Consider the following 72,089-nt stretch of genomic DNA (forward strand, 5'->3'; position numbering starts at 1 on the left):
AAGTTTGAATGAAACGGCAATACTTTTCGCCTACTCTTCTGCACCCCAAAATCATTGCCTTGACCTAAGTTTCTCAAAACATTTTGAACAGTGCGGTGAAAACGAAGAGGAAGGAATTCCTCGGGTTTTGCAAAATTTGATCATTTGAGAGAAAGAGATGCATGCTAAGCCTTTAATGATTGAAATCATGCCTGTCGACATGAGTACTGAGAAGGACCCTGACTTGATCCAGACTGGTTCCACACTATCTTCAGCGCAAGCGATTTGTCGCTTTCTTAAAAAATTTTCAAAAACAAAATGTTTTGCGCGGTCCTGCGAAGACCTGTGTGGAATCGCTCCTAAGATTGTGCAGCCTAGGATCGCTCTCAGCCTCGAGACTCAACCCCTTCGCTTCCAAACCTTGAACTTGAATTTAGAAGGTTCAACGGTCAACTACGATGTGAGGCCTGTGTGGCCAGATTTGAAGCAGCCCTCGAACAAGAGGCCAGGAAAGTCAGATCAAAAGATTAGAAGATCAGAAGATCAGAAGAAGCTTGCAAAGCTAGAACAGAAGTACCCCTCGAACCAGAGGCAAAGATATCAGACATGCTCGAAGAGCTGAAGATGAGTCCTCTTGCAAAACAGCAGCCATTCTCCTGGATTCAGATGACTTCAGGATCTCAAAACCATTTGACATGGACAAAGCTACACTTTTACCCTTGAGAGGCTCGCTGGGTCGAAAACCCGGAAGGGCGACCCAGGCAAAAGTTAGAGCAAGAAAAGAAGAAAAAGAACAAAAAGAGAAAAGAACAAAAGCACAAAAAAGAAAAATGCAAAGAAAAGAACAAAAAAACAGAGAGAAAATAAAAAAAAAGAAAGAAAAGATACAAAAATTGAAAAAAGAAGAACAAAGCTCGCAAGGTTGAAAACCCGCAACGGGCGTCTTGGCAAAAGTTAGAGCCTAAAAAGGAGAGGTTAATACCCGAGTGTACCTTAACCCCGAACTACGTAAGGCTTGATTCCCATCTTTGGGATACGTAAGCAACTTCATTCTGAAGTCCAGCCATAAACACTTCCAAATCGACTGTGTCCATGCGATGGTTCTAGTCATCTTTGTCTTCTCTGTATCTGAGAGTCTGTTTGTGTTCGTCGCTCTAGGGACTGACTACAATGCGCTGCGGTGCTATCCAAACAAGGGGCAACTTTCCGTTTCCATTCAAAACGCCGCAGTGTCATTTCAAACAAGGGGCAACTTTCCGTTGCCATGCAGTGTCTTTCAGACAAGGGGCAATTTTCCATTGCTATGGATCCGAGGTTGTGCATCTCAAGAGTAGGTTCCGTGCTCGTTGAGCAGTGGTCGTTTGCAAAAATGGTTTTTGAGAATTTTTACTGAGGTTGACTAATCTTCTCGAAAAGTACTCCTTTTTTCTTAAAAAAAAAAAAAAACTGGACGATTTCTTGGACCCAAAAAAGGAAAACTTTCAGTGCTTATAGCCTAACTTGCGTGATTTTAAATCAGAAAATCGAACAAGCGCGTTAATTTAACTCTCATGTTGGTCAAAACTATTTTAGTAGAAAGCAAAAACAAAAAATGGTCAAAATGATGAACTAGGGGCACAGTTGAGTCAGGTGTTTTGTCTTTTCCCCTTTGTCAAAATACTTGCCAGAAAGGGCACTCTACTTGTCGGAAAGGGCACCATATTCGCCAGAAAAGGGCACAACAAAGGGCAGAAAGCTCTCACATCCTCCAAGCAACGAGATATCAAGCAAAGTGCGAAGCACGAACTAGAATGGGGCAAGATATTCCACTCCATCATCTAGACAGATCTTATCACGTCCAAACTCCCCAGCAAAGCATCATCAACTGATGTTAGCTGCAGATTTGCTACACACCTAGTTGTAGCGCAACCTTTCCGTGGGAGGAATTCACTAGCTGTGAGCGGAAGAAAGAGAATCTAGCAGAATGCTAGGGGCACGAGCCCACAATTTGCTGTTTATCCATCAACCACCCAGGGGAGGGATAAAAAATGAGAGATTGAAGAATAGAGAGATGTGCGATGAGAGAAAAAGTGAGAAGAGGGCATTTTCAAAAAAAAAAACAGGGCTTGAGGGCCGAGTGATGTGAGAACCACAAATGAGAAAGGGTGGGAAACATTACCCGGTGAAACAGGCTCCATGTGCACGTCTGAGTGTCGTGTCTTTTTGTTTTATCTCGATTCTTGTTTTGAGTCGTTTCGCGTGTTACTCGACGTGTCTAGGTTGTGTGCCTTTTATTTTCTTGTTGAGTCGTTTTGCTGTGTTCAGTCGTAGGCTCAATACCTGGTCGAAAACTCATCTCTCAATTTCAAAAATAAAATCGTTTTGTGCCCCGAGTGCCGTGCCGTTCTCCACATTTGTGCAAAACAGAATTTGTTCTTTTATAAAATCGCAGCGTTCAACCCTGGTCATGTGAGAACAGTAAAACCAGGACCTATCTGAAGCTATGAAAGTTCCAGGCTGCAAAGCAAAAGAAAAGAGGGAAAATGTTGGGCATCTGAGATTGTTTCAACTTCTGCAAGTTCCGTCATTGCATCTTGTGTGCCCAAATGAGCTGTGTGCCCGAAGAATGCGTTGTGTGCCCAAAAGAGCTGTGTGCCCAGATTGAACAGAATTTTGTGTTGTGAGCTGTGTGCCAAGTGAATGGAATGCTATGTCGTAAGCTGTGTGCCAAGTCTTGCATTATGCACGCGTTTCATCGCACTTATTGCATTTATTTGCATCTTGTGTTATCTCTTATTGTTTATCCTTTTACGCTGAGCAGCGTTTAGGATCGTTGTCCCCCGGGACTTAACTTAGGTTGCGTGGAACACGCTCCCAAGTTGTTTGACCTCCTCTCACGATTTCAGCGTGGTTTGAGTGTCCCGTTCCTTACGCGATTTTAGCGTGTTTGGAATCTATCTCAGGTTGTATTGTGTATGCACCTGGGCGGTTGTTTTTGGACCTCCTCTCACGATTTCAGCGTGGTTTGAGTGTCCCGTTCCTTACGCGATTTCAGCGTGTTTGGAATCTATCTCAGGTTGTATTGTGTATGCATCTGGGCGGTTGTTTTTGGACCTCCTCTCACGATTTCAGCGTGGTTTGAGTGTCCCGTTCCTTACGCGATTTCAGCGTGTTTTGGAATCTATCTCAGGTTGTGTTGTGTATGCACCTGGGCGGTTGTTTTTGGACCTCCTCTCACGATTATCAGCGTGTTTTGAGTGTCCCCTTCCTCACACGATTTTCAGCGTGTTTGGAATTTATCTTAGGTTGCGTGGAACGCGCTTCTGTTTGATTTTCTTTGTTCTTCCTCAAACTCACGAGTCCAGCGTGGTTGGCGTATGTCGTCGTTTTGCATACATTGCACTCTTTGTTGCATCACATCTATTATCTATTGCATCACATCCATTGCATCCATTGCATCGTGTCTGTTCTATTGTTTGGTCTAAGGAGACCTTAAATCCTGCATTATCATTCGCGCTGTTTTGCGCATCGCACTTGCATTTATTCGCACCGTCTCATGCACTTTCTGGTCTAGGAGACCTTAAATCCTCTAAAGGTGCAATTCCTTTGGTGTTTGTCGTGCCCGAACGACTTCCGATGGTCTGATATAGCCACCTGCCTGTGTTAGTGGTGAGTTCGTAGGAGACCAACTGAGACGGTGGAAACTAGAGTTCGAATGGCTCTTGCCTAGAACGCAAAGGTTCGGGATTTCCGAGACTAAAGTCTGGTTTAAATACCCAGGGGTATATCCTCGGCTTGAAATCTGTATGGCAGCCCCATAGATTGAGATAGCATCTGTATGCACCTCAATTCTAGATACTGATCCAACCTAGTCTGTCACCCTGTTGGAGAATAGGGAAACCTGCAACCATAGTCAGGGAAAAGTAGTACCTGTGGTTCAACTGAGAAGAAGAGGAAGATTCCCACATCAGCATGAGGTAGGACATTGCCGAGGTAAGTCATTGCCAATAGCCCTGTAAGGTACCTCCCTTTTCCTAGCCATCACATTGCATTTTAGCCACTAAATTGCAGTGCATTGCATAAATCCTCAATTTTCAAACCGGCTTCGCGTAGCGTATAAGTCCAATTATCAAACCGGCTTCGCGTAGCGTATAAGTCCAATTTTCAAACCGGCTTCGCGTAACGTATAAGTCCAATTATCAAACCGGCTTCGCGTAGCGTATAAGTCCAATTATCAAACCGGCTTCGCGTAGCGTATAAGTCCAATTATCAAACCGGCTTCGCGTAGCGTATAAGTCCAAATATCAAACCGGCTTCGCGTAGCATATAAGTCCAATTATCAAACCGGCTTCGCGTAGCATATAAGTCCAATTTTCAAACCGGCTTCGCGTAGCGTGTAAGTCCAATTTTCAAACCAGCTTCGCGTAGCGTATAAGTCCAATTATCAAATCGGCTTCGCGTAGCGTGTAAGTCCAATTTTCAAACCGGCTTCGCGTAGCGTGTAAGTCCAATTTTCAAACCGGCTTCGCGTAGCGTAAGTCCAATTATCAAACCGGCTTCGCGTAGCGTGTAAGTCCAATTTTCAAACCGGCTTCGCGTAGCGTATAAGTCCAATTATCAAACCGGCTTCGCGTAGCGTATAAGTCCAATTATCAAACCGGCTTCGCGTAGCGTATAAGTCCAATTTTGAAACCGGCTTTGCGTAGCGTATAAGTCCAATTATCAAACCGGCTTCGCGTAGCGTATAAGTCCAATTTTCAAACCGGCTTCGCGTAGCGTATAAGCCCAATTTTCAAACCGGCTTCGCGTAGCGTATAAGTCCAATTATCAAACCGGCTTCGCGTAGCGTATAAGTCCAATTATCAAATCGGCTTCGCGTAGCGTATAAGTCCAATTTTCAAACCGGCTTCGCGTAGCGTATAAGTCCAATTATCAAACCGGCTTCGCGTAGCGTATAAGTCCAATTTTCAAACTGGCTTCGCGTAGCGTATAAGTCCAATTTTGAAACCGGCTTTGCGTAGCGTATAAGTCCAATTATCAAACCGGCTTCGCGTAGCGTATAAGTCCAATTTTCAAACCGGCTTCGCATAGCGTATAAGTCCAATTATCAAACCGGCTTCGCGTAGCGTATAAGTCCAATTTTCAAACTGGCTTCGCGTAGCGTATAAGTCCAATTTTCAAACCGGCTTCGCGTAGCGTATAAGTCCAATTATCAAACCGGCTTCGCGTAGCGTATAAGTCCAATTTTCAAACCAGCTTCGCGTAGCGTATAAGTCCAATTATCAAACCGGCTTCGCGTAGCGTATAAGTCCAATTTTCAAACCGGCTTTGCGTAGCGTATAAGTCCAATTTTCAAACCGGCTTCGCGTAGCGTATAAGTCCAATTTTCAAACCGGCTTCGCGTAGCGTATAAGTCCAATTATCAAACCGGCTTCGCGTAGCGTATAAGTCCAATTTTCAAACCAGCTTCGTGTAGCGTATAGGTCCAATTTTCAAACCGGCTTCGCGTAGCATATAAGTCCGATTTTCAAACCGGATTCGCGTAGCGTATAAGTCCAATTATCAAAATCTTCCTACATATCATTTTGCATCTTGCCCCCTGCCTGCGGGCACATCTTTGTTATCTTGCTTGTTTGTCTAAGTCTTCGGCCTTGTCAAAAATGGGTCGTCTCTGGGCTTTGACATTCACCCCCGTCACGTGTGACTTTCGAGTTCTGTCAAAGAGGGGCAACTGTAGACACCCCATTTTTGACCGACCTTAAGACTCAGACATCACCGATTGAGCGCTCGGTGATGTTGCATATTGTGCTTATTCAGAAGTTTCAGAGTCTTGGAAGCGAGCCTTGCCTTCGGACTTCCGGACTCTTTTGTGCTTTGCCTCGGTTTGCGAACCAGGCTCTGTTTTCTCTGTTTTCTCTTCTCGAAGGGAGGGAGAGGTCTCGTAGATCATCTCTCAGTGGTCGTAGGCTACGTTTCATGGTCGTAGGCCATTTTGCCCGTTTGGAGCCCGGTTTTCGATTTTTCATAGCCGTTGGCCGTGTGCCTCGGTTCGGGACCGCTTAACCACCTCCGTTTGCCTCAGTTTTTGGCATAAATCTTATTTGCTCCCTTTTGAAGGACACTGTGGTCCGAGAGACCAACTTCGTGGTTGGACACCACTTCCGGTGCCTAACAGCCCACTTTCGGGGCCCCGAACTGCGTGTTTTGGCTCCCGAACCTTCATTTTACATTTTTGGGCTCCGACCCGAACTTGAGATAGTCATATTTTGAGATCCTTTTCATGTTTGATTAAGGACCTTTTGCTGTTTGAGATCTCCTCCTATCACTTGCTTCTTTAATGCTCTTTTAGGCCTATTTTTGCACGGTATTTTAGGCTTACTTGTGAGCTGTTTCGGACTTGGTCATAAACTACAAAGTGTCTTGTTTTGAGCCCCTCTTCAACTTTGTTGAAGGGATCTCGGCCATTTGGGTCCAGAAGCTACCACTTGCCTTTATATCCCACTTTTTGGCCTTTTTGGAGGGAAACTTGGATTGTTTTCCCTCCATTTTTTCCCTCCATTTCCCCCCCCCCTCCTTTCCCCCCCTTTTTTGCCTATATATCAGCAGCTCCAGCTGCTGCTTTAGGGTTAAGAAAATTCCCCCTCAACCCTTTGCATTATATCTCTCTCCCTCTCTATCTCCAAGCCTCCATCCTTCAAACCCTACACCATTTTACACTACACCACCAAGCCCCACCGTTCCATCCTTCATTCCAGCAGCTGGAGGATGTTCTTCAAGGCCTAGGAGTGCTGCAAACTCAAGCCAAGAGTTGCTAAAGACTTGTCTTCAAGGGTAAGTGCCATTTCTCCCTTTTTGGTCCATGTCTTGTATCATTTCTTAGCCATACATGCTTGCTGTTTTGAGCTCCGGCCTTAACTGGAACTAGGCTTATTTTGAGCTCTTTTTCACTTTTGTTTAAGGGCCTCTCACTGTTTGAGGCCCTCTTGATGCACTTTCTTCATTATCCCTCTTGTATGCCATTATCTTGTGTAGTATTTTTGGCCTATGTATAATCTGTTTTGAGCTCTGTCATGAACTGAGAAGTAGCTTATTCTGAGCCCTTCTTCAACATTGTTGAAGGGCTCATTGCTGTTTGAGGCTTTCATTCATCACTTGCCTTTATATCTCTATTTTGGCTCCATTTTTTGCATGATTTGTTAGCCTATTGTGCTTCTGTTTTTGGTCTCTTTTCAGAACTGAAAACAGTCTTATTTTGACCCATTCTTCATGTTTCATTAAGGGTCTTTTATGGTTTGAGGTATCTTTTATATACTTTGTGTTATACCTCTCTTTTGGGCCTCATTTTGCATAGCATTTTGAACATATTTGCATACTGTTTTGGGTCCGGTCATCAACTGTAAAATGAATTATTTTTGGTCCCTCTTCAACATTGTTGAAGGGCCCCTTTGTGTTTAAGGCCAGAAACCACCACTTGCTTCTTTGGCCATCTTTTGGCCCATTTCTTGCATGAGAGTTTAGCCATACCTGTGCTGGGTTTTGTGGTTTGCCATAAACTGTAAAAGATCATATTTTGGGCCCCTCTTCAACTTTGTTGAAGGGCCCTAATCTGTTTGGGGTCAGAAGCTACGAGTTGTTTCATTATCTCACATTTAGGGCCATTTTTTGCATGCTATTTTTTCCCTATTTGTGTTTGCTGTTTGGCCATGATTTGAACTGTAAAAATGCTTATCTAGGGGCTGCCTTGCTTCTGTATTTTCATCTCATGTTCAAATTATGCATGCATTGCATAGCTATAGGCCATTTCATGCGCCAAAATCCATGTTTTGGGGCTCGTTCCATGCATCGGGTTTCATTTTACCGGGTTTCAGGGCTGTTTTGCATCTCATTTTGCCTCTGATTTTTGCATTATAGTGTGCCATATTCCATGTCTTTGCCATGTCTCATTAGAGTGGCATTTCGGTGCCTGAGGGTCGGTCCTCGGTTTGCGTGCACGCGTGCACGCATTTCGAGTTGTCTTATTTTTATCTGATGGCCTCCTATGTGAGTGTGGCTGAGGCTCTCTCATGTTGGTGTAAGCCCATTATTGCATTGCGTATGCCATCTCATCCATAGCATTGTGTATGCTCGGTTGTGTATTACCTTATTGCATTGTGTATGCCATTCCATAACATTGTGTATGTTAGGATTGTATCTTAGTTGCATTTCATGCATGTCATGCATATTGCATCGTGTTTGGGATAGGAGTTAGCCCGGGTACGGAAAACGAGGTACGTTTCGTACTCTGAGTGACGGAACATGTCTCAGTTCCCAGTCACCGACACTCCGGATTATTCATGATGGAGTTAGGTTCTTGTTGTGTTTATATGTGCATTCATTCTACATTGAATTGCACAATTCGACCCCTCGGCCATCATGCATCGATATGCGTGATTGGTGGCACGAGGATCGAGGCATGCATATATCTGTGAAAATACATTGACATGCCCCTTTCCTGCCCTCTGTTGCAGCAAAATGAAGAATCAGCAACTTTTCGGAGCTTGGCACGCATTTCAGGAATAGGTGCAAACAGAGGCTAATTGGGGCATCGTCATGGATTTCCGCGCAGAGGCAACCCGGGCATGCATCATTCATCATCCGGAATGGAATCAAGGCAGTCCCTGGCTTGCATGCCAGTTTATTTATTTTCTTAGTTAATTTATTAATTAATTAGGAATTTGTACATTATTTGGACTGTAATATTCTTTTATTCCGGACTGTATATTTATTCGGACCCTCTGTGCGAGGGCATAATTGTAATAAGTGTGTGTGAGTGTGATGTATGTCTTCCAACCCCACGTCTTTCTTCCTTTTTATTTACCTGCTTATGATGGTTAGATTAGGGCATATTTCAATTAGCATACAGTATGACAGCATGTTTGCATCATTCATCTGTTTTGCATGCACCGGGCTCGGCGCATCATACTAACTGCATTTGTATTTCAATTCCAAATTGAATACATGTTAGCTGTAGCATTCCATATGCCATGTTTAGAATAGCCGAGCCTGCTATAGTTTGCATTCTTGCATGTGTTGCATTAGGCATTTCTGTATACTTAGGATTCATGCATGATTTCTAATGAGTTTTTGTTTTGGCTTAGAGTACTCGGTGAGTTTTATGCTTTAGCATCCTTGCATGCGTGTGAGTGACTGCCATGAATAGCATGCTTACCATGAGGCTATATGCTTATGTGATATAACTGCCTGAATGCCTGTGGGTGAAGGTTGGGTTACTTGGATTGGAATAAATCATCAACTGTTTGTTTTAAGCCCACTAGATAGTGGCAAAACCATCTTTTCTAAGCCCACCTGCGGGTGGCAAAATCTGCATTTTAAGCCTACTTGCGAGTAGCAAACCATCTTTCAAATAAACAAACATGAAATGTTTTGTTCCAATTCGGGCGACCCAGTCTATACTTATATGCTGTGTGCATCACATAGTAACCTAGGCTAATAACCGGAATAAGGATACACAAAGTTTTCAAAAATAGATATCATGGTTAGTAGAGGCCGATCTTTGATTGGGCGAGCGAGGGTGCTCACGAAGTGACCTTCCCCAATCGTACCCAAGTTCCCGAGCCGAGGCAACTTTGGTGATGACGGACACGTGGCCTTTGGCACCGAGTCAGGGTTTCCTAAATTTCCCATTAAAAAAAACATTTAGGTGGCGACTCTGTATCTGGCAAAGCAGTCCATGTTTGGCACTTCTTTTCAAAAATCTGTTTCTCAAAACGATTTGCCGGATTTGGACTCTTTGGTTCAGATTTAGAACCGTGACAAATTTGAGAGTCCTGAGCTGTAGTAACCCCAAATGAACAGAACGGGAGCTCAACCCTCCCGGGGCGTTCGGGGACGTCTACAGTTTGTTTACCTTCGCACGCCTTGCATGCTCACATGTTCATGTTGCATTTTGTCATGTTGTCCAAGGTCGTCATCTCACATCATGCTTATATGCTTGTTGCATGTTTGGGTTAGTTGCATATTTGCACACTTAGGTCATGTTGCATGTTTGATTAAGTATTAATCTGAGCACGAGGAACGAGGGGCGTTTCATACTTCAAGTAATGGAACGTGTCTCAAGTCTCGGTCGCCGAAGCTCTTGATGATTCATGATAGAGTTCTAGGCTTTACTTGCTTTATTTGTGCATTCATTTTCATATTGGTTTGCACAAGTTGGATCTTTGGCCATCACGCATCGGGATGCGTAATTGATGGTCGTGGATCCGACTAGGCCTCTCCCTTGATGTTTTGAGGTGATTTGGAGTGCCATGGTGCCTACATGTCTTTGGAAAACCCTCCCTTTTCTCTATTTTGTGCTTCGTTGCAGTTTGGTGTCACAGCACACCAGTGGCCGGCAGCCTGCCACTGATGGCCGGCAGTGTGCCACCCTTGGCCGGCAATGGACCATCTTTGGCCGGCAACTCTCCTTCCTTGGCCAGCAAGCCACTGGTGACTTCCCCTGCAGTGTTTTGGTAAGGACCAGCAACAAGCACTGGAAGACACCCTGCAAACAGAGCCTCTAAAAGCAACCGGAAGGCCTTCCAAAGCGAGGAACCGAAGCGAGCATGCATGCCTCCCTTCTTCAAACAGGGCTGGAGTAGCACCGTTTACTGCTTTCCCTACTTGCTTGTTGTCATTCATTAATTAGTTAATTGATTTGTTAATTAATTAAGTTGTGTAATAATTAGTTGTAGCTAGTTATTCAATTTGGTTCTGTAATAATTAATTAGCTCGTGAGTTAGTTGATTAGGTGATTTGTATTATTTATTCGGACCCTCCGAGCGAGGGCACAATTGTAATAAGTGTGCGTGTGTGTGGTGCATGTCTTCCAACCCCCACTTCTTTCTCCCTTTTACTTACCTGCTTTGTTGGTTAGTATTAGGACATATTTACTTTAGCATACCTTATGCTAGCATGTTTGAATCCATTCATCAGTATTGCATGCACCAGGCTCGGCGCATCATACTAACTGCATAAGTATTTCAAATCCAACTTAAATACATGCTACTTGCGCATTTTCATATGTCATTCCTAGAATTAGCCGAGCCTATTCTAGATTGCATTTTGTATGCGATGCATTAGCCATTTTAACATGGACTAGGGTCACGCATGTTTGCTAACTAGTTTATTGTTTTGGCACAGATTACACTGTAAGTATTTTATGCTTTAGCATCTCACATGAGTGTGAATATTAACATGACAGTATGCTTACCATGTGGCTAGATGCTTATGTGATAAACTGCCTGAATGCCTGTGGGTGAATGTTGGATTGTTTGAGTCGGAACAACTCCTTGAAATCCGTATTTTAGCCTACTTGCGAGTAGCAAATTCCAAAATATTTTTCAAACAAACGGATATGCAATGTTTCGTTCCAAGTTAGACGACCTAATCTATATTTGTATGCTGTACGCATCACATAGTAATTCTAGGCTAATAACCGGAATAAGAACACATAACGTTTTCAAAACAAGATATCACGGTTAGTAGAGGCCGATCTTTGGATTGGGCAAGAGGGGGTGCTCATAGCTGACCTTCCCCAATCGTACCCAAGTTCCCGAGCCGAGGCAACTTTGGTGATGACGAACACGTGGCCTTTGGCACCGAGTCAGGGTTTCCTAAATTCCCCCATTAAAAAATATTTAGGTGGCGACTCTGTATCTAGCAAAGCAGTCCATGTTTGGCACTTCTTTCAAAAATCTGTTTTCTCAAAACGATTTGCCGGATTTAGACTCTTTGGTTCAAGATTAAGAACCGTGACAAATTGAGTTCGAACTGTAACCCATGAGGTCCCTCGCGGACTTGTTACAGTTTCTGGCGACTCTGCTGGGAAGTTAGAGAAATTGACTCAAACTCATGATATCTTGTTTTGATTACACTTACGTGTTTCTTTGCATTGCATTTGCATTGGTGCGCCTAGGACACCGTGTTTGCCATATGCTATTCCTGAATGATTTACCGGAGGCTCGCTTCGAGAAGCGTGCCATAAGGCTGACCGGTTGCGGGCTCTGCCACGATAGGAACACAAACCCTAGTTTTACCGGGGCACCCTTTTGACCATTTGACCTAGTGCATAATCGGAATCCATAGTGACCACTCCAAATTAGGACAGGTTGCTTACCCGATCATAGGTTGTTTGAAACCACTGCGTGCGTAGTGAAACCCTAGCTCCTGACAAAATAGGACAGGGAAACCCTATCCCAACATAAGGGTGTTTTGGCTCTCTTTTACTTGCTATGTGCTTTTAGAGTGTATCTCTACAGGAACGCACATATCAGTTTGCAAAGTTTGAGTATCAGGCCTGAGGGCACCAGTATCAGTATTTGTGAGAATCAGTTATATCTGCAGGTATCCGATTCAGTATTTTGGGACAGTGATTTTGGGAAACAGTGGTCAGTAGTAGAGTACAGTTGTTCGGCTACACCTGTGTTTGATCCGTTTGGGCTGAAATGCTGTTTGTTTTTCCTTTGAAGGTTCAGGAGAATTGATACAAAATAGTCAGTGTTCCCCCTTGCTGAGGCAAGACAGATATCTGATCCATCAGTCACCGTTCAGGACAGTGGACTTATCATGACGCAGAATTCGGAAGAGATCGTGGTTATGACAGCCGCGTTAGATCAAGGAATCACTCTGCAAAGTGAGACCGATGTTGATGTGCCGCATCCGCCCAGGTCGCCTGCTGCGCGCCCGATCTGGGAACCCCAATTGTATCAGGCTCGTGAGCCCACTACATTCGAATTGATGGGGATGATTGGTGACCTCCAGAGGTCTGTGGCAGATCTCGCTTATGGAATATCAGCTTCGCCACCAGCGGCACCATATGCCGAAAATTTTGTACCGCAAGAGCCTCCGCTATTGGGACGGATTGTGATCGAGCTCAGCCAACCTGAGGTTATCTCGAGTTATAGTAATGACATGTCAACATCAACTCAAGCTCTCGATTAGGCTGAGGCCAGAGGTAAGAACAAAATGAAGGCAGATGCTGATCCCATTGAACAACTGCTGTGGGCAATCGAGGCTTTGAAAACCGGAGGGATGAGTAAGCAGCAAATATCCGCAGTCCTGGTCAAGACTATGGATGATGCTTTCCCCACTCCAACCGAAGGCAGTTCCCGTCAGGTGGAAAATCGGGATAGGTCCCGTCATGCCAGGACAGTTCCAACCAATCCTAACCCTGCACCTAGGAAAGATCAGAAAACCAAGGCGATGCCTGCCGACCCGTTCGCTAGTGCGTCTAGCAAGAATACTCAGCCTTCAAAGTACCTGCCTCGAGGGCGCAGGGTCTTTCACGCTCTTTACATGCCGTTGTCCAAGGCACTTCAGATCCTGGCTGAAAAGGGGCATCTTAAACCCCTCGAGGCTAGGCCCCTTCCTAGTCCTCTTCCAGAAGGCCACGATAGTACTCAGTACTGCACGTACCACCAGCAAACCGATCATGCTACCGATAATTGTTTTCGCCTCCGTTATGAGGTGCAAGATTTGATTCGACAACGAGGTTATCCTCCCGCCCACCTCAGCTAAGTCCGTTACTACCCAGCTATTGGATTTTGAGGATACTGATACTACGAGTATGTAATCAGGGAGTGAACCACCTGTGGGCGACGCCCGGTGTATTTTGCATGTGGCGTCTGGCACGCATTTTTGAGCATCTGCGATTGCCAGTTTTGTAAATTCTGGCTTGGGTGTCGAGTTAGTCTTTTGTTTTGTGTTGAGTCTGTCTCATTGTCTTGAGTCAGTTCTTTTTTGCTTAAAGGTCTGTCTTGTTGTAGTAAGTCAGTCCCCTTTGTATAGAATATCAGGTGATTCCGGGGTTGTTGCCTCGAACACCGTTTCGTTTTGTAATTACTCCTTTTGCTTTCTTTTTGAGTCTGTCTCTGCTGTGGAGCCAGTTGCAACCAGGAAATCTAAATGAAACAGCAATAGCTATCATGTTTCCGTGCTTATTGCTATTTTGGGCTGGTTGTCCCAGAAAGTTGAATGGAACGGCAATGCATTTCACCTGCTTTTCTGTGCTTTTAAGTCATTGTATTGACCTAAGTTTTTCAAAACTTTTTTAACACTGCGGTGAAAACAAAGAGGAAGGAATTCCTTGGGTTTTGCAAAAATTTGATCAATTGAGAGAAAGAAAGGCATACTAAGCCCTTAATGAATGAAATCATGTTTGTTAATGTGAGTACTGAGAAGGATCCTGGCTTGATCCAGATTGGCTCCACACTGTCTTCAGCGTGAGCGATTTGTCACTTTCTTAAAAGATTTCAAAAAATGTTTTGCGCGATCCTGCGAAGACCTGTGTGGAATCGCTCTTGAGATTGGGCAGCCTAGGATCGCTCTCAGCCTCAAGATTCGGCCCCTTGCTTTCAAACCTTGAACTTGCATTCAGAATGTTCAATGGTCAACCACAATGAAAGGCCTGTGTGACCAGATTTGAAGCAGCCCTCGAACAAGAGGCCAGGAAAGTCGGATCAAGAAGATCAGAAGGTCAAAAGAAGCTTGCGAAGCTAGATCAGAAGCACCCCTTTGAACTAGGGGCAAAAGAATTTCAAATGTGCTCGAAGAGTTAAAGATGAAGATCGGCAAGAATGCCAAATCCCAGAAGGGAGGAAAAAAGAGAGTATTACTGAAGGATAACTGAGTTCCTATCTGCAACACTGGGGGCAATTCAGACCCCATTGGATGGACTCCTGCATCGTCAACAAGCAACAGCCATTCTCCTGGATTCAGATGACTCGAGGATCTCAAAACCATTTGACATGGACAAAGCTACACTTTAACCCTTGAGAGGCTCGCTGGGCCGAAAACCCGGAAGGGCGACCCAAACAAAAGTTAGAGCAAGAAAAAAAAGAAAAAGAACAAAAAATAAAAAATAAAAAATACAAAGAATGAAAAAAGAAATGAAAAGAAAATAAGAAAAGATAAAAAAAAAAAGAGAAATAGAAAAGAATTGAAAAGAAAAGAAAAGCATAGCTCGCAAGGCTGAAAACTCGGAAGGGCGGCCTTGGCAAAAGTTAGAGCGCAAAAGGAGAGGTTAATACCCGAGTGTACCTTAACCCGGAACTATGTAAGGCTTGATTCCCGTGTTCGGGATATGTAGGCAACTTCATTCTGAAGTCCAGCCACAAACACTTCCAAATTGATTATGCCCATGTAATGGTTTTGATCATCTTTGCTTTCTCTGTATCCAAGAATTTGGTTATGTTCGTCACTCTGAGGACTGACTACAAATGCGTTGCGGTGCCATTCAAACAAGGGGCAACTTTCCGTTGCCATTCAATGCGCTGCGATGCCATTCAAACAAGGGGCAACTTTCCGTTGCCATTCAATGTGCTGCAGTGCCGTTTAAACAAGGGGCAACTTTCCGTTGCCACGCAGCTCCTCTCGAGCAAGGGGCAATTTTCCTTCGAATCTGAGGTTGTGCATCTCGAGAGTGGGTTCTATGCTCGTTGAGCAGTGGCCATTTGCAAAAATAATTTTTGAGAATTTTTAATGAAGTTGACTAATTCTCTCAAAAATCATTTCATTTTTCCAAAACTGGACCATTTCTTGGACCCAAAAAAGGAAAATTTTCAGTGCTCATAGCTTGACTTGCATGATTTTAAATCAGAAAGTTGAACAAGCATGTTAATCTAACTCTCATGTTGGTCAAAACTATTTTAGTAGAAAGCAAAAATAAAAAATGGTCAAAACGATGAACTAGGGGCACATTTGAGTCAGGCTTCCTGTCTTTCCCCATCGTCAACATACTTGCCAAGAAAGACACTCTACTTGCTAGGAAAAAGGCACAGCTGAAGCTATCAGCAAAGGGCCAAAGGCTCTTTTATCCTCTGAACAACGAGGTATCAAGTCAAGTGCGAAGCACGAATCCCTAGCAGAGCATCGTCCACCGATGTCGGCTGCAGATTTGCTACACACCCTGTTGTAGCGCAACCCTATGTGAGGAAGTTCACTGTTGTGAGCAGAAGAAAAAGAATCTAGCTGAATGCTAGGGGCAAGAGCCCGCAACTTCTTGTTTATCCACCAACCACCCAGGGGAGGGATAAAAAATGAGAGATTGAAGAATAGAGAGATGTGCACTGAGAGAAAAAGTGAGAAAATGGCTTTTTCAGAAAAAAATAGAGCTTGAGGGCCGAGTGATGTGAGAATCACAAATGAGAAAGGGTGGGAAATAATACCCGGAGAAACTGGCTTCTCGTGCACTGAGAGGTCTCTCGTCTTTGTAACACGTCTGTCTGTCATGTCTTTTGTTTTGTTTGTCTCGATTCTTGCTTTGAGCCATTCCGAGTGTGTCTCAATGTGTTTAGGTTGTTTACCTTTTTGTTTTCCGTTATTGAGTCTTTTTCGCTGTATTCAGTTGTAGGCTCAATACCCCGGTCAAGAACTCATCCCCTAATTTCAAAAATAAAAATCGTTTTGTGCCGTTCTCCACATTTGTGCAAAACAGAATTTGTTCTTCTATAAAACCGCAGGGTTCAACCTAGGTCATGTGAGAACAGTGAAGCCAGGACCTATATAAAGTTATATGGGTCCCAACTTGCGAAGCAAAAGGAAATTTGGAGCATTTGAGTGTGTTTCAACTTCTACGAGTGCAGTCGTTACATCCCGTATGCTCAGAATGAGTCGTGCATTCAGAATGAGCAGTATGCTGTTATGGGCTGTGTTCAGAGTAAACAGAGTACTGCGTTATGGGCTGTGTGTACAGAATGAACTGTGTGTCCAGAGGAACGGAGTATTGTGTTACGAGCTGTGTGTTCAAAGGGAATAGAATGCAGTTTCAACTATTTCCATGCTAGAATGGTAATCAAAAGTGCTCTCCCGGAGCACCAATCCCTGCCAAAGGCTCTTTGATTGTATTTACAATGAGTTTCTAGGAGATCAATTGCGATGACGAAAACTAGAGTTCGAATGGCTGGTGCCTAGAACGCAAAGGTTCGGAATTTTCGAGATCAAAGTTTGGTTTGAATACCCAGGGGTGTATCCTCGGCTTGAAATCTGTATGGAAGCTCCATAGGTTGAGGCAGTATGTATGCACTTCAATTCAGGATACTGATCCAACCTAGTCTGTCACCCCGTTGAAGAATAGGGAAAGTTATGAGCACGATCAGGAAGAAAAGCGGCATCCGTGGTGTCCCCAGCAGATGTTGCACCTTGTCAGTATTTCAGGGCCGTTATACTGTGAGTTGAAGGTAAGTGTTCGAAGAGCACAAAGGGAGATCCCCGTCGGAGTAGAGCGGTTCACCGCCTCTCACCTCGTAAGGTGCTTTCTAAAGCACCACTTTATTTATTGCATTCCTTACATATCATGCATTGCATTCTACCCATCAAGGTATTTCCTTGTTCATGCACGGTATTGTACGTACCGTTCATTCAGACGGGTTCCGGTTCAGCTTGACTGGTCTCTTTCCTCTCTCGCGTGTGCTACGTTGAGAGAGTTTGTCTTTCTTCTCTCGCGCGTGCTACGCTGAGAGGCTCCTTCACCATTCAGAGACACGAGGATATGTCCTTATGTCTCTTCATCTTTTTAAAACACCGGGACACGTCCCTATGTTTCTTCTTCTCTGGTTAAAAGCATTTGGAATACGTTCCGATGCTCACACTATTCAGAGACACGGGGATACGTCCTTATGTCTTTTCATCTTTTTGAAACACCGGGACACGTCCCTATGTTTCTTCTTCTCTGGTTAAAAGCATTTGGAATACGTTCTGATGCTCACACCATTCAGAGACACCGGGATACGTCCTTATGTCTCTTCATCTTCTTGAAACACCAGGACACGTCCCTATGTTTCTCCCTCTCTGGTTAAAAGCATTTGGAATACGTTCCGATGCTCACACCATTCAGAGACACGAGGATACGTCCTTATGTCTCTTCATCTTTTTGAAACACCGGGACACATCCCTATGTTTCTTCTTCTCTGGTTAAAAGCATTTGGGATACGTTCCGATGCTCACACCATTCAGAGACATGGGGATATGTCTCCATGCCTCTTCTTCTTTTGTGAGCGCGGGGTTGTCCCCTTTTGTTTCCCCCCCTTTGGCCTTGAACATTCGGAACACGTTCCAATGCTTCCACCTTTTCAAAACACGGGGATATGTCCCTATGTTTCTCGGGTTGTTGGACCTCCTCTCACGATTTCTACGTGGTTTGAGTGTCCCGTTCCTTACACGATTTTAGCGTGTTTGGAATTTATCCCAGGTTGCGTTGTAGATGCGCTGGGCGGGTTGTTGGACCTCCTCTCACGATTTCAGCGTGGTTTAAGTGTCCCGTTCCTTACACGATTTTCAGCGTGTTTGGAATTTATCCCAGGTTACGTTGTAGACGCGCTGGGCGGGTTGTTGGACCTTCTCTCACGATTTCAGCGTGGTTTGAGTGTCCCGTTCCTTACATGATTTCAGCGTGTTTGGAATTTACCTCAGGTTGCGCTGTATGCGCGCCTGATTGTTTGTTTTTCCTCCTCTCATGATTCCAGCATAGTTGGAGTATTTTTCCCTTTGCTTACCTGATTGCATTTTGCATGCATTCATTGTTCGCGCTATTTTGCGCATCGCGCTATCTTGCTCACCTTACCTGATTGCATTTTGCATGCATTCATTGTTCGTGCTATTTTGCGCAACGCGCTATCTTGCGCACCTTACCTGATTGCATTTTGCATGCATTCATTGTTCGGGCTATTTTGCGCATCGCGCTATCTTGCGCACCTTACCTAATTGCATTTTGCACGCATTCATTGTTCGCGCTATTTTGCGCATCGCACTGTTTTGTGCACATTACTTGCATTTTGCATGCATTTTATCGCGTTATCTTGCGCACCTCAATCGCACTGCTTTGTGCATTACCTTGTATCCCTCGACTTGCGTTGTTACGCACCTTTCACTTGCATTGTTATGCATGTTTCTAACAAAATTGTACCTGTTGAGTTTCTCTATTTTGCAGGCACGATATTGTATGTACGGTTCATTTGAAGCTGGTGCAACCAGACGAGCCGCACAGGTATTGTATGCACTCCGCGTGGAACGTGGTAAGAGTTGCATAATTTTCTTACATCCTCCCTGTGGGAATGTGTAGGACTATTTTTCGCTTGCTTAAAATGTTGCATTTATTTTGCATAATTGCTTCATCACAGCTCTCTTTGCATGATAATTAGTCATGCTCTTGTATCTTGCATATCATTTGCATTTTGCCCCCAGCCTTCGGGCGCATCTCTGCATGCTTATATTGATTGATTGTCTGAGTCTTCGGCCTTGTCAAAAATGGGTCGTCTCTGGGCTTTGACATTCACTCCCATCACTTTGTGACTGTTGAGTTCTGTCAAAGAGGGGCAACTGTAGACATCCCATTTTTGACCGTCCTCAAGACTTGGTTGTGCTTGCAGGTACACCCAACAACTAGTTCGATTGCTCGTCAAGCACTCGACTGTCGCGGCAGAACGTCACCGGTTCGAGTTTCCCGGACCTTGTATCCTTTCTGTCCCTTTTTTGGACCCTGACTAGGTCATGTCAGAGTGGACCCTATGGTGCACTGCCGGCCATGGCCTTGACCCTGTCGGCCACTTATGAAGCCCTGCAGGCCATCAGTGTGGCACTGCCGGCCATTACTGATGGCCGGCACCCCCTATCTCAACAGGTTTTCCTCTAGATCTTTTGAGCCAGCTGGATTTTTGTTTGCTCCCCTCCATATACGTGTATGGAGGGATGAAGGCCTTGCAAAGCTTCTTGAAGAAGCTTTGGCTTTTCATTCCTCTATATAAGGAAGAGGCTTCTCCCTTATACCAGGTTCTGAGTTTTTGAAGAGCAAAAACTCCCTTTCTCTTTATATTGTTTGTGTTTAGTGCTTAGAAATTGGATTTCCTTGCACTTTTACACTACAACACATAGATATACACCACCACCATTGAATCAAGCTTCTTGGGAGGTCTTCTTAAGCTCTGAAAACTAGTTTCCACCCCCTGAAGTTGCTGGTTTCAAAGAGGATCTTCAAGGGTGAGCATTTCTCCCATTTTTGCACTTTCTTGCACCTTGCTTTAGCCCTCTTTGCATATTGATTTAGGCTTTGCTTATAACTGAAAAAAGTCTTGTTTTTAAGTGCTTTTTAAGTTTGATTAAGGTCATTTTGCTGTTTGGGGTGTGTAGCCCCCTTGCATGCCTTGTTTGGCTTTGTTTTAAGCTATATTTGGAGGCCTCCGAGCTAGCCTTGGTTTTTTGAGGTTTGGTTCAGGCCTATTTTTGTGACTTCTAGGACCTGCCTTGGCCCTGTCCAAGGCTAGTTTGGTCATGTCTTGCTTGCATCTTGCATGTATAGTGTAACTCCCTCCATAGCTCATCAAAGTAGCATATGGGCATAGTCTTTGTTGAGTCCATTTCAGTCCATTTTTGGTGATGTTTTACCATGCCATAAACCTGTTTTGGGTTGGTTTTGTTACTCCATGCTTTCTTCAAGCACTTATAGTGTAAATCCCCTAAACTAGCTTCATATGCTCCATGCCATGCCATGCCATGCCATGCCATTTTAGCTTGTTTGGTTTACATTCCAGCATGTATTTGGTCATCATTTGGCATGTTATGACCCTATCCACAGTTGGTTTGATCATCCTTTGCATGCTCCATATAGGTGTAGAACAAATCTTGTTTACTAGCCTCTTGTGCATGATGTTTTGACTCATCATACTAGTATATTTTGGCTTTGCTCAAACTTGATTTTATGCTTATTTTGAAGTGTTCTAGGACTTTTTTGGGCTGCCATGGCCATATCACTCATCCTTTGTATAGCTATAGTGTAAATGCTAATGCTATTCTTGGGTTTTGAGGCCCCTACCATGCCATACATGTGATGTTTGCATGCGTTGCCCTCATTCCACATGCTATTTCAGTCCATGAAATGTCGTCATACACTTGCAATTGACATGCCTTGAATGCTTTGTATAGCTTGTGCTTTATGCCTCAAGAATGGACTTTTGTGCATGCCCCTTAGCCTAAGCCTTTGGCTCATCATTTCAGTGCATTTTGAGTCCTAATATACCATGATGTAACTCTGTTTTTGGTTGTCCAAGTCATGCCATGATTGGTTCTCATAGTTGTAGTGCATTGCCTCTTTAAAGCCTTGCATGCTCCATGCTTTTAGCCTTATGTTCTAGCCTTTGTTGGCTAGCTTTGAGCTTGATTTTGGTCTTGTTTGGGCTTACCCTAGGACTGTTTTAGGTCCCTTTGGCCCTTTGGGGCTTGCCTTATATGGCCATGGTTTAAGTCCCTTTGCTTACTTCGAGCTTTGAGTATCCTAACATGCTTTGCTTGCATTGTTGAGTTGATTTGGCATCACTTTACATGATATTTCAGAGCCTACTCCATTGTCATATATCCATGTTTGTTGCTCCTTAAGTGTGCTTAAGAGTTGTCCTCTTTGTGCCTTAATACTTGAGCCATTTGGCATGCATGTTTGCCTTGTCTTTCCATGCTTTTCATGCCATCAATTCCATCACTTTGGCTACTGATTTGGACCTAGTTGAGAGCTGTCCATCTTTGGTGTAAGCCTATCTTACCATGTTGTCGCATGCTTATTTCATTTCGTATGTTGTTGCATACTTGTTTACCTTCGCACGCCTTGCATGCTCACATGTTCATGCTGCATTTTGTCATGTTGTCCAAGGTCGTCATCTCACATCATACTTATATGCTTGTTGCATGTTTGGGTTAGTTGCATGTTTGCACACTTAGGTCATGTTGCATGTTTGCCATGCTTATGTGTTGCATTGCTTGGATTAAGTATTAATCCGAGCACGAGGAACGAGGGGCGTTTCATACTTCAAGTGATGGAATGTGTCTCAAGTCTCGGTCGCCGAAGCTCTTGATGACTCATGATAGAGTTCTAGGCTTTACTTGCTTTATTTGTGCATTCATTTTCACATTGATTTGCATAAGTTGGATCTTTGGCCATCATGCATCGGGATGCGTGATTGATGGTCGTGGATCCGACTAGGCCTCTCCCTTGATGTTTTGAGGTGATTTGGAGTGCCATGGTGCCTACATGTCTTTGGGAAACCCTCCCTTTTCTCTATTTTGTGCTTCGTTGCAGTTTGGTGTCACAGCACACCAGTGGCCGGCAGCCTGCCACTGATGGCCGGCAGTGTGCCACCCTTGGCCGACAATGGACCATCTTTGGCCGGCAACTCTCCTTCCTTGGCCAGCAAGCCACTGGTGACTTCCCCTGCAGTGTTTTGGTAAGGTCCAGCAACAAGCACTGGAAGGCACCCTGCAAACAGAGCCTTTAAAAGCAACCGGAAGGCCTTCCAAAGCGAGGAACCGAAGCGCGCATGCATGCCTCCCTTCTTCAAACAGGGCTGGAGTAGCACCGTTTACTGCTTTCCCTACTTGCTTGTTGTCATTCATTAATTAGTTAATTGATTTGTTAATTAATTAAGTTGTGTAATAATTAGTTGTAGCTAGTTATTCAATTTGGTTCTGTAATAATTAATTAGCTCGTGAGTTAGTTGATTAGGTGATTTGTATTATTTATTCGGACCCTCCGAGCGATGGCACAATTGTTATAAGTGTGCGTGTGTGTGGTGCATGTCTTCCAACCCCCACTTCTTTCTCCCTTTTACTTACCTGCCTTGATGGTTAGTATTAGGACATATTTACTTTAGCATACCTTATGCTAGCATGTTTGAATTCATTCATCAGTATTGCATGCACCAGGCTCGGCGCATCATACTAACTGCATAAGTATTTCAAATCTAACTTGAATACATGCTACTTGCGCATTTTCATATGTCATTCCTAGGATTAGCCGAGCCTATTCTAGATTGCATTTTGTATGCGATGCATTAGCCATTTTAACATGGACTAGGGTCACGCATGTTTGCTAACTAGTTTACTATTTTGGTACGGAGTACACTGTAAGTATTTTATGCTTTAGCATCTCACATGAGTGTGAATGTTAACATGACAGCATAGTTACCATGTGGCTAGATGCTTATGTAATAAACTGCCTGAATGCCTGTGGGTGAAGGTTGGATTGTTTGAGTTGGAAAACTCTTTGAAATCCGTATTTTAGCCTACTTGCGAGTAGCAAATTCCAAAACATTTTCCAAACAAACGGATATGTAATGTTTTGTTCCAAGTTAGACGACCTAGTCTATATTTGTATGTTGTGTGCATCACATAGTAATTCTAGGCTAATAACCGGAATAAGAACACATAACGTTTTCAAAACAAGATATCACGGTTAGTGGAGGCCGATCTTTGGATCGGGCGAGAGGGGGTGCTCATAGCTGACCTTCCCCAATCGTACCCAAGTTCCCGAGCCGAGGCAACTTTGGTGATGACGGACACGTGGCCTTTGGCACCGAGTCAGGGTTTCCTTAATTCCCCCATTAAAAAATATTTAGGTGGCGACTCTGTATCTGGCAAAGCAGTCCATGTTTGGCACTTCTTTCAAAAATCTGTTTTCTCAAAACAATTTGCCGGATTTGGACTCTTTGGTTCAAGATTAAGAACCGTGACAAATTGAGTTCGAACTGTAACCCATGAGGTCCCTCGCGGACTTGTTACACCTGCCTCAACTATAGGTGTTATTAGGGCTCACCTGACCCTAACAGATTTACGAGGCTTAACATTTTGGAATAGGGCTCGATTTCAATCACTGTGAAAGTAGAATCTAGTTCATTAATCTTTTATGCACCCATTTTGCTTGAGAAATTCTTTAAAAGATAAAAATCTATTTCTATTATATATAAATCCAACAGCAGAGTTTGTCAGACAGGTGGTTTTGGTGGAAGAATATTTTTTATTTGGCTTCTTTAAATAGCTGCCACTTGGCAAATCTGAGAAAGTTTCATATGAAAATATATGACAAGAGAGTGAGTGGAAAATAACTTTGTTTAAGAAGAATTACAATGAGATGAGGAACACATTAACAGACAACTAGTTGCCATAACTGATGAAAAAATAACAAAGACAATGCCCAACTGCAATTGCTAGAAGATGATAATTGGTAACATAGTATATTCACAATGTAGTAAAATAATACGAACGCAAGATGAGAACATTGTAGCCATCACCAGGCAGATACAAATGAACAGAACTCAGGGGAGAACTGGTCAGGTGGAGCAGAAGGTGGTGGGCTTCCCACAATGGCCTCCAAAAGTTCATAAAAGCTGTTCCTCGAATTGTATGTAAGGAAAACGTCCTATAGCATATTGTAGAATTACCATGTCCAAACTCCAAATATCACTCTTATAGTCATAAGTTCTTCCACTAATTCTTTCGGGCTGACAAAAGATAGGAAAAACATTATCACTAGTGGGATTCTTCAAATTACGCAATGCATACTAGTTTGCATAAAAAGTTTGGAGAAAACCAAAATATTCTCAAACTACAAAACAAGAGAAGAATGACAATGTAATAACCCGACCCTCGTACATATTTTCTGATATGTTTTCAGACCATATTTTGTGTTTTTGAATGCTTATTGTGAAATCCTTTGAGAAATTATGGTTAAGTAGAGGAATTTCATGTTTAAGGATGCCTATCTGTTTGACAAAGAAAGTATTTGTTACGTCTATAAGTTAGAAGCAGGAATTGGAAGCCTTAGGGGCTTAATTATTTGAAATTGATTTTATATATGTAATCAGCATAATTTTTAGGTAATATTAAGCATGTTTGGGAAATTTCAATTTTGGATGTTTAAACGATTGATTTTTGTCCTTATTCAATCTATATATATGTATGCTTATAAGACCCTCTTTGAGTTCAAGACTTAGCAACTTTCTCATAAAATTCCCTTGGGAGAAAAGGGAAGAAAGGATAGGAGCAAGGAGGAATTGAGAGAGATTGAAGCTAAGGTAAGTCTAATTTCCCTAGTCCAATCCTCTTCCTCAATTGAAATAGGAAGCTTTTGATGTTGTATAAAGTCTTGGATGTGTGTGTGTTGAAGATTTGGTATAATACCCCAATCATTTGTGCATTTTGGATCCAATTCAAGTTATCTAATGGGAGCATCATCTTGTTTCTTTACATATCAAATTGGTATTCATGTTTATGTCATGTTTTTGTATATCTATGTATGGGTGTGTGAAGTTAAGAGCCTCAAGAATAAAATTATGTTGATGAGCTTCAATTTTTGTCCAAGCCAATTGAGTTGTGTTCATGGGTTTAATTCAAGTTAGATTATGGTATGTTGTATGTTGTACCTTGAATTACATGCTTTTCGAACCATGAATTAGCCATGAAAAGCCCCAAGTTAGACCCCTTAAATATGCACCAAGAGTTGAAATGTTGCAGAAATTCGAATTGGAATTGCAGAATCGCCGCATGTGCGGGATTCATCGCTGCACGTGCAGGAGCCAATCGCCGCACGTGCGGGGATTGTGGCCGCACATGCGGGAGAAGAACAATTTAGGGGTTTTGATTCTGCCTAAAAGGCACGTGCGGCACATGTGGAAAGATATGGGTTGCTCCGTTTTGCGTGTAGGACCCTCTAATGCTGTCGGAATGTATATTTGATGCCTTTTCGATATTTATAAATTCCTTCGAAGTAAAGCGAAAGAGAGAGTAATTTGATATGGAAGATGAACTAAAATGTAAGTTTGAATGTGTGCAGGCCACACTACGGGAGGAACAAGCACGTCATCACAACACTGTGAGTAGTAGTACCATTATATGCTTCACATGTAGCTAATGATTATCATGAGTACTGTGTTCAAGCATGATATGTAACTATGCTAATGTTTCAAAGTATGTAAAGAAAGAAATGGGAAAAATGAAATATGTTCATTCTGGAAGGCTACGAAATCAAGCCGTTCTGTTATTATGATATGAAACAAAGTGCTACACAGAACTAAGTGATACGATGTGAGTCACCTCTAGAGTCCGTGTGAGACACCTCTTGAGTTTATACAAGCATGTTCAAGGGCTTAATGCCACATGATTCAAGGGCTTAATACCAACTTACTCAAGGGCCTCGCGCCACCATGTTCAAGGGCTTAACGCCACCATGTTTAAGGGCTTTGTGCCACTACGTTTAAGGACTTATAGCCATCATGTTTCAAGCTATTATGTTGCAAGCCACCATGTTTCAAGCATGGGCCAAGGCCGTCATGAAATTAATACAGATTCAGACTAACTATGTGTGCACCTTTTTATGCTTTGATGTATTATATTTCAAGTCAAGCATCGTTTTATTTATGTATTACTATTCACTGAGCTTGGCTCACTCTGCGTTATGTCTGTTTCTGTAGGTAACCAACCAGGTGGTCAGTCCTAGCCATGACACCCGTTTCCTTTTGTCAACCTTCGTGGGTCCAGGCACTGCATGAAGCCATTTATTTTTGTAAAGTCTGTTAAGATGTTGGCTTATTTTGATTACCCAATTAAGGTTGAATGTATAGAACCTCATGTTTTTGTATATGCCCAATTTTAGGGCTGGGACTGTATATGTGTATGTATATAACCGATACTTCGAGATATAGTTGGAACGTTATCTATCTATCATGATGCATGTTATAAGATCTTAGCATATAGAAGTAGCTCAATGGAGTTTTTATGTATCTTTATTTTCATATTTAGTGCTTCCGATAAGGCCCCGTATGTTATGTACATCAGGTTAACTGTTCGTTTTTGATCGAGTCATGCCCAAACTATTAGGGGCGAGTTTGAGGGCGTGACAGACAATCACCTAAATGACTAGACCAGCTAAATTCTGCTGCAAATACAAGGACAATAACTCCACTTACCGACATGTAGTTGTAAGTCCCAACAAATGTATCCCGTTGACCCATTGAATTGGCAAGCATTGCACTCACACCAAAACTTATTCGTATATCAATTTTTGTATTCCTAAACTTGTTCGTATATCAATTGTTGACCCTACATCAACCAAAGAGTATCTGAAAAAGAACAGAGCTAACGTGTAGTGTGTTTATGTGTTCATGAGAGCACAGATGGCAGCCAGGATCCATTAAATAATAAACTAATCAAAATCATCTCACCTGTAAGGAATGTGTGATTTCAGCACAGATGCAGTGTTGTCATTGCCAATTAAACCAGCTGATGAAGACTTTTCATTGTGCTGCCAATGCATATATGTCAGCACTCGCATAGATTACATGAAGTAACAAAAATTATACACAGAAATCTTGCCTAATCATTCCATCAAGTTATGAAAACTATAGTTAAATCCCTATTTATCTTTCATTTACTAAATTAACAAAACAGATGCACACTTGCTTGCATAGTACAAAATGATTCCAGGAGATGAATCAAGCAGATCAGGCATCAAAAGTTAACAATCTCAAGAGGCTTACACCACGGTTCAGCCTCAAGTACATCTTTTGTGCGTCAGAGGAAGAATGTGCAAAGAAATGAAAATTACTTGAACAATGATGTTCATAGGGATGAGAGGTAACTATCTTGAGGATGATAACAGTAGCATAAAAAAACAATTTGATGAATGCGTTTGCAAGAGTTATGAGGCAACAATAAACAAAGATCAAATAAGAATAGTTCTCAAGGTTGAGTGACACAACACAGAATACTCACTAATGACGAGTAGCTTGATTCGATGTGAAGACACTACTAGTTGAATGTGAACACGCACTGTGAGTGAGAAGCCACAAGATGACTTTTTAATTTAGTTATTTATAAAATATTCAAAATGCTGAAAGGTTAACAAATATGATTCTTTTCTAGAAATCAACAATGGAATTGTCGGTCTCTAATGTGATCTTCTCAGTATAGTATGCAGTTAGCTAAAAAAATTAAGAATCACAACATAAGCTAAACAGAGAGCTTCCTAAGCAGAAGAAAATGAAAACTAATTTCAAAAGTTCAGTTTCCAGGCTCTGAAGAATACAAAGAGCAGAAACAAAAAACAAAAGCCACATACACCCAGAATTCATTGGATGAGCTTCCTTGTAAGCCAATCTATTAAATAATAAATCAAAATTTAAATGATGAAAATTTTATGGTCCAAAAGCATATGAACAAAAAGCATGAAACACAGAGTTCAAGGATTATTTGCCTTGCATCATAAATTGCAATTTTGGTAGTCTAAATTCAGGCAATCAGACTGCAAATTAAATAAATAGAAGGCTTATCAGACAATTCATATGCACGTTATAAATCTTGACATCATAAATCATAGTTTTACTCCAAAAGCCCCATTATAAAGAAACTTTTCTTGAAGCAAACCATCAAATTATGCACAAACAAAGCTAAATTATGCCCAAAACAATACCTGAGCCTATCCAAGAAAAAGTAACTAAATAAGCCAAACAAGCATCTATGGTGAATCCATTCAACTAAACCAAAGAGTTGAAATGTACAGTAGTGTAGCTATAATTGCAAGCTATGAAGAACATCTAAATAAGAGAATGAATCATTGAACCTGAGCCTATCCAAGAAAAAGTACGTGACCGTCATCTAATCATACAAAGATGGGAAGCTTGACTTACATCCTTCTTGTCCATTGGTGTTAAGAATGGAACTCAGACACTAAGAATAGTAATGATAGTCAACACTGGGTCCAGGCAATTGAATGCAACACCAAGTATTAGCATCTTTCCAAGTTTGGGGTACATCGGAAGCATTGTCATGTAGCGACTTGTCCAGGGCTCAGACCACATGAGGTTAAATATTCTAACAAAGAAACCTTAAAGTTTGTAGAATCTGTAAATACCAAAATGAATAAGGAAAGATAACGCAAATTTGAATACCTAAAACAGTCAAATTTTCATACGAGTCTCAACTTTAAAACACAATATTAGAAAGGGATGTAAACTCACATATATAATTGAAAAACTTTTCTTACCTAATTGATGTAGGATGAATAGTATTGTTAAGGTTTGGAATAAGGGAATTACAGTTCTACTGTGGGTCCCTTATTTTGCAAATGTGTTAAATTTCATATTTATGATTGAATGAAGAGTACATATTCTGTTTTATTTTTTGGGATCTATTTGCAGTTGCTGCTTGTGATGTATACTTGATCCATGTCTATTTGTATTTCAAAATGAACTTGTTGAAAACTGTTAGCTTGGTCGGCAAAAGTGTAATTTCTTGTAGTGGATATACGAAGGAAAACTTAACCGTTAACACTATTCTAAGGAATAACAAATAATATTAATATTAAAAACATTAACAATCATGCCAACTGAATGAACGCTATTGGGTTTTTAACTTATTAGATCAACATCAAATGGACCAAATTTACCTGAACATGGGAAATGAAGAGAGAGTATGCAAGGACCAAATCACTTTTAGGAAAGGGTTAAGGCCACTGAAATAAATCCTAGGAAACATAACTGAAAATTGATGGACTATATTTTCTCTATCCACAAGAAAATCCATAGGATTTTTGAAAGCCAAATTCTTCTTGACTTTTCCATTGCTAACTAGCACACCACCTCCTGCCCTCATTTTTTTCCTTCTAAATCTTCAGAAAAAATGAAAAATCTACCCATTCTTGTGCACTTTCATAAAAATGAAATCACTATATCTAAAATACTTGACCACCCAATTACTGACAAAGTCAAAACATTGTTAGACATGTAAGAGACGCAGTAATCTAACACCCATGGTTAGCAGTATATTAACTTAAATTGAATTGCAGAGAAATTATAAAACAAAACTGCTTAAGAATGGAAAGCTATTGTATATTAAATTGCAAAAGATTAGAATCCAAGGTAGAGAGAAAGAGAGAGAGAGAGAGAGAGAGAGAGAGAGAGGGAAAGGGAGGGGAACAGATCACTCTTACTCTGTACACATGCTTAGTTTCCCCGAATGTTGGCTCTCGACAATCTTAAGAATCAACGATTTGTTCTCATCCAGATACTGCACAAAGCGAGGAGCAACCAAGTGATAAATGATGGCAGAGATAGTATGCCAGTTGTTTAAAAATAATAGAGATTAGAGAGTTTCCTTTTTCGTACTTCATGGCAATCACCCAAACAATGTGCAATAGAAATTCAATTTGACAACCTCAAACTAATATAGTAAAAGACAGAATGTTGAACCATAAGCCTCGAACAAGCTAAAAACTGAATGAATGAACCACCAATCACAGAAAATACCTAAAATATTGGGAGAACAAAGTTCTACTATCAAAGAATCTAACTATTTTTTATTAACGTATTAAGCTCTTCAAAGGAGAAAAAAAATATTGAAAATCACAAATCGGGGAGTAAGAAAGAGGGCATGAGAGTGACTGAGTTACTTGAGAGGGTAAAGCTAGCGGTTGATGGTGGAAACCGTGGCGGCCAAGAGTAGCAGCAACATTGCAAGAAAAAAAATGCTAGGGTTCACAAATTAGGGATGAGAGAGAGAGAGAGAGAGAGACAGAATGAGGAAATACCTCGTGCGTGCATGGTAAAGAGGAAAGAGCGATTGGCGAAAATAATCAATTACAAATTACGGCCAAATCACTAAATCTAATCTACCACACCAATAATCAGTTCAAAAGACCATAAATCTAGAACACAAATCAAAACCCATTTACTTATTTCACAGAAATCAAAATCCTATAACATCAAAAAAAAAAAAAACTCTAGAGTTAGAGTGAAATGGGAAGAGAGAGAAAGAGGGGACACAGAGAAAGAAAAACCTGAATGTCGATGGGAGGCGAGACAATGGTGAGCGGCAGTGGCAGTGTAATAATGTGCGACAGTGGAAGATGAGAGGTGGTAGTCATGTGCAACGGTGAGATGAGCGGCGGTGGTGATTCATTCCCTGTGTGAAAGAAAGAGAGCAAGAGAGAGAGAGAGAGCCTGTTTGCTTGTGAAGGACTAGGAGACTGATATACAAAAAAAACAAAAAAAGAATAATGGCAAAATTTGGGCGGCAACTTAAAATTTTCCCACTAGATTTTTATATGCAATTTGCCAACTAAAAGAAGTTTTAGTCACTATTTATGACACCGTTTTTACCGACTAAACTGCTTAGTCAGAAAATGTTAATATATGATGATTAAAATCATTCAATAGCCAAAACATGAACTAATGCTGACCAAATTAAATTTTAGTCGGCAAAAAGTAATATTCCCCGACTAAAAATATTTAGTAGCCTAAAACCTAAATTAACGCCGACCAAACTTTAGTCGGTATTTGCCAAAATTTAGTTCAATATCACAAAAACGCGTAGTTTTATTATCTACAACCAAAATATTTTAGTTGCTAAAAAGTTTTTCATTCCCACTTTTTTTTTTGTCTTCCCTCTTCAACTTTTGCCGATCAAATTTCTATTTTTGTCACAAAAAAATTATATTTTGGCAACTAAAAAATATTGGTTGGCAAAACTCCAAACCTTTGCCGACCAAATTTTTATTTAGTCACCAAATGAAAATTTTTTGCGATTAAATAAAATTTATTCGCCAAAATTGGTTGGGAAAAATATAATTTCCTGTAGTATCCCATGAAATGAGGTCGGCTACGTGAATCTTTATTCTCTATTCGACTCTATCAAAAGGCTATTTGTTTACAACAACAAATTCACAATGTGCAATAAGGTGAGTTATACATCCGAATTACATACTAAAAGCAAGCTTAAGGTGAGTAATAAATCTGAATTACGTACTGAAGGTGACTTTATGAAATAAGTGCCTGTACATTTTTATCTACCGATGACAAAGATGCCTTGTTGTGAGGTTAAAAGAGGAATTCATGCTCACAATCGGAAGGCATGGCAGGTCGAATGCTGCTTGGATTCAGTGGAAAAAGAATGTTGTAGTAACCATCCATAATTGCTCCGAAATTGCAAGTTGCTGCAACCTTTGGAATCTGTTCAGGAAACGAATGTTACAGGGTTAGAAGTAATGAAATTTCAACATATGTGAGACATTTGAAGATTATAATATCTAACAGCTGCATTGCCAAAGAGCTTATTTTCCTAAATGGATGCTCATGCATGGGCATATAAACATATGCCAGTTTTACTACTATGGATTATCAACAACTATGAATCATTAACTACTACATTTTCTGCTTGCTTTTTGTTTGAACTAAGAAAGTACGAGATCTTATTCAGTTAGATAATCCTGTTGAAGGATTAATATTACACACATACTAGAAGGTTGAGATAAAACAATCATAGAGTATCAATGAAAGCAATGTGATATTCTCTTTCTCCCCGTCCCTCCCTCTGTTAGGCTGGTTCTAAACTTCGATATTAATATGTAGATGAAGCAATTAAAGAAGGTTTTATCCTGTTGCTCGATAAATGGAATAACTCATATGCTCAATTATGTGTATATTAGCACTTTGCAAGGAGTTCATTCACAAAAAAACATGGTCTCCATGTCAAATAAAACAGTGAACAGTAGACCGATCTGGCATAGATGATGAAAGGATGATTGTTGAAATCACCAAAATTCATGTACATCATCACCAACTTGTTCTCTCCCCCAGATAGTCAAATATGACAAATCTAATAAAACCCTTTATTTATCAAGAAAAGAGAAAATAAAAAGCCTCTTCCAATCAGCCTTTCGATCTTAATTAGATTTGCTGTTTCTACTCCTCAATGATTCTCAAGAACATTGAAATGGGTAAGTTGTAGATTGCAAGCTAGCATAATAACCCTAAATATCAGATATTCTACACCATTAGCCTACTTAAGAATATAACAGTTACAACATGAGTTAGTACCTGATGGATATCGCGCATATACGTATGAAGGTTTGGATATTCAATTAGCTTCCTCTTTGTGCATTTGAACAAAACATTATACACAAGATCAAACCTAATCAAAGTTGTAAACAAACATATATTTGCTAGGGTCAACACATCACCACATAAATACCTAAAACTACCCAAGTGATCATCTACCATGTCCAATGTACTAAACAACTCATTCACTATTGAATCATACGCTTGTTGACTCTGAGCAAATCTACACTTGCACAATGCAACCACCATACAACCACAATTCAATATGATTTGTACACAAAATTTCAACAATCCTTTGGTATCATACAATCATAAATCCAATATATATTTGCACAAGCAGTTTCAATAATTCTTTGAAGTCCAACGTTGAATCATATGCAATATACCTATAGACACCATTGTTAACATTAGAGTATATGATCTGATTCCAATCCTTAATCTTTTTCTTCAACGATGGCGGTGAAAGATCCAAATCAGGATTCTTCGCCAACCGATTCAAACCCAAATTAAACAATTCAATTATGTCATAACTCTTATTGCACACAACCTCCTTCCTTTCCACATCCAAAAGCATCGAAACAGTGGACCGACTATTATATCCCCCTCTCCGAAGCCTATAAACTTGCCTTAGGGTTTTACGCCCATTCGCATTCTCCAAACCGGGGACAACCCTATCCCCATCTGGGATATCCCTATGCTGGAACTCCCATGACCCGCCCAGTTCCGGCGAGGTGACCGAGACCGACACGGCATCTTCGAGGCCTTTGAGGGTCCGAACGATCAAAGTCCGGTGGGCCTAGGGGCAGGGTAGGCCCACGTAGAGATAAAGAATGCCTGGTTTTTTGTGGGAAAATTGTGTGGAGCGAAATTGGGAGGTGGATCGGGTGTAACGGTCGATCGGGTTGGAGGGGGCAAGTTGGGACATCACGAGGTGCCATGCGGCGGACCAGGTGGAACGGACAATGGAAATGAGGAGTTGGGGTGGAAGAGACTGACCCCATAGAAGTCTGGTGAGGGTTGTGTGGAGGTTAGGGTTCGGGGGTTATTGTTGGTTCAGTGACATTCTAAGGCTGACGTGGCGTGTTTTGGAGTTGGTTTTGGTGGTGGTGAGCTTCGTCGTCGTCGTCTTTGTTGGGATGGGTAGGGCTGAGGTCAGCAGCAAAGTGCAGTTGTAGGACATCGTCTCTGGTTATCGATTTACACAGTCATACCATTGATCTCAAAAGTGATGGAAGGGTACTTTTGTTTTTGCACTTTAAGGCCTCGGCTTTGCTAAATAAAATGAAATCCAAACCTAATCTTAAAAAAAAATTTATAAATTCAAAATTTATTTCTTTAGGGCTAGTTTGATAATGAACTATTTTAATTATTATTTTTTTATTTTTATAAAAACATATGTAAAAAAGCAAAGAGAATAATGTGAAAACTTATAATGACTTTTTAGCCACTCCCCAAACAAAGTTTATTTATTTAGGGCTCGTTTGATAGTTTACTATTTTAGTTACTTTTTTGATTTTTATAAAAAAAAAAAAGTAAAAAAGTAAAAAGAATAATGTAAAAACTTGTAATGAGTTTTCATTCACTTCCCAAATAAGGTCTTAATCCAATGTAGTAGAAATTACAATTAAAGTTTGGCAAGTCCATAAAAAATCAAAAAGTCAAAAAGTTACTCAAAAAGTTAAAAAGTTAACATTATTCACCAAAAGTCAACAATTACGGCTGCACAACTCCCAATCCTAATTTTCTCTTACAAACCAATTTTTATAATTTTTTATTACACATTTTTCCATAGAAAGTCAAAAAGTTAACCCAAACATCTATATTTTCTTACTCAATTTTTTAGTCCAAAAAGATAAAAAGTGTACTTATTTAGGACGCCCAAACAACATGTGGCAGTTTCACAAAATAATTATAAGTTCATAATTTTTTTAAAATTTTAGTTATTAATATTTATAAATTTTATCACTAATTTAAAATTTTTATAAGGCACACACTCTATTCCCCTTACAATATACATGGGCTGTTATTTATTAATTTTATTTTAAAGAGTGTTAAAATAAATGGGTAAATTACACTAACACTCCCTGAGATTTATAATTATTACCGTTCATCCTTCACCTTTTGGAAATTACATCTCTCCCCTTGAGGTTTAAAGTTTCATTACAAATTTCCCCCCTTAACAATTTAATTTTTTTAAATACCAATTTTGCCCTCATTAGGTAAATTACATTGGCACTCCTCACATTTTAGAAATTACAATCCTCTCCCTAAGGTTTAAAGTAGCATTACTAATTGCCCCCTCAGTTAGTATTAGTTGAAAAAAAAAATTAATTGGAAAAAAAATTTATTAGTAAAATTTTTAAATTTTTGTTTAAAAACTAACATAAACTCATTTTTTGAATTTATGTTTTTTTCTCAAATTTACAAACAGAGACAACTATTTATAAATCAAAAAAATTATCAAATTAGTTTTTATGACAGTTTTTTAAATTTTTGTAAATATAAATTGAAAACTGAAAATGAAATGGTTACCAAATAGGCTTCAGATGGTAAAAATATCGTAAAATTAACAAATAATTAAATAAGTTACTAACGTAAGAAATGACTTATCAAAAGATTCTTAAGCTATAAATGGTTTGATTTTTAGATTTTTTTTTAAAATTAAAAATTAATTTGGTTAAGAAATAAAAAATAAAAAATAATTATCATTTAAGGATAAAAAATAATTATTATTTTAAATTTTGTTCATGTTATATATATACGCATTGCTGTTTCAATTTAATTTGTAAAAAATTATTTCTAACCACTCGAAAGATAAAAATTATATAAAAATGATAATTATTTTTTATTTTTTATTTCTTAACCAGATTAATTTTTAATTTTTTTTTTAAAATCAAACCATACATAACCTAAGAATCTTTTGATAAGTTATTTCTTACGTTGGTAATTTATTTAATTATTTGTTAATTTTATGACATTTTTACTATCTAAAACCTATTTGGTAACCATTTTGTTTTTAGTTTTCAATTTATATTTACAAAAATTTTAAAAACTGTCATAAAAATTGTTTGATAATTTTTTTGGTTTATAAACGATTGTCTCAATTTGTAAATTTGAAGAAAAAACGTAAATTCAAAAAATGAGTTTATGTTGGTTTTTAAATAGAAATTTAAAAATTTTACTAACGAAAATTTTTTTTCAATTTATTTTTTTTCGAATAATTTTTTTCCAATTAATTTTTTTTTTCAACTAATACTAATCGAGGGGGGCAATTGGTAATGCTACTTCAAACCTTAGGGAGGTGATTGTAATTTTTAAAATGTGAGGGGTGTCAATGTAATTTACCTAGTAAGGGCAAAGTTGGTATTTAAAAAAAATAAACTGCTGAGGAGGAATCTGTAATGAAACTTTAAACTTCAGGAGGGAGATGTAATTTCCAAAAGGTAAAAGAGGAACTGTAATAAATATAAATCTCAAAGGGTGTCAGTGTAATTTACCCTAAATAAATTTAACCCTTTTTATAATCATTTCAATGTGAGTTATTAAGAAAACAAATTTGGGCATTTAACAAATGTTTGATTTTAAGTCATAAAAAACATATATTTAAACTTTTATTATAATTCAATTAAATAATGCAAGAACTGAAACTAATATTTTTAAACAAATGGACCAGACTAATTTTTATTTTTTTGGTTTCAAGCATATTTTAATTAATTTATTTATTTATTTAATTGAAGTATAATTTAAAATTTAAACAAATTAAAAATATCTATTGTCATGGGTCAAATATCCAAATCTACACTTTTTTTTAGTTACGATTGGCGGCCTATAAACGCAGATGGGCTTAATGTTTGATCTTCACTGTTCACTACTACGACACTGGTTTGGGCTTTGAGAAGCCCATATAATAGGCTAGTCAATCACAAACTAACCCCCTCAATTTAAAAACCCCAGATCAGAAAAGGTGCAAGCCATATAAATTAAAACCCTAGCGTTGCATCTCAGCTACTACGCCTTCTTGCTCTGGGGAGAGAGGGGAGGGAGAGAGAGAGAGAGAGCACAAGATGTCGAAGCGAGGTACGTCGGACTTTCGATTCTCACATTTTCTCAGTAACCAAACAGATTGATCGTTTGAATTTGTGTTGTTTCGTTTTTTGTGTGGATTTTCAGGTCGCGGTGGTTCGGCGGGGAACAAATTCAGGATGTCGTTGGGTCTTCCGGTGGCGGCGACGGTGAACTGTGCAGACAACACTGGGGCGAAGAATCTGTACATCATATCAGTGAAGTGTATCAAGGGGAGGCTGAATCGGTTGCCTTCGGCCTGCGTTGGAGACATGGTGATGGCCACCGTGAAGAAGGGGAAGCCAGATCTCAGGAAGAAGGTCATGCCCGCCGTCATCGTCCGCCAGCGCAAGCCCTGGCGCCGAAAGGACGGTGTCTTCATGTACTTCGAAGGTGATTTTTTCGTCCTTGTTTCCATTGATGGCACTTGGGTTTAGACTATTTTATATGATTTGTGTTTGAAAATGGGAATATGTATGGCTTTTGATTTATTTGTTGTTACTTTGATCACTCTAAGAAAACAATTGATACCGCGACCACAATTTCCCCTCAATCTTGAAGTTTGATATATATATATATATATATATATATATTTTTTTTTTTTTTTCATTTGAACTTTATAGCAAGTATTCTTAAACAGCTTTATTCATGCGGTTATGCTTGTAATTGTGAAATTATATATATAGTTCTGCTTGGAATTGGGTAGTTGAAGACAAGCTTGTCCCTACAGTACTCATCTCTGCCCACACAAAAAATATAACTATTCTCATTTATGAATTAGGATTCAATTTTGAGATCCTGCTCAGAAGGTGTGGTAATGCATTGGTAGCACTTGCTAATCTAAGTAGAGGTGTATGACTTTTTTCAAACTCAATCTTATTTCAAGTTGATATAATTTATTTTTATTTATTTATTTATTTATATTTTTTTTGCGATTTGATTCTGATTAATTATTTGCACCAAATTAAATGTTTCATCCATAATATAGAATTTTGTTAAGTTAATTAATATTGTAACTCATAAGTCAATACATCGACAGACTACTTAATGTCATTCTATATAGTCTCGAGTTTCATTGAAGTAAATATATTGTATATGTTTGTTTTGCTCATGTGGCCTCTCCCCCTATTTTTTGCTACTCAAGCATCCTATGAATCTTGCTTGCTTGTTTTCGGGTTAAGTTTTGATGAATCCTTGATAATGTGTTTTTAGCTTTATGAGAGGTTAAATTTTGTAGCTCGAGATTTGTACTTTGATTTTTCTTACCCTTCTTTGAGGTTGCTTTTTTGAAAGGCGAATGACCATTCTAAAAGTTGGTCAGTCATATCGGGAAGCATATATAAAGAATGTATTGCCAGTTTTAAACAGCATAATGTTCTTCTGTTGCATTGTGTTACCTGTCACCTGGTAAATTTTACTTAATGTTTTTGCAGGTGAAATTGCTAACTATTATAATCCCCCTATTCAAATCACAGTTAAATTTGGTGTTTATTTTAGAATCAGCTAAGCTGCCTTAAGAAAGTTGGTAATTATTTTATTATTAGTCTTTCTACATGCCTAATGTTTATTTCTCATACAGCGAGATTTCCAAATTAAGGGGAGAGATTATTTTTAGTGTTTGCATGTTGTGCATTTGAATCCACATTTTAGTTAATTCTTAGGTAGCTTGATTGTATTTTTTTGGGTACCAAATTACCAATAAAGTTATGCTCTTTCAATCTGATGCTGTCTAGTTTTTTGGGTTATGGATCAATTGTGTAATAAGTAACTGAATGATGTTTTCTTTTTTTGTATAATGGCTTGAAATTGATTTTGCAATTGTGTTAGATTTTTCGATATTCCTCCTGGAATCTTGGCAGTATGTGGCTTTAATTTTTTTCTTTTGTCTTTCAGTTTTTATAATTTCCAAAGTGGGGGCATGTCAAGTAATATGACATAAATTTAATCTTTATATGATCTATCATAGACTAGTATTATATTCCTTTTTGTTGCTGTTGGAAAATAATAAAACCAACCACTGTCATTTTTTATAATTGGAATGAGGTGTTGCTATCAACTTATTGCTTATTTACTTGCTTCTTTTGGGAACTCTAAATGCAAACTATTATCTTATTCAGTTCTTCTTTTGGAAATGCCATACTTATGTTTTTGTATGTGCAGATAACGCTGGTGTCATTGTGAATCCCAAAGGAGAAATGAAAGGTACTACTTACATGTGATGATGTATTTGATAGATGTGGTACATGCGGCCCTCATAAATTCCAAGTGAAAACCAAATTGGACCACTTTGTTGAAGTTATGTTGGCACATGAAATTGGCAGAAGTTATGTTGTGGCCTGTGTTAAACTGGAAATGAAGTTGTGTGTTTACCTAGATTTGATTTGTGATAGCTTTCAGGTTGCAATTTTGAATATTTGAACAGTTCCTTTTGCCTATATGGTGGAATATGCCTCTGGCTGAGATGTTCTTAATTCCTTGCTGAGTTAATGACATATTTTTGGTGCACTCAGGACTTTTGTACAATTACCTTCATTGTTATCTTAGTAATTTCAAATATTCATTCCATGCTTTTTTTGCTTGATGTTGGTATGGAATCTCCATTAACTTGATTGGTTTGTTACTTGGGTTTTGTGATTTTGGTTGGGGAACCACTTTAAAGTTATCATTGATCAAGGGAACCATTCACTTCTGATCATCTGACTTTGGACCAGGGGTTATTAAGGAACTATCTCGTTTGACCTATCATATTTTTTTCACTGTAGGTTGTTTGAATAACATCAATGATCATGAATCATGATCATGATCCTTTTACGTCAGGACATGATTAATATTGAAATTATCTTGTTTCCATGAAACCGAGCCTTCATATTTTGTGTCAGTGATTCTCATTTGGTTTTTTTGCATTGGTGTTTGTAGGTTCTGCAATAACAGGTCCAATAGGAAAGGAGTGTGCTGATCTTTGGCCGAGAATTGCTAGTGCTGCAAATGCTATTGTTTAGGAAGTTGAATAGCAAGTGATTTGGAACAATCAGTTTTGTTTGTCTAGGTGTGGTATCAGGCTTGGTTGTTTTGGGCCTGTCAGAACTAAGATGTTTTGGTTTTGAGCTTATTATGATGTGATGCTAGATTTGGCTATGGCTATTTTTGTTTGTGGTCTGAAAAGGATGAACAATTTCTTAGTATCTTTGGTTTCATTGTGCTACTTTTTTTAGTATTTTTTCGTTTTGAGTAATTATTCATTAATTTTGGAGTATTATGTGTTTTATTTTACATGGCTGATATATGTTATAGTGTCGGATTTGGTCTGTTAGCATCCTCACCCCATTGCTCCATATTAATGTGTTAAGGTGCACACCCTCATAGCTAGTAATAATTTGAAAATATTAATTATTGTTTTATACAGTAACCAATAGGGTTATTGTTAAATATTAACAATGGCCTTATTGTTTGAGTTATGAGATTGGCTTGTAATATAAATAAACTAAATTTGAATTTATTTTGAAACTTATTAAAATTTTAAGTTTAGTTTTTAATATTTGGCTGACTTTCTTTTGAAATCTTACAAATGGTGAAAATTAGATTATACTGTATTAAAAAAGTAAACATATGCATAGATAGAGTGAGCCTGTTCAGATATAACATAGACATCTAATGTGATAAGCTTTTCCTTCAAAATACTTGCGCATAAATAGATTTTATTTGAAGTCTTATTTATTGTATATTAGTTTGGGATTATTTTTTACTTATTATATATATGTGAGTCTTATTCATTCCATAATTTTATTTTATTTTTTAATTTTATTTAAATGAGTTGTATTTGATCTGTAACATGATAAAGAATACTATTATTTCTATTATGGGGGAATTATGACATTTATGTGTAAAATACAATTTTAAGGTTAATATAAGTTTTTGTTTGTTTTTATGGAAGATAATATATTTTTTTGTCTACTATTTGATTTAATCTAGTAAAATAATATAATAATAAGATGTAGTTTTTGTAAATTAGAATGATCAAATTGAGTTGAAATCAAATATTGAATAACTTCATTCAATAAAGATTAGTTTTATTAAATTGACTCGTGGAATTTTTTTTAAAAAAAATTCATATAATTTTTAGTTTATGGTGGAATATTTGACAATAACATGTTAATGTGACACGAATTAGACGCAGATCGAAAATGATACGATATAATAACACAAAATAATAAATGAGTAACACAAAATAATACATTAATTGAGTTAGTATTGAAGTAATTGTGATCCAAACCTAGAATAACACGAACATGACATGACTCCCATTCCTAATTGCTGGAAAAAAACAACAATGCTACAGGGCCTGAATTCCTCCGCCCCGAATGCCCCTAAACCACGAAACGACGTCGTTTCGTGGTTTTAATTTTTTTTTTTTTTTTTTTTCAGCAGAAGAAGGAGACGAAGACGGAGGAGGGGGAGGGGGAGGGGGAGACGAAGACGGAGGAGGGGGAGAGGGAGGGGGAGGGGGAGGAGGGGGACTGGAGGGGGCCTAAAAAATGGGCTGGAGGCGGAGGCGGGGGGCGCGGCGATCGGCGATGGCAGAGGCGGCGATCGGCGATGGCTGAGGCGACGAGCAGAGGCATGGCGAGCAGAGGCATGGCGGAGGCGACGGAGGCGGAGGCGCGGCGATCGGCGACGGATCGGAGACGGCGGCGACCCCTCTCCCTCTCCCTCTCCCTCTTTCTCTCCCTCTCCCTCTCTCTCTTCCTCTGTTTCCTCTGCGTCGAAAATGGCAGAAAAAAAGAAAAAAAAAAAAAATTCGAGCCACATTCGAGCCAAGCATTTCGGGCCCTCAAACATTTTCCGGAAAAAAATTCAGAAAAAAAATTAATAATAATAAAAGCAACTTAGGTTTTTTCATATGATTTTCTATTTTTGGATATAAATAATGTTTGAAAATCCAAAAATATATTTTTGTGTATTTATTAGTTTATAATTATAATTTTGATTTTTTCTCTTATTTTTTTGGAGATTCAGTTTTAAGTTTTTGTAAAATTTAAACCTAATCCGACTGAATAGAGCCAAATTGTAAGAAAATGCTTATCAATTAAATTAATGTTGGAGTAATTTTGATACGAATATAAATGACATGACAAGAACACCATTTACAACGACATGTAATCTAGTGAAAATTAATTTGGTGAAAAAAACATAAAAGTACTTATTAATTTTAATATATATATTTTTGTAGACATAATGTTTGAATTTTTTTTTTTAAACAATAAATCTCTTTTCATATTTTTTGTTGGCAAACAAATTTTAAAATTTTATTTTCGTTTTTTTTAAACTCTTCAGGTCGGGTCGGTCATGTTCTAAATTCCCATTCGGTTGGTTCGGGGAGGGTACTCGCACCATATCCATATGTTTTGACAAACACAGTTTAGGTTTTGCACTCTCTCTCTCTCTCTCCTTCGGCAACGGCTATCTCCATCGGCTAGATGAGTCTTTCACTGTCTCTGTCCTCTCTTCCCTCTCCTCTCTCTCTCTCTCTCTCTGTGCATAGTAATTGTTTCTCTGAGATGCGTGTGTTGGAGCTGTGAGTAATTTTCACTTTATCTCTCATGTTCTCTTCATGAGTTTAAGTTCTGTTTTTCTGATTTTTGATTTTTGCTTTTAAGAAACCCTACTTGGGATTGGTGATGATGTCTAGGTTTTTCATTTGTTAATATATTGGTACTACTTTCAATTTTGGAATGGTAGAACTGTGATTTTGGATTTTCTGGGTTATTGATTTGTGTGAATTGCTGATTTTTTAAGTAAAGTTCTTTGTCAAATGCAAAGTTTTTTCTTTTGGGATTAATGGGAGAAACGCACTTTTTTTGTGTGTGTTATTGTTTTCTAATGTTTGTTGAAAGGAAGAATGTAAAGTCATGGATTTAAGTTGTAAATTTAATGTTTTCAATTATAATTTATTTATTTATTTATTTTTTTCGATCTGGTAGTTTCACAGTTAATGCCTTGATGTCAATGAGAACATAAAAAATTTGTTACTAAGAAACTGTGCATATATTATGGTAGACAACTATAAGATATATTTTTTTAGATTTTTTTTTTTTTAAGATTTTTTTAAATTTGTGTTAAGTTTTTTGACTTTGAAGGCCAATCTAGTCTAGAAGAACCTAAAATATATATATATATATATATATATAAATATATCTAAAGATGAAAAAACTCCTAAAAAAAAAACTTATTTTATGTTTTTCTGGGTTTCTTTGAATTTTTTATTACATTTTTGATCCGTCTAGTCTAATAAATCATAGAAATTATTTTTTTTAAAAAAAATTAAAAATAAATTCACTAAAATTAAAATAAAAAAAATCAACAAAAAAAATATTATAAATGCAAATCCCAAACTCTCACTTAGTAAGGAAAGTGTCTTTATTGCCAACTACGCGAACAACTTGACATGCCAAGCCAGCTTAGAGAGTCTTCCGGATTTTAAAATTGTATTCAACTCAAAGACCTTTCTTCTAAAATAATAAGCTATTGAGTGTTTTATATTTTGTTTGGTGTGTTTTCAAATGCACAAATTCTTTTTTTTAAGTATTCTTGTATTTTTTTAGCAAGGGTAGGTTTGACTGAATTTTTTTTAATGATTTTTTTTTTTTGTTTTTTTTTTTGTCTTCAATGATTTTTTTTTTTAAAAAGGTTTTGCATTTCTAGGATCTATTCGACTAGATCAATCGAAAAAATAAAAAAATAATTAAAAAATAATTATACTTTAAGGGCTGTCATAGAAGATGAAATAAGTTTTTTTTAAACTATTTGATTTGTTGACTTATTTTCGTCTTTAGCGAAACTTTTTTTGATTTTTTTTTTATTTTGAATTTATTTATTTATTTTTCATTCACTTGCTAATACAATTTTTTCGAAGTCAATTGAATTATGTTTGACGTCTAATTTCTAAGGTAATTTGTGCATGCGCGCACACACCAAAAAAAAAAAAGGAAAGAGAAAAAAAAGATAAGGATACTAATAATTCAAACCATTTATTTAAATTTGTACGGCTCCTCTTATTTTTTCTTAACTTTCATCTGAGATATAAACAATATATTTTAAACTATTTTTATAATTTTTTATTCTTTGACACTTTATTTTTCTTTTTATAAATGATATTACTGTTTTACTTTCACTGCATAACCATTTAAGCATACATTCAAAATTCATTATTTAATAATATTATATTTAAAAACATAAAGTATTATATTTAAAATTTCAAAAATAGAAATCGTGCATAGCACGGATAAAAAACTTATTTATTAATGTATTTGTTAAAGTCTCTAGTATTACTGTTTTGTATGTTTTATATGATCGCTATCATGGATGGATGGGTTACGTGGCTGGTGTGGTGTAAAGCATTATAATTAGGGATTGACTTCTCTCTAGTTGGATACAATCAAGTCCAATCAGTGTTGTTGTGTTCACCACGAATTATACTTGATTGATAGAGTCGCATCTTTGTGTATTGACCATCCGTGAAGAAGAAAAAAATATGATTAACTCAATAATCGTAGCCATCTAATTTCATCAAAATTTTCTTTCAAAAAATGAATGACATTTTTCTTCATGAAAATGAACTTTCTTTAAAAAAAATAAAAATAAATGTTTTAATTTTAAATCATACTTGTCATCATTAAAAATAAATAAATAAACAATTCAAATTATCAAAGTAAGATCCGTGATAAATATCAAGAATTCAACTGAACCGGACTACACTTCTCTCCAACTCAGTCCCATATAATTACTAAGATCACAATTTACTAGCTTTCGCATTTTTATATGGCGTTTATTTTAAATATTTACAAATTTGACCATGGAGCAAGGATCCTCTAGAGTTTTTTTTCCCTAAAGTTTCTTAAAGTGGTACATTGTGTGGTTGAGATTTAATGACAAGTCATATCAATTTTTCAACATTAAATCTCAACCACACAATACACCACTCTAGGAAACTTTAGGAAAAAAATACTCTAGAGGATTCTTGGTGCAAAGCTGGTGCCAAATTTGACAACAAATTTGACCGTTGTCAAATTTGGCAGCTACTATAACATATCATTGGAGAAGTCATTTTTGCCCAAACTGCCATATTATGACTTTGGCAGCTGCTTTAGATTGGAGATGCTGTAAGAAATTAATATAAGAAGACATTCATCAAAATTAGAAAAAATTAGATTCCAGTAAGAATAACTTGAGTTTTTATAACAACTTGTCTATATTTTCTCTCTTCACCCTTTGCTTTTCAATTTTTCTCTCTCCTCGTTATCCGGTGGTGTGTGTGCAGGTCGTGAAACAGCTTGGAGAAACTCCGGCGTCTCTCCAAAAATCACGTTGGAGCCGTAATCGGACTTAGACTAGGGCCGCAAAAAACAAATTGACATGGAAAAATAGCCTGGGAATGAAGCTCAATTAATGAATTGTGAGAAGTATCACTTTTATGCTTATCAATATCTACAGACATATTAAACAATTTAACAACATCAAAACAGATTAATTATTTTATATGTAATCAATAATATAGAACCTGAAACAACCATACCACACCTACAATCAACTTATTAAAACAAAACACTCGCCATAAATGACTAGTGACATATTTATATATATATTCGTCGGTCTCAAGTCCAAGTGACCTTAACTCGGATCTCACCATGCTGTCCAAGTGACCTTAACTCGGATCTCACCATGCTGTCCGAAAATGTTCTTCTGAGATGTACCGGAGAGTTGAGCAGGAAACTCTGCAGTGCCCTTGGCAATCTCACCGTCGTGATCCATCAGATCCGCCCGAACTATGAGGGAGGAGTTCGATGGCACGGCCACCACAGATCTCGACAACGGGATGGGCTGCTCAGGCCTTACATCTACGTGCTCATCTGATTTCTTCCGGAAGAGCACGCTTTCATTCATGAAGTTTCCATTGCGAGCAGTAAGCAGTCCGTAAACATGGGCCGAGTTTTCCCCTTCCCCACCTCTGTTTACGAACGTAACTTCCACAGTAGCCTCAAACGCATGACTCAACACTACGTAGTTGACCGTCACCGAACCATTCTTGAGAGGAAAGTCGTCGTATAAGGGCTCATCATACTTATTGGTGGTGTTGAGGTAAGCGTTCCACCATGTCTGCTTGCTGCTGACATCAGCGTCCGGAGACAATTTGTCCTTATCCTTGAGAGCCACGTCGATGGCGATGTTGTCGTAGGCTAAGATGGATCGAGCTGGGCCAGTCAGCAAAACGGGTTGGCCCGGGCTGATGGATTCGTAATGATCTCTTGATCGGTTGTAGATGGATTGAGAACCCCGTGCGTCGGTGACTGTGATTGTGCCGTAGAGGTTCTCTCCGTCGATGTGGTTGATGCTCACCGAGAACACCTCCAGCAACGGTCGCCGGAGTTGCAGAAGAACCATTTTCGATGACGATGCAAGGAATTTAGCTGCTTTATATATCAATATATTATATGTGATATCTACCTATCAATATATTATATAAGGTAAAGAATCTTTTTCTTTGCCTCCAAGTTTTTTTGTCCAACAAGTTTCCTCTTTTCCGAGAAAACCATTTCCTTGCCTACCAAGTTTTCTCACATATGAAAACCCTTTTTCTTGTCCACCAACTTTTATCTCTTATAATTTATGATTTTTTAAAATATATGTATATTTTTCTATTTCAAAATTTAAAATTATGTGTCATGAAATATGCTAAACGATTCAACAAAATCTAAAATTTATATATATATAAAAAAAAACTCTTTCAAATGGTCACATTATCTATACTATAACTAACGTAATAATTTTTTTCAAAATGTATAAGAATGCTTCTTTCAAAACTCAATATAGTAAGTTTTTAAAATTACATTTAAAAAAATAAAATTATTTTTATTTATTTCCAAACTCACGTACTAAGTTTCTTGATTAATTTTTATTTATTATTTAAAAATAAAGTATTTACACACAAGTCTTAATTTATGAACTTATACTCTATTAAGTCTTAACTAAGATTTTTGAACTCTCAAGTCCCATTAAATATCTATATATATTATATAAGGGAAAGAATCTTTCTAATAGCAAGACTTGTGAGAGTTCTAAACCTTCGAATTAAATTTTATGATTTTTAAATAATAAAAAAACATTCTATTGGTTAAACTCTCATTTAATCATTACGATAAAACTCTAATTATTCCATAAATTATAATTTTTAAAAGGAAAGTATGCTTAACTATTTTAAAATTTAAATTTGTGTGTCACTATATATAGAAGCAATTCACTAAAATCTAATTATTTTTTATTTTTAAAAATGTCTATTAGTTAACTCTAATTTAACCATAACAATTAAATTATAATTATTCCATAAATTATGACTTTTAAAAAGAATGCATGTTCAATTATTTTAAAATTTGAATTAATATGAAAGCAATTCAGTAAAATCTAATTATAATCATAAAAAAAAAACTCTAATTATTCCATAATTTATAATTTTTAAAAATATATGTATATGTTTCTATTTCAAGATTTAAAATTATGTGTCATTAAATTTGCTAAACGATTCAACAAAATCTAAAATTCATAAAAATAAATAAATAAAAAACCTTTCAAATGGTCACGTTAACTATGCTATAACTAACATAGGAATCTTTTTCAAAATGTATAATAACGCTCCTTTCAAAATTTCATTTAAAAAAATAAAATTATTTTTATTTTTATTTATTTCCAAACTCACATACTAAGTTTCTTCATTAATTTTTATTTATTATTTAAAAATGAAGTATTTACACACAAGTTATGAACTTATACTCCATTAAGTCTTAATTAGGCTTGGTTTGGGAAGTGGGTTGGCTTTTTGACTTTTTGACTTTTTTGGCTATTTTAGCCTGGGCTAAAAAGCTTGGTTTGGGAAGAGCTTTTTGGCTTTTTGACTTTTTTGGCTTTTTTTGTGAGAGAAGAGTGAAATGATTATGAGTTGGATGTGATGTTTTGTTTGTTGTGGCTAAAATAGCCTATTTTGTTTTTTGTGGCTGAAATAGCCAAAAAAAGTCTCAAATCTTGCTTCCCAAACGATGCCTTAAGAGTTTTGGACTCTCAAGTCCCATTAAAATTTTAATAGTCAGAATTGTCCTTCAAACAATGATTGTTTATCATTTATGATTGTCTATAAATAAACATGATAATTTGACATTTATTTTTATTTTTAAAACTTTAAAACATTAACTTTTAAATTGAAAAAAAAATTAAAAAAATTATGTGCCAAAAAAAATAAAAAATAAAAAAACCTTTCAAGTCCGATTAAAATTTTAATAGTAAGGTTTTTAGTTGCCAAAAGTAAGGTTTTTAGTTGCCAAAATCTTTTCCCGACTACATATTTTGGTCGCGGGAAAACAGTCGAGGAAGGTTTTGGCGACTAAAAAAAATTTATTCGCCAAAAGTCCTATAAATGGCTACTAATGTTTTAGTAGGGAAAAATACGAGGTATTGGCGACTAAATATTTTTTAGTAGCCAAAAGTCATAAATTGGCGACTAAATATTTAGTTGCCAAAAGTTTTCAAATAAAATTAATTTTTATTTTCAGTGACTAAAACTTGTAGTCGCCCAAAGTATCATTTATTATTAGCTACTAAATATTTAGTCGCCAAAAAAAATTAATTTTCATATTTTTTTTAACTACTAAACTATTTAGTCACCTAAAGTCTCATATATTTTTTACTACTAAATTTTTAGTCGCCAAAACATCTTTGGTTTGTTTTTGGCTACTAAATTTTTAGTAGCCAACAAGTTTTTTTTTTTTTTTTTGACTACTAAATATTTAGTCACCAAAAGCTTTATTTAGTGTTATTTATTTATTTATTATTATTATTAATTTCTGCACAACCTGTATTTATTTCGTGCAACCTGCCCCTGTATATAAACAAAACAATACATATGTCTATTTCTATTTCACTTTCAACTATCAAAAAATTTGGTCTTGTAACATCAAATTCTATACAAACCAACTATAATTCAACCCAAAATAATAATTCCATACAAACAGATAATCATACAAAAATGATGTCCTCTGTATATAAAAAAGAAATACTACTAGTAATCTATACCACCAAAAAATAACTTCATCTCTGTTGGATCAGCACAAGATGTTTATTACAAGTAAGAGAGAGAGCTCAAATTGAACAGTGAATCAGGAATCTGTCCAGTAAATCTGTTGAAGCTCAAATCCCTCAAAAATTATATAAACCATGGTCAAGTAAATTCATTATATAATAATGTAAATACATTAAAAATATTTGCTTCATTATATATATATATAATTTTGCAAATAAATTATATATACTTATTGATCCCTGCAAAACAATGATTTGGTCTTGGGAAATAATTTTTTTAAATCATTATTGCTTTTCGTATTTTTTTAATTTTAATAAATGTTTTTATATTTTAATAAGTAAAAAATTGATTCCAATATGAAAAAAAATTACTAAAAAATGAAAGATAATTGTAAAAAAAAAAAAAAAAAGTTCTCGAGTTTTGATATTTTTTGTGATTTTTTTGTCTTTTGATAATTTTTTTTTCATATTTGGGTAATTTTTTTTTAGATGCACCAAATTTAGATGCATCTAAAATATTAAAAAAATAACTAAAATATGAAAAAAAAAATCATTAAAAATAAAAAAAATACGAAAAAATAATGACTTTGAAAAATTATTTTTCAAAACCAAACCAAATGCAGCCCTAGTTTGAGTTGGATTATATTTACAAAAATAACATTATCACATCATTCTTGTGAAATTTTTTTATATAAAATTAACAGAAATTCTATGTGTCCAGAAAAGACTACCAGATTTTTGTCCAAAAAATTTGTGTGGTAGAGATTGAATGGTGTATTGTGGGATCTATACATGGAGGAAATCTAGACAATATGTTAATAATTCTAAATAAAAAATTTAAGTATATAATATTTCTATGAAATTTATGTATGAATATAATTTTTTTTTCTTAATAATGAAATTCTTACCTTCTTCCAAGAAAGCAAGGCCCACGAATTGATTGAAAAAAAGTTATATAAATGATGTACACGTGAAGCTATTTTATTAAAGCATTTTCAACATACCTTTTATATCTTTAAACATAAAAGATTAATCCTCTAAAATTATTTTCCACTCATTTTTTAATATCATTTCTATTTGGGAGAATACATATTCATCCTCCAAATATAGAGAAAGTATAAAAAATAGAGGATAGCCTCTATAATACTATTCACTTTTTAAATACCAACTTTGTCATTAAGGGATTTTCCTTTCAAAATTATATACCAACCGCATCCTTTTTAGTTTCGATTAAATGTTATAAAATACAAATCAGTTTGCTTGTTTTCATTTTTCAGAAAATACTTTTCAGAAAATTCTATTTTCTTATTTTTCATATTTTTTTATTTTTATTGATTTTTTTAAATATTTTAAGCAATTTTTTTAATTTTTAGACACACCTAACATAAATACACCTAAAAAGTAAAAAAATTATAAAAAAAATCTTTTAAAAATTCACTAAATATCAAAAATACAAAAAAAAAAAAATACAATAATTCAGTACATTTTTTGTATTTTATGTATTTATTAATTTTTTAAAATATTTTTTCACAAATTTTTTACTTTTTAGATACATCTAACTAAGGTGCATCTAAAAAAGTAAAAAAAATGTTTAAAATTTAAAAAATATTTACTAAAAACAAAAGAATACAAAAACCAAAAAACTCACTTTTCAAAAAATTTAATTCAAAAAACTCAAATCAAACACACTGAATAACTTTTAATATGTACATCTAATTTTTATAAATTTAATATCATTAAAAAGACTTAAATCATACCTTTGAAATGAGTCTAATATTAAATATTTTTAACAAAAAATTGAAAATTAAACATTTTGGAGGAAAATATTTAGAAAAGAAAATGAAGATTTGTGGTTAGAGTTTGAGTCAATAGTGAGATGCTCTATATATACTTTTTGAATAAATTTTTTATTTTTACCCTCTATTTAAAAGCATTGGATTGGAGATGCTCTTAGGAGGAGGGTCTCTGTACGGATGAAAATTTGTGTCGCCCTCAATCTTGGTTGCTGTGTAAGATTTTTTTTTTTTTTTACGTGACAAGAAAATAGAAATGAGATAGTATTTGCTTTCTAGTCCTTTTTTTTTTTTTGTTTTCGGTCCAATTATATTAAATAAATAAATTTTATATGTATGTATATAATTTAATTTGTTAAAAAAAAAAAATAGTAAGAACACTAAAAAATTCCTATACATCTCATATTTGACATCTCTATTTCTCTTTTCAAATTTTTTTAACTCTCATTACTTATCAATATTTTTTTCTCTCATATACTATATTATTTATTTTTCATTAGTATAATCTTCTCCTAAATGTGACAAATTACCTTGATACTTTCCCGCCTCCTCCATCTTTGATTTTTGCACCCTGACAAAGTAAAGGATGAGGGACTACAACCGAGTCAAGAGCCTCTCCTGGCAAGCTTGTGCTTGCGTCCGTCTTTGCAGGTCTTCGGGTCTACTTTTAGGCCCAATTTTGATAATTCGAACCGTTTATATTTTATGATTTATTCAGTATATCATACTTGTAAAAAATCAAGTTGATCGGATATTAGAAAGTATGTGTTTGAAAAATTGAACTAAACACTATTTTTTAAAGAATTTAATAAACAGTTTTCCGAACATATGTTTTCTGATATCCGATCAACTTGATTTTTTACAGGTATGATATACTGAATAAATCATAAAATATGAACGGTTCGGATTATCAAAATTGGGCCTAAAAAGAGACCCGAAGGCCTGCAAGGACGAGGGACTACAACCCGGCCCTGTTGCCGTTCCTACTATTGTGGATAACGCACAACAAGGGTGTTGCTCTTTTTGGTGGGCTCCGCTTAAGAACCATTTTAGTGATTTAAACCGTTAATTTTGTAAGGTCCGTCAAGATAATTATACACGTAAACAAATAAAAGTAATCAGATATTGATAGTCACATGATCGGATCTATTTGTCTTCAAGGAAAAAAAAAATTTGAGAATTAAATATCCAACAAGAATGACATGATCATGTGACTATCGATATTCGATTAATTTACTTTGTAACATGCATGATATTCAAGACAGACCTTACAAAATGAACAAATCAAATTATTAAAATAAATTTTAAGTGGAGCCCACCAATGGGTTCAACATCCCTTGCTTTGCCTCGAAGACCCCTTCCCCATATTGATATTCTTCATCAGTCAGGCTAGTTGGATTTCAATTGTTCACACATGTAATAAAGTGACCGATCAAAAACAATTTTTTAAATTAAAATAGTGAAATCCCCCATTTTGGCCACCAAATAATAAAAATTATTTAGAAAGGACTTTTACACCTAGTGCCATTTTGGAACATGGTAAAAAGTCACGTTTTTAGACAAAATGTTCAAAAACGTGGCTGCCAAAAATGCCAGAAAAGCCATTTGGCAAGTGCCAAAAACGCAGCCGTAAAATTACAAATTAAGGCCTATGAAAAAAAAATAAAAAAAATAATAAATCTCTTATGTTGGGTAAGGGTATTTTGGTCATTTTAATTTGATTTGACACCATAAATAAATATTAAACTAAAAAACAAAAAGTCAGCTTTTTACCAACTTCCCAAATCACTTCCAAAAAAGCCAAAAAACTTGATAAAAAGCCAAAAGCCAACTTTTTACTAACTTCTCAAAACAACCAAGGACTTTGAAAATTCGAGCCAAACATGTGTTTTGTTCACATTCGGATCATACCCTGAAATACCTCCAAAACGATGTTGTTTTGGACTCCCTAGGGGCATAAATGAAAAGGGACAAAACGATGTCGTTTTGGTCCCTCCCACAAAAAAAAAAAAAAAAAAAAAAAAACCAAAATCAAAAATCAAAAATCAAAAGGATGAAGCGTATGACAAAAGCCTTCCAATTGAGCGCGAAGCAGGTTCGCGCAGCAGACAGGGGGAGAGAGAGAGAGGAGGGGGAAGAAGACGGACGCAGCGACGAAGACATCCGGCGATTGGCGATTGTAGGAGACCGACTGGCGTCGAGCAATAGCGGAAGAAAAGACGAGCGACAAAGAACCACATTGTCAGTATGTTCTTCGTTCTCAACTCTTCTTCTGCTTTTTTCTTGAATATTCACATTAATCAAAGAAATGTAATCAGATTTGATAAATGTGAATAAGAAATTTCAAAATTTTAGGGTTTATGATTTGGGGATTTGAGAAGACAAAATAATATATTTTTGGGGACTCAATCTCACAAGAATGAAAAAATCTTAAACCAAGTGTGTGTTGCTAAGATTTGTACGACTATCTCATGTGCAGTGGGTTTGGATAATAATTGTGTGGTGGAGGTGGTTTTGTAAGGGTTTTTTTTATTTTTTATTTTTAAATATCAATTGCCGGAATGCTTGTGCTGATGATGCCGGAATGCTTGTGCTGATGATTCTGGGTGCATTCATTATATATTCATACAGTCAATCAGTTTTATGTTACATGATTTGTTGTATGTAAAATGAATTAAGTTGAAACATAGAATTGTAATGTAGTAATTTTATGTGTCCCACATATAATGTAAGTAATTTAAGTATTTATTTAATTGTAATGTAGTTTTCTATGTCATCATTTTTCCTTTTAATTGTTATACATTATTATTGTTGCAGATGAACAATATGTCTATTCTAATGCCATTCATGTATTCTGCACCTACAAGCTATCGAGCATTGCTTAACAATGCAAGTGGTTATGAGTTCGGGTTACTAGATTCACATGCCTCAAATAATCCTACATGTAGTCAGGTATATGATATGTACTAGTGTAATTTAAATATATATTTTTTTTGGTTTCATATAAATTGTTAATAATGTTAAGTTTCATTTTCATATTCATTTCAGGCGCCACAGTAGCATGGGCATGATAAAACAGTTGATACATTGAAAGCACATGATCATGATGGAATTTAATGGATTAGAAATTTGTCTTTGTTTCCTTGTGAAAGTTGTTTTTGATGTATTAAGTACTCACTGTTATTTGGGATTTATTAGCGACTTCGTTCTATATTCCATGCAACCTGTAATGCATATATAAACAAAGCAATACGTATACTATCAATCACTTCACATCTGCATCCGTATATAAAATAATTTTTTTTTTGAATAACTTTAAATGTCAAAGTCCATACAAACCAACTATTGTCCAAACTAAAATAATAATTCCATTCAAAATATAGAATCATACAAAAATCAAGCCCTCCTTATACAAAAAATACATTTACTAGCATGCGAAATGGCCATTTGGCATGGTACAAAAGCCGAGGATGAAAAAAGTATTAGTTGTATACGAAAGTGTAATTTCTTCTCCATATACCAAAATGAATTATCCACAAGTCCACACAATAAGCCATCTATATAAAAAAAAAGATTGTAATAGGTTACAAAATATCAAGTGATCTAGACATAGGGAAAACTTGTAACATGCATTTAAGGTAGAACAATCTATAATTGTGTTCTTGGAAATAAAAAGCATATATATGTATCATGCAATATTTATTCCAACCAACTACACAAAAAATCTTTTCTGTAATTTCTTCGTCCTATAAATATACAAAAGCACCTATTAGAATTTGTGGATGTTATTTTCATAAAGTTGTCAGTCTTCAAACTAGAGTTGGCGAGGTTTCCCTTTTATCTGCATGTCGTAGTTGTGGTTGTGAATTGTAGTGGCTATAAACATATACTACATTAGACCTGCAGTTTTCCATTGTCGGCAAAGCTAGTCGTGACTTCCATATGGTGGTTCGAGGGCTGTTTCGCATTTTTGCCCCCTTAACTCCCTTTTCAGTTAAGTTTGAGGCGTTTTTAGCTCTAACTCCCAACCTACACGTGCAAATTACATTTCTTCTATTGTTACAAGTCCTATTTGTTATGGGGAAGCTGGTTGTAACATCCATACGGTAGTTTGGGGGATGTTTCGCATGTTCACCCCTCGATTGCCCTTTTTCGGTTAAGTTTAAGGTGCTTTTGGCTCTAACTCCCAACCTACATGTGCAAATTACATTTCATCTATTGTCACAAGTCCTACTTGTCACAGGGAAGTTGGCCGTGATATCCATATGGTGGTTTGGGGGCTGTTTCGCATTTTTGCCTTCTTAATGCCCTTTTTCAATTAAGTTTGAGGCATTTTCCATTCTAACTCCCAACCTATACGTGCAAAATACATTCCATCTGTTGGCATAGGTCCTATTTGTCATGGGAAAGTTGGTGTGACATCCATATGGTAATTTGGGGGCTGTTTCGCATTTTCGCCCCTTGATCGCCCTTTTCCGGTTAAGTTTAAGGCGTTTTCGGCTCTAACTCCCAATCTACACCTGCAAATTATATTTCGTCTATTGTCACCGGTCCAAATTGTCACGGGGAAGCTGGACGTGACATCCATATAGTGGTTTGGAGGCTGTTTCGCAGTTTTGCTCCATTAACGCCCTTTTTGGGTTAAGTTTAAGGCCTTTTCAGCTCTAATTCCCAACCTACACGTGCTAATTACATTTCGTCTGTCGCCACAGGTCCTATTTGTCAAGGAAAAACTGGCCGTGACATCCATAAAGGTTGGGGGCTGTTTCACAGTGTCGCTCCCTTAACGCCTTTTTTGGTTAAGTTTAAGGCGTTTTGGCCTCTAACTCCCAACCTACACATTCAAATTATATTTCGTCTATTGTCACAGGTCCTATTTGTCATGAGGGAGCTGGCCATGACATCTATATGGTGGTTTGGTGGTTGTTTCACATTTTCGGCCCTTGATCGCCCTTTTTCGGTTAAGTTTAAGACTTTTTAGGCTCTAACTCCCAACCTACACGTGAAAATTACATTTCGTTTGTTGTCACAGGTCTTATTTGTCACGGGGAAGTTGGCTACGACATCCATACGGTGGTCTAGGGGTTGTTTCACAGTTTCAACCCCTTCACGCTCTTTTTCGGTTAAGTTTAAGGCCTTTTCGGCTCTAACTTCCAACCTACACGTGATAATTACATTACATCTATTGTCACAGGTCCTATTTGTCATGGAGAAGCTAGCCGTGACATCTATAAGGTGGTTGGGGGGCTGTTTCGCAGTATCGCCCGTTAACGCCCTTTTTTGGTTAAGTTTAACGCTTTTTTGGCTCTAACTCCCAGCCTACATATGCTAATTACATTCTATCTATTGTCATAGGACCTATTTGTCATGGAAAAGATGGCTATGACATCCATAAGGTGGTTGGGGGGCTGTTTCGCAGTGTCGTCCCTTTAACGTCCATTTTGGTTAAGTTTAACGCTTTTTCAGTTCTAACTCCCAACTACACGTGCTAATTATATTCTGTCTGTTGTCACAGGTCCTATTTGTCATGAAAAAGTTGGCCGTGACATCCATATGGTGGTTCGGGGGCTGTTTTGTATTTTTGCCCTCTTAACGCCCTTTTTAGTTAAGTTTGAGGTGTTTAAGGCATTTTTGGCTCTAACTCCCAATCTAGACGGGCGAATTACATTCTGTCTATTGTCACAGGTCGTACTTGTCACGGGAAAGCTAGCCGTGACATGGCTGTTTCACATTTTTGCCCCCCTTAACGCCCTTTTCTGGTTAAGTTTGAGGCGTTTTCAAGTCTAACTCCCAACCTGCATGAGCAAATTACAGTCCGTCTGTTGTCATAGGTCCTATTTGTCATGGGGATGCTGGCCATGATATCCATATGGTGGTTTGGGGGTTGTTTCACATTTTTGCCCCTTGATCGCCCTTTTTTGGTTAAGTTTAAGGCATTTTCGGCTCTAACTCTCAACCTACACATGCAAATTACATTTTGTCTATTGTCATAGGTCCTACTTGTCACAAGGAAGCTAGCTGTGACATCCATCCTGTGGTTTGGGGGCTGTTTCGCAGTTTTTCCCTCTTCATGCCCTTTTTCGGTTAAGTTTAAAGCTTTTTCGACTCTCACTCCCAACTTACACGTGCTAATTACATTCCGTCTAGTGTCACAAGTCTTATTTGTCATGGCGAAGCTGGCCGTGACATCCATAAGGTGGTTGGGGGGTTATTTCGCAGTGTCGCCCCCTTGACACCCTTTATTGGTTAAGTTTGAGGCGTTTTCGGCTCTAACTCCCAACTTACACGTGCTAATTATATTCTGTCTGTTGTCACAGGTCCTATTTGTCACGGTAAAGCTAGCTGTGACATCCATACGGTGGTTGGGGGGCTATTTCATAGTGTCGCCCCCTTCACGTCCTTTTTTCGGCTCTAACTCCCAACCTACACGTGTTAATTACATTCTGTCTGTTGTCACCGGTCCTATTTGTTATGGCGAAGCTGGTCGTGACATCCATAAGGTGGTTGGGGGGCTATTTCGTAGTGTCGCCCCCTTAACGTTCTTTTTCGGTCAAGTTTGAGGCGTTTTCGGCTCTAATTCCCAACCTACACGTGCTAATTACATTTCGTCTATTGTCACTATTTGTTACGACGAAGCTGGCCGTGACATCCATACGGTGGTGGGGAACTATTTCATAGTGTTGCCACCCTCAAAATTCAAATGTAATTAGTCTTTTCAAATGAATTATTGGCTCAAAAATATGAGGAGCAGTTAAGGAGGCATTAGCAAGTTGATGATCGATGTAACCATGACCCGTTCGTATTAGCTCCACCGCTAGTTTGTAAAGGTCTTGGAAATAATCATTGGCATAAGTGATGCAAATTTAACAAATATCAAATGTTACCGACAAACAAAACATGTTATTGATGTGGACAGGAAAAAAAAATATTTACCTTGAAAGGTTCCAAGCCCATCCACCATACAATCTCTTCTATATGATCAATGTATTCTTTCTTTTTAGCCTCGAGGTTTGTATCATCGTACCTAATATTGCAAAAAAAAAAAAAATCATCAATAAAATTAGAAAAAGTCATCCTATTGTGTTAAATTTAATGGATTCAATAACTTTATTTATTTATTTATTTATTTATTTTTTAAAACTTTTCAGCAAAAAGAAATCAATTCTCGTGATCATTTGCAAGTAATATTCCAATAAACAGAAATATACGCAAAAGCATATATATATTGGAGAGACTTTTAGACTCAACAAGAAGAGAAAAGAAAAAATTATGAGAGGGAGAGAGAGAGAGAGAGAGAGAAGGGGGGAAATCAAAGAGAAACTCAAAGATCAAGGTTGGATTCATCAAGCTTATGCATGATCAAGAGTTATTGAAGGCTTGAGGGAAGGTTTTACCTCTCAAATCTTGAAGAGTAAGTGTTAAAGAATGGGTTTCATAACTTATATGTGATTATATATATGTATGGTGTTATACAACTCAAGAATATGATACGAAAATGTAGAATCTTGGCATCATATCATGTGATTTATGTTCATAGCTTGTTTTCTTGCATGTAAAATTGGGATTGAAACTCAACTATATATGTTAAATTGAAGTTTCAAATGTGGAATTGAGTTTTTATGTGACGTTATGATTTGTGTTTAAAGCTAGATATGTGAAATTTAGCATGATTTTATGAGTTTTAGGCTTAGAAATGTATGAAAATGAAGTTAGATTTTGAAATGTTTGAGTTCCAAAAGTTGAACAAATTTTCGGACTGAAGAAGAACCCAGCCGCACGTGCGGCTTGAAGCCTCGCACATGCGGAACAATTTTCCAACTTCAAAGTTTGATTTTGCTTAAACCACACATGTGGTGATGGTCTCGCTTGTGTGGAAGTGACTGTCGCACGTGCGGAAAATAGGGTAATTTTCGAGTTTTGTTTCTGCTCCACTTTTTACCCTTCCAGACCTCTGTTTACATGATTTTCACGTGTTTTTATGTGCAATTGCATGGATAGAATTAACAAATGAATGGGAATAACCAAACGAATATTAAAGGAAAAGTAAACGAATTGTTTACCGAGAGTACATATGTGTTATGGTGTGTAAAAGTGGGACATTGGACAGAACGAGGTGAGTAATTTCCTTGTAACGGTATTTTCTATATGACATATCTTTAATTTGTAAACCTATGCCTTGTATTTGTTATGTGCTTGACAAGAATATCCAGAAAGATAAAGTATGTTATGACCTCTAACGTAAATGTGATGTGGCAAGTTTCAGATACAAAATATGTACAATATGATGAGTTTCTAAAAGATTATGTTGATAAGAATGAATGAGTCTCCCTTTGAACAACGAATATGTTATAATGGAAAATGTACATTGACTTTTGGATATTGTTAATTATCTACGAATCATCTTAGCCATTCTGTACAATTAAATGATTTGTTATAAACGTTCTGTAAGGTGCCAATCTATGATGATTGTTCTGTATGATCTCAATGATAATCGTTCTGTATAAGCCATCAAATACGATGTTCTGTATAGTCATTCAAGTGATGTTCTTCATTCTGTACAAGTCATTTGTATGATGTTCTGCCATTTATGGTTTTGCCAAATGTGGTTCTGGCATCTATATGATGTTTTGTATAAATCGTCAATGTGACGTTCTGCCATCAATATGATGTTCTGTATAAGTCGTTAATATAATGTTCTGCCATCAATATGATGTTATGTATAAGTCGTCAATATGACATTCTGTATGATCTATCAATATGATGTTTTGTATAAGTCGTCAATATGACGTTCTATATGATCCATCAATATGATGTTCTATATAAACCGTCGATATGACGTTTTGTATGAGCCATCCATGGGATGTTCTGTAAGAGCCATTCTAGATGAATGTTCTGTATGGTAATTCAGCAAGTTAAAAGACCTTCGACACTCCGTTATGAGACTGGGAATATGAAAGGTTTGACAAACTAAATTTAACGCCGTGTGATTTGGATTAGCTTTAAATGTATGAAACAAGTTCTAATGCATCAAAGTTGTATTACTTTATTTAACTTATGAGACTCGTTCATTCAACCTCTTACATTGAAATTACTCATTGGGCCTGTAGCTCACTTTATTTGTTTATATGTATGTAGGTAAGTATCGGGAAGTCCCGCATTAGAGCCGTTGCAGTGTCAGCTTTTTTTTGTAATGCCGTCCAAAGTACGCCTCCGAGTCGAGGCCTTGGTTTTTGTCACATCAAGCTCAAAGAGCTTTTATGTATATAATTTATGCTTTTAGTTCAAGTATATGAATAATGAATGTTATTAAATGTTGAGATGTGTTCTGAATTATGTATTTGTGGGGATGTGTGTAATCTTGTTATTTATTATTGCAAGTGTGTGGTGTGAGATATACCATGTATATTTCTGTTTGGCATGTATGCACAAGCTCAATCGACATATTGTATATTATTTTATAACTGCTTCCACGTCAGGCCCATATGTGATTAAACATTATTGAGATTTTGTTTTTGAGGCCTAAGTATTGGCCGGTCATGACTCAAACTTTTAGGGGCGGGTTTGGGTCGTGACAGGAACATTCTGCCTTTCACGACATGTAGCACAAAGATGATGAAATAAGGATTGAGCATGCGCTTCTCGGCACGAAGTGCTCCATTGCATCTTACCATTTTTTGGTTAATCGAATGGTCCAATAACGTCAAGGATGCCTACCCTCTAGTTTTTTGCTATGTAGAATCCGTTTTGGGGGTCCAATTTTTCAAATTCCGAGTCTCAGAGTAGGGTCAATAAACCGGCAAATCTGGAACGTTGCATAATAGATCAACGGTCAAATCGTGTCTGATCGGCATGCATTTTCAGCAGCAGACTCATGAAGCTAGGACATAATCATCCATCTTCGTCGATCCTTCATTCATCACTTGGCCGTATACCACCCACTGGGGCAAGACCCATTTGGATTTCTTTTACTTTTGGCTTCGCAACATGCAATCTGCACTGTTCGCAGTCCAATCACAACGATCCAATAGTCGTTTCCAGTTATTTGAGGCATTTTGGACACATTCATACGGTCTGATTTTGCAAATTCCATACCCCAAATTTTCATATTTCAACCACTCACAATTCTCAACCGATCTGAGCCATTAGATTCATTTTGGCTACAATTACACCATCCAGAGTCCAATTCCAATGATCCAATAATCGTTTCCAATTATTTGGAGCCTTCTGAGCACATCCGTCTGGTCTGATTTTGCAAATTCAACAACTACAAAATATTCATCACAGCACAAACAATATTTTTGCTGCCAAACATGGAGTTTGATCGATGCCGACTTCTACAACTAAAAAATATTTGGCGATTTCCTAACTATATAACTGCCAATATCATTATGAATTCCTTCCGAATAACAAAGTTCATTCAAAAGCAATGGGGCATGGAATTTGCTTCAGCAATTTGTGCTCGGCTTACTCCTCGGCAATATTGGCCTCTCAGTTTACTCCTCAACAATGTTGGTCACTGTCCAATCTGAATTCCTTCCGCATAACAACTGTCATTCAAAAGAAATGGGGCAACTATACATTGGACAAAAATGCAACAAAAAGAAACAAAAACGCAACTTAAATAAATTGGCAACTCCTTACAACGGAGGAATACTATGTTTTAATGCTCTACCATTGGTGTACTTTTTTCCACTTTCCACTTATTTGTGATTAACAAGTTTACCTCATTTGGTACAGGCCATCAATGACATGGGATGCATTATTCAAAATCCTTACAATGTTGGCAATTGATCACCATTTAAAATTAGCAAAAGTCTCCGACTATGGCGCAATCTTCGCATTCGGTACGGAGCGCGATCAGTAAAAGCCTTTGAATTCGGAGCAAAACATACATATAGTAATTATGGCATCCTTAGGACAACCCTCGCTCGGGGGATACAATACCGCGGCCTATGACCCTTGCCCGAGGGATATAATACTGCAGGCCTACACCCTCACCCGGGGGATATAATACCACATGCCTACACCCTTGCCCGGGGGACACAATACCGTGACCTACGACCCTTGCCCGGGGGATATAATACCGCATGCCTACACCCTTGCCCGGGGGATATAATACCGTGGCCCATTGTTACAAAGGTCCCTGATGTCCCTTATACACATATATTTGTACATACAGTCATTCATTCATATGAAGAAAAGAACAAACACGTTATTGTTGATCCCAAAGCAACATCAATTGTCATGAATGGCTCATATTGATGCCCACCAAAATCTCAGCAAAACTAAAGATCGAAGCCGTGTTGCATGCATAAAGAAGTCTTGCAAACCAATTCTTAACCAAGCCAAACACAAAGAGATGCCAACCAAATGTTTCGGCACATCGTGAACCTCGGAGAAGTTGTCGACCAAGAGTTTCGATACATCGAAAAGCTCCTACATTCCATAAAGAAATTGATTGGCACTCATAACAAGCTTGCCAAGTCATCAACAAAATCCTTATGATGATAAGCTCACAAATTCGAGATTCGGTTACCACATCTACTCTCACTCCGCAACATTCAAGGGTTGAATCACATCAATAACGCTTAATGAAGGCACCACATTCGTACTTGCTAGCTACCACCTTACCAAGAAAATAATCTCATCCATTTTCCTCAGCACCAGTAAAATTGTTAATTGACAATGGTTGCTCGGCACGTCCACGCATGGACCTTTGCATTACTTGGCAACTATTCCCCGTGGACTGGCCATTGGAACTTCCATCTATTCTGATGTCACCGCCGTTCAATGACAACTTCACCCATGCAAGGTCGTTTACCTTACCCCGCAATTATGTCTCAATTACACAATCTTTGGAGCTCACTTATATTCTAATCGACACAGCAATAGTTGCTCTGCCATACCGTCCTCTCCTCGGTGAAACAAATACACAAGCAAAGATGAATAAATACATGGACGAGCTCTTATCATAATTATGCCGACATACACTTGTAGACCAAGTATGGAAAAGCATTCTCGTCTCAATGTTGCAATTTCTCGCCGAGTCTTAAATTAGAGGGGGTAGTCCCCTCTCTTTGTATTCCTCTTTACTTGCATTTTTGGCCTTCCAAAGGACCATCCCTCTATGCATTTTTGAGGCTTGGTTCAGGCCTATTTTTGTGACTTCTAGGACCTTCCTTGGCCCTGTCCAAGGCTTGTATGGTCATGTCTTGCTTGCATCTTGCATGTATTGTGTAACTCCCTCCATAGCTCATCAAAGTAGCATGTGTGCATAGTCTTTGTTGAGTCCATTTCAGTCCATTTTTGGTGATGTTTTACCATGCCATAAACCTGTTTTGGGTTGGTTTTGTTACTCCATGCTTGCTTGAAGCACTTATAGTGTAAATCCCCTAAACTAGCTTCATATGCTCCATGCCATGCCATGCCATTTTAGCTTGTTTGGTTTACATTCCAGCATGTATTTGGTCATCATTTGGCATGTTATGACCCTATCTACAGTTGGTTTGATCATCATTTGCATGCTCCATACAGTTGTTTTGTTACTCCACATGCTGTTTCAGTCCATGAAATGTCGTCATACACTTGCATTTGACATGCCTTGAATGCTTTGTATAGCTTGTGCTTTATGCCTCAAGAATGGACTTTTGTGCATGCCCCTTAGCCTAAGCCTTTGGCTCATCATTTCAGTGCATTTTGGGTCCTAATATACCATGATGTAACTCTGTTTTTGGTTGTCCAAGTCATGCCATGATTGGTTCTCATAGGTGTAGTGCATTGCCTCTTTAAAGCCTTGCATGCTCCATGCTTTTAGCCTTGTGTTCTAGCCTTTGTTGGCTAGCTTTGAGCTTGATTTTGGTCTTGTTTGGGCCTGCCCTAGGACTGTTTTAGGTCCCTTTGGCCCTTTAGGGCTTGCCTTATATGGCCATGGTTTAAGTCCCTTTGCTTACTTCGAGCTTTGAGTATCCTAACATGCTTTGCTTGTATTGTTGAGTTGATTTGGCATCACTTTACATGATATTTCAGAGCCTACTCCATTGTCATATATCCATGTTTGTTACTCCTTAAGTGTGCTTAAGAGTTGTCCTCTTTGTGCCTTAATACTTGAGCCATTTGGCATGCATGTTTGCCTTGTTTTTCCATGCTTTTCATGCCATCAATTCCATCACTTTGGCTACTGATTTGGACCTAGTTGAGAGCTGTCCATCTTTGGTGTAAGCCCATCTTACCATGTTGTTGCATGCTTGTTTCATTTCGTATGTTGTTGCATACTTGTTTACCTTCGCACGCCTTGCATGCTCACATGTTCATGTTGCATTTTGTCATGTTGTCCAAGGTCGTCATCTCACATCATGCTTATATGCTTGTTGCATGTTTGGGTTAGTTGCATATTTGCACACTTAGGTCATGTTGCATGTTTGCCATGCTTATGTGTTGCATTGCTTGGATTAAGTATTAATCCGAGCACGAGGAATGAGGGGCGTTTCATACTTCAAGTGATGGAACGTGTCTCAAGTCTCGGTCGCCGAAGCTCTTGATGATTCATGATAGAGTTCTAGGCTTTACTTGCTTTATTTGTGTATTCATTTTCATATTGATGTGCACAAGTTGGATCTTTAGCCATCATGCATCGGGATGCGTGATTGATGGTCGTGGATCTGACTAGGCCTCTCCCTTGATGTTTTGAGGTGATTTGGAGTGCCATGGTGACTACATGTCTTTGGGAAACCCTCCATTTTCTCTATTTTGTGCTTCGTTGCAGTTTGGTGTCACAGCACACCAGTGGCCGGCAGCCTGCCACTGATGGCCGACAATGTGCCACCCTTGGCCGGCAATGGACCATCTTTGGCCGGCAACTCTCCTTCCTTGGCCGGCAGGCCACTGGTGACTTCCCCTGCAGTGTTTTGGTAAGGTCCAGCAACAAGCACTGGAAGACACCCTGCAAACAGAGCCTCTAAAGAGCAACCGGAAGGCCTTTCAAAGCGAGGAACCGAAGCGAGCATGCATGCCTCCCTTCTTCAAACAGGGCTAGAGTAACACCATTTATTGCTTTCCCTACTTGCTTGTTGTCATTCATTAATTAGTTGATTGATTTGTTAATTAATTAAGTTGTGTAATAATTAGTTGTAGCTAGTTATTCAATTTGGTTCTGTAATAATTAATTAGCTTGTGAGTTAGTTGATTAGGTGATTTGTATTATTTGTTCGAACCCTCCGAGCGAGGGCACAATTGTAATAAGTGTGCGTGTGTGTGGTGCATGTCTTCCAACCCCCACTTCTTTCTCCCTTTTACTTACCTGCTTTGATGGCTAGTATTAGGACATATTTACTTTAGCATACCTTATGCTAGCATGTTTGAATCTATTCATCAGTATTGCATGCACCGGGCTCGGTGCATCATACTAACTGCATAAGTATTTCAAATCTAACTTGAATACATGCTACTTGCGCATTTTCATATGTCATTCCTAGGATTAGCCGAGCCTATTCTAGATTGCATTTTGTATGCGATGCATTAGCCATTTTAACATGGACTAGGGTCACGCATGTTTGCTAACTAGTTTACTGTTTTGGCACAGAGTACACTGTAAGTATTTTATGCTTTAGCATCTCACATGAGTGTGAATGTTAACATGACAGCATGCTTACCATGTGGCTAGATGCTTATGTGATAAACTGCCTGAATGCCTGTGGGTGAAGGTTGGATTGTTTGAGTTGGAACAACTCCTTGAAATCCGTATTTTAGCCTACTTGCGAGTAGCAAATTCCAAAACATTTTCCAAACAAATGGATATGCAATGTTTCATTCCAAGTTAGACGACCTAGTCTATATTGTATGCTGTACGCATCACATAGTAATTCTAGGCTAATAACCGGAATAAGAACACATAACGTTTTCAAAACAAGATATCACGGTTAGTAGAGGCCGATCTTTGGATCGGGCGAGAGGGGGTGCTCATAGCTGACCTTCCCCAATCGTACCCAAGTTCCCGAGCCAAGGCAACTTTGGTGATGACGGACACGTGGCCTTTGGCACCGTGTCAGGGTTTTCTAAATTCCCCTATTAAAAAATATTTAGGTGGCGACTTTGTATCTGGCAAAGCAGTCCATGTTTGGCACTTCTTTCAAAAATCTGTTTTCTTAAAACGATTTGCCGAATTTGGACTCTTTGGTTCAAGATTAAGAACCGTGACAAATTGAGTCCGAACTGTAACCCATGAGGTCCCTCGTGGACTTGTTACACCTGCCTCAACTATAGGTGTTATTAGGGCTCACCTGAACCTAACAGGTTTACGAGGCTTAACATTTTGGAATAGGGCTCGATTTCAATCACTGTGAAAGTAGAATCTACTTCATTAATCTTTTATGCACCCATTTTGCTTGAGAAATTCTTTAAAAGATATAAATCTATTTCTATTATATATAAATCCAACAACAGAGTTTGTCAGACAGGTGGTTCTGGTGGAAGAATATTTTTTATTTGGCTTCTTTAAATAGCTGCCACTTGGCAAATCTGAGAAAGTTTCATATGAAAATATATGACAAGAGAGTGAGTGGAAAATAACTTTGTTTAAGAAGCATTACAATGAGATGAGGAACACATGCATAATGCATGTTCCCCTCCAGTAACACATTAACAGACAACTAGTTGCCATAACTGATGAAAAAACAACAAAGACAATGCCCAACTGCAATTGCTAGAAGATGATAATTGGTAACACAGTATATTCACAATGCAGTAAAATAATACGAACGCAAGATGAGAACATTGTAGCCATCACCAGGCAGATACAAATGAACAGAACTCAGGGGAGAACCGGTCAGGTGAAGCAGAAGGTGGTGGGCTTTCCACAATGGCCTCCAAAAGTTCATAAAAGTTGTTCCTCGGATTGTATGTAAGGAAAACGTCCTATAGCACATTGTAGAATTACCATGTCCAAACTCCAAATATCACTCTTATAGTCATAAGTTCTTCCACTAATTCTTTCGGGCTGACAAAAGATAGGAAAAACATTATCACTAGTGGGATTCTTCAAATTACGCAATGCATACTAGTTTGCATAAAAAGTTTAGAGAAAACCAAAATATTCTCATACTACAAAACAAGAGAAGAATGACAATGTAATAACCCGACCCTCGTACATGTTTTCCGATATGTTTTCAGACCCTATTTTGTGCTTTTGAATGCTTATTGTGAAATCCTTTGAGAAATTATGGTTAAGTAGAGGAATTTCATGTTTAAGGATGCCTATCTGTTTGACAAAGAAAGTATTTGTTACGTCTATAAGTTAGAAGCAGGAATTGGAAGCCTTAGGGGCTTAATTATTTGAAATTGATTTTATATATGTGATCAGCATAATTTTTAGGTAATATTAAGCATGTTTGGGAGATTTCAATTTCGGATGTTTAAACGATTGTTTTTTGTCCTTATTCAATCTATATATATGTATGCTTATAAGACCCTCTTTGAGTTCAAGACTTAGCAACTTTCTCACAAAATTCCCTTGGGAGAAAAGGGAAGAAAGGATAGGAGCAAGGAGGAATTGAGAGAGATTGAAGCTAAGGTAAGTCTAATTTCCCTAGTCCAATCCTCTTCCTCAATTGACATAGGAAGCTTTTGATGTTGTATAAAGTCTTGGATGTGTGTGTGTTGAAGATTTGGTATAATACCCCAATCATTTGTGCATTTTGGATCCAATTCAAGTTATCTAATGGGAGCATCATCTTGTTTCTTTACATATCAAATTGGTATTCATGCTTATGCCATGTTTTTGTATATCTATGTATGGGTGTGTGAAGTTAAGAGCCTCAACAATGAAATTATGTTGATGAGCTTCAATTTTTGTCCAAGCCAATTGAGTTGTGTTCATGGGTTTAATTCAAGTTAGATTATGGTATGTTGTATGTTGTACCTTGAATTACATGCTTTTCGAACCATGAATTAGCCATGAAAAGCCCCAAGTTAGACCCCTTAAATATGCACCAAGAGTTGAAATGTTGCAGAAATTCGGATTGGAATTGCAAAATCGCCGCACGTGCGGGAGCCAATCGCCGCACGTGCGGGGGTTGTGGCCGCACGTGCGGGAGCCAATCGCCGCACGTGCGGGGGTTGTGGCCGCACGTGCGGGAGAAGAACAATTTAGGGGTTTTGATTCTGCCTAAAAGGCACGTGCGGGCCGCACGTGCGGCACATGTGGAAAGATATGGGTTGCTTCGTTTTGCGTGTAGGACCCTCTAATGTTGTCGGAATGTATATTTGATGCCTTTTCGATATTTATAAATTCCTTCGAAGTAAAGCAAAAGAGAAAGTAATTTGATATGGAAGATGAACTAAAATGTAAGTTTAAATGTGTACAGGCCACACTACGGGAGGAACAAGCACGTCATCACAACACTGTGAGTAATAGTACCATTATATGCTTCACATGTAGCTAATGATTATCATGAGTACTGTGTTCAAGCATGATATGTAACTATGCTAATGTTTCAAAGTATGTAAAGAAAGAAATGGGAAAAATGAAATATGTTCATTCTGTAAGGCTACGAAATCAAGCCGTTCTGTTATTATGATATGAAACAAAGTGCCACACGGAACTAAGTGATACGATGTGAGTCACCTCTAGAGTCCGTGTGAGACACCTCTTGAGTTCATACAAGCATGTTCAAGGGCTTAATGCCACATGATTCAAGGGCTTAATGCCAACTTATTCAAGGGCTTAATGCCACATGATTCAAGGGCTTAATACTAACTTACTCAAGGGTCTCGTGCCACTATGTTCAAGGGCTTAACGCCACCATGTTTAAGGGCTTTGTGCCACTACGTTTAAGGACTTATAGCCATCATGTTTCAAGATATTATGTTGCAAGCCACCATGTTTCAAGCATGGGCCAAGGCCGTCTTGAAATTAATACAGATTCAGACTAACTATGTGTGCATCTTTTTATGCTTTGATGTATTATATTTCAAGTCAAGCATCGTTTTATTTATGTATTACTATTCACTGAGCTTGGCTCACTCTGTGTTATGCCTGTTTTTGTAGGTAACCAACCAGGTGGTCAGTCCTAGCCATGACACCCGTTTCCTTTTGTCAACCTTCGTGGGTCCAGGCACTGCACGAAACCATTTATTTTTGTAAAGTCTGTTAAGATGTTGGCTTATTTTGATTACCCAATTAAGGTTGAATGTATAGAACCTCATGTTTTTGTATATGCCCAATTTTAGGGTTGGGACTGTATATGTGTATGTATATAACCGATACTTCGAGATATAGTTGGAACGTTATCTATCTACCATGATGCATGTTATAAGATCCTGGCATATAGAAGTAGCTCAATGGAGTTTTTATGTATCTTTATTTTCATATTTAGTGCTTCCGATAAGGCCCTGTATGTTATGTACATCAGGTTAACTGTTCGTTTTTGAACGAGTCATGCCCAAACTTTTAGGGGCGAGTTTGAGGGCGTGACAGACAATCACCTAAATAACTAGACCAGCTGAATTCTGCTGCAAATACAAGGACAATAACTCCACTTACCGACATGTAGTTGTAAGTCCCAACAAATGTATCCCGTTGACCCATTGAATTGGCAAGCATTGCACTCACACCAAAACTTATTCGTATATCAATTTTTGTATTCCTAAACTTGTTCGTATATCAATTGTTGACCCTACATCAACCAAAAAGTATCTGAAAAAGAACAGAGCTAACGTGTAGTGTGTTTATGTGTTCATGAGAGCACAGATGGCAGCCAGGATCCATTAAATAATAAACTAATCAAAATCATCTCACTTGTAAGGAATGTGTGATTTCAGCACAGATGCAGTGTTGTCATTGCCAATTAAACCAGCTGATGAAGACTTTTCATTGTGCTGCCAATGCATATATGTCAGCACTCGCATAGATTACATGAAGTAACAAAAATTATACACAGAAATCTTGCCTAATCATTCCATCAAGTTATGAAAACTATAGTTAAATCCCTATTTATCTTTCATTTACTAAATTAACAAAACAGATGCACACTTGCTTGCATAGTACAAAATGATTCCAGAAGATGAATCAAGCAGATCAGGCATCAAAAGTTAACAATCTCAAGAGGCTTACACCACGGTTCAGCCTCAAGTACATGTTTTGTGCGTCAGAGGAAGAATGTGCAAAGAAATGAAAATAACTTGAACAATGATGTTCATAGGGATGAGAGGTAACTATCTTGAGGATGATAACAGTAGCATAAAAAAACAATTTGATGAATGCGTTTGCAAGAGTTATGAGGCAACAATAAACAAAGATCAAATAAGAATAGTTCTCAAGGTTGAGTGACACAACACAGAATACTCACTAATGACGAGTAGCTTGATTCGATGTGAAGACACTACTAGTTGAACGTGAACACAAGCACTGTGAGTGAGAAGCCACAAGATGACTTTTTAATTTAGTTATTTATAAAATATTCAAAATGCTGAAAGGTTAACAAATATGATTCTTTTCTAGAAATCAACAATAGAATTGTCGGTCTCCAATGTGATCTTCTCAGTATAGTATGCAGTTAGCTGAAAAAATTAAGAATCACAACATAAGCTAAACAGAGAGCTTCCTAAGCAGAAGAAAATGAAAACTAATTACAAAAGTTCAGTTTCCAGGCTCTGAAGAATACAAAGAGCAGAAACAAAAAACAAAAGCCACATACACCCAGAATTCATTGGATGAACTTCCTTGTAAGCCAATCTATTAAATAATAAATCAAAATTTAAATGATGAAAATTTTATGGTCCAAAAGGATATGAACAAAAAGCATGAAACACAGAGTTCAAGGATTATTTGCCTTGCATCATAAATTGCAATTTTGGTAGTCTAGATTCAGGCAATTAGACTGCAAATTAAATAAATAGAAGGCTTATCAGACAATTCGTATGCACGTTATAAATCTTGACATCATAAATCATAGTTTTACTCCAAAAGCCCCATTATAAAGAAACTTTTCTTGAAGCAAACCATCAAATTATGCACAAACAAAGCTGAATTATGCCCAAAACAATACCTGAGCCTATCCAAGAAAAAGTAACTAAATAAGCCAAACAAGCATCTATGGTGAATCCATTCAACTAAACGAAAGAGTTGAAATGTACAGTAGTGTAGCTACAATTGCAAGCTATGAAGAACATCTAAATAAGAGAATGAATCATTGAACCTGAGCCTATCCAAGAAAAAGTACATGACCGTCATCTAATCATACAAAGATGGGAAGCTTGACTTACATCCTTCTTGTCCATTGGTGTTAAGAATGGAACTCAGACACTAAGAACAGTAATGATAGTCAACACTAGGTCCAGGCAATTGAATGCAACACCAAGTATTAGCATCTTTCCAAGTTTGGGGTACATCGGAAGCATTGTCATGTAGCGACTTGTCCAGGGCTCAGACCACATGAGGTTAAATATTCTAACAAAGAAACCTTAAAGTTTGTAGAATCTGTAAATACCAAAATGCATAAGGAAAGATAACGCAAATTTGCATACCTAAAACAGTCAAATTTTCATACGAGTCTCAACTTTAAAACACAATATTAGAAAGGGATGTAAACTCACATATATAATTGAAAAAATTTTCTTACCTAATTGATGTAGGATGAATAGTATTGTTAAGGTTTGGAATAAGGGAATTACAGTTCTACTGTGGGTCCCTTATTTTGCAAATGTGTTAAATTTCATATTTATGATTGAATGAAGAGTACATATTATGTTTTATTTTTTGGGATCTATTTGCAGTTGCTGCTTGTGATGTATACTTGATCCATGTCTATTTGTATTTCAAAATGAACTTGTTGAAAACTGTTAGCTTGGTCGGCAAAAGTGTAATTTCTTGTAGTGGATATACGAAGGAAAACTTAACAGTTAACACTATTCTAAGGAATAACAAATAATATTAATATTAAAAACATTAAAAATCATGCCAACTGAATGAACACTATTGGGTTTTTAATTTATTAGATCAACATCAAATGGACCAAATTTACCTGAACATGGGAAATGAAGAGAGAGTATGCAAGGACCAGATCACTTTTAGGAAAGGGTTAAGGCCACTAAAATAAATCCTAGGAAACATAACTGAAAATTGATGGACTATATTTTCTCTATCCACAAGAAAATCCATAGGATTTTTGAAAGCCAAATTCTTCTTGACTTTTCCATTGCTAACTAGCACACCACCTCCTGCCCTCATTTTTTTTTCCTTCTAAATCTTCAGAAAAAATGAAAAATCTACCCATTCTTGTGCACTTTCATAAAAATGAAATCGCTATATCTAAAATACTTGACCACCCAATTACTGGCAAAGTCAAAACATTGTTAGACATGTAAGAGACGCAGTAATCTAACATCCATGGTTAGCAGTATATTAACTTAAATTGAATTGCAGAGAAATTATAAAACAAAACTGCTTAAGAATGGAAAGCTATTGTATATTAAATCGCAAAAGATTAGA

At 37.5% G+C, this 72,089-nt stretch overlaps 1 protein-coding gene, 1 long non-coding RNA gene and 3 pseudogenes across 4 annotated transcripts; 2 read left to right on the top strand and 3 right to left on the bottom strand.

Moving 5' to 3' along the window:
* Window positions 1-24,120: 24,120 nt before the first annotated feature.
* On the bottom strand, window positions 24,121-29,086 carry LOC145816720 (uncharacterized). The gene is made up of 3 exons (XR_014358805.1): window positions 28,431-29,086; window positions 26,967-27,046; window positions 24,121-24,248 (listed from the first exon to the last, which is right to left on the bottom strand). It is a non-coding gene; the product is annotated as an uncharacterized LOC145816720 (long non-coding RNA).
* Window positions 29,087-31,556: 2,470 nt separating this feature from the next.
* On the bottom strand, window positions 31,557-33,816 carry LOC145816736 (uncharacterized; annotated as a pseudogene).
* Window positions 33,817-36,449: 2,633 nt separating this feature from the next.
* On the top strand, window positions 36,450-39,880 carry LOC145816719 (large ribosomal subunit protein uL14). 3 transcript variants are annotated; one of them, XM_082912622.1, is made up of 4 exons: window positions 36,450-36,713; window positions 36,807-37,091; window positions 38,859-38,900; window positions 39,615-39,880. In XM_082912622.1, the coding sequence occupies exons 1-4, from the start codon at window positions 36,701-36,703 to the stop codon at window positions 39,695-39,697; spliced, it is 423 nt and encodes a 140-aa protein (XP_082768748.1). In that variant the 5' UTR covers window positions 36,450-36,700; the 3' UTR covers window positions 39,698-39,880. The 3 variants fall into 3 exon arrangements, with proteins under 3 accessions (XP_082768748.1, XP_082768749.1, XP_082768750.1); XM_082912623.1 differs by lacking the exon at window positions 38,859-38,900 and having other exon boundaries at window positions 36,557-36,713; XM_082912624.1 differs by lacking the exon at window positions 39,615-39,880 and having other exon boundaries at window positions 36,557-36,713; window positions 37,480-38,894.
* On the top strand, window positions 37,976-38,113 carry LOC145817108 (small nucleolar RNA snoR137; annotated as a pseudogene).
* A 30,216-nt stretch (window positions 39,881-70,096) lies between the features above and the next one.
* The window catches only part of LOC145816737 (uncharacterized), a 15,695-nt pseudogene continuing 13,702 nt past the window's right edge, over window positions 70,097-72,089 (bottom strand).

The sequence above is a fragment of the Camellia sinensis genome, unplaced genomic scaffold, assembly GCF_055761805.1.
Source record: "Camellia sinensis isolate YWXY unplaced genomic scaffold, ASM5576180v1 Unanchor4, whole genome shotgun sequence".
Lineage (NCBI taxonomy): Eukaryota > Viridiplantae > Streptophyta > Magnoliopsida > Ericales > Theaceae > Camellia > Camellia sinensis.

Excerpts from the sequence above, each read along its gene's own strand:
- LOC145816719 (XM_082912622.1), top strand. Across the intron at positions 37,092-38,858 it reads TGTCTTCATGTACTTCGAAG|ATAACGCTGGTGTCATTGTG; the intron begins GTGATTTTTTCG and ends TTGTATGTGCAG. Across the intron at positions 38,901-39,614 it reads TCCCAAAGGAGAAATGAAAG|GTTCTGCAATAACAGGTCCA; the intron begins GTACTACTTACA and ends TGGTGTTTGTAG.